This window comes from Filicampus tigris, chromosome 2 (genome assembly GCF_054856515.1).
Source record: "Filicampus tigris isolate MCC_2025a chromosome 2, RoL_Ftig_1.0, whole genome shotgun sequence".
Lineage (NCBI taxonomy): Eukaryota > Metazoa > Chordata > Actinopteri > Syngnathiformes > Syngnathidae > Filicampus > Filicampus tigris.
The window spans coordinates 347,595-409,453 of NC_141218.1; the positions used below are offsets into that span (position 1 = coordinate 347,595).

A 61,859-nucleotide genomic window follows, 5' to 3' on the forward strand; every position below is an offset into this window, starting at 1 on the left:
TTTTCAAATGCGTTTTGTCAAGTTTCCTTTCCAAAAGTGTTGCCACGCACCACTGGCAGCCGCGCTTCATTTAGACGTTGCCAAGGCGTCTGCTGAATTGAGGCCTTTGGCTGCATTTTTCCAACAGTGGCCGCGTCTCGGAGGATCTCCCGTGACTTTGCTGACATGTTTGGAACAGCGCCGTGATCCGCACGCGCTTCTTTCATTGCGCTGCAGCGGCCTCAACTCGTCTTTTTTTGGCCTCTTCACCGTGTTTTCCGTCCAGCCTGCATTCCCGTGCCCGGGTCGCAGGCTTCTTTGCTTCCATAAAAAGTCGCGTGCGGCGTGCGCGTGTGTGACGTGGCCGTGCCCTCTCCAACTTTCCATCACACGCCGATTATTATGCAATAATATCAGATATGGAGACCCCATCGAGCAAGTAAGCGCAAATTGTCATCCCGGTCTAGTGATGAATCATTTCCGCCCCTGCTGTATTGCTAATTTTTAGTACTGTGGCAACCCCAACTTACAAAGGTCTCCTTTCTTATCCTCGGACTAATTACCCAAAAAAATTACAGTTAACATAGAGTACAGTTGTGGAATACAAAGGCTTACGTTTCTCAACAAAATGATACCTTTCCATTCGGTTAGCCTCAAGTCCTACTTAAAGATGCCCATGGAAAGTTTCCAAAGTGGAGAGAGCCCCCCCCAAAAAATAAAAGAAGCAGACTGTTCGATCGTGCCACGAGGCTAACGAAATGCCTTTTACCTCGCAGGTGCACGTCGAGCCATGATCGAGGACAAGGGTCACCGCGTAACCGACTACTTTGTGGTGGCCGGCCTGACGGACAAGTCGGCGCCGCTGGAGCGCGACCTTTCCGAGGCCAAGTCGAGCGGGCCCAAAGCCCCCATCACCGACCTGGCCATCATCAACAGGTCCGCGGGGGAGGCCGTGCCCGAGGGCTTCACCTGCATCGACAGCACCCACGGCGGCCAGCCGGCCAACCTCAACCACGGCAGCCTCAAGAGCCCCGAGCTCTTCCTGTGCTACAAACGCGGTCGAGGGAAGCCGCCGCTCATCGACGTCGGGTACGCGTCGCCTTCCCGCACCCAAACTGAGCGTGAGCGGGGAGAACGTAAATACACACTTGCGTCGGAGAGCTCTTTGATTAACGTCAAAGAACCGATTCGAGTGAGTCACAATAGCTAAAAAAGTCAAATAAAATTGAGAGCGCTTTTAAAGCGGAACTCAACCCAAACATATTTTTTTCAAGAATTTGTTCTATGCCATCCCACTAGTTGAAACAAGGCAATACGATGAATATCAAACACGAGTTAAGCGGCAAAATGCAGCCGTTTCGAGCCTTCTGTGGGGCCGGCCATTTTGTCACTCGACGGCGCGACTGCTCAGGCCTCAGGCCGCAGCTGACCCGTTTTCTGAAGCCGAGCCGCGATTGGCCGTTACCCCGAGCGGTCGCGAGGTCATCTTCAGTCGACAGCAGTGGCAAAATGGCCGGCCCCGCAGGAGGCTCAAAACGGCTGCATTTTGCCGCTTAACTCATATTCCACCAACGCAATATTCATCAGAATGCCGCGTTTCAACTCGCGGTTCCCGCCGGGAACACATTCCTGGTTCCTGACTGATCCTACATTTGACATTTATAGAACTAGCTGTCGTTATGGTATAAATGTCATTTCACAGAGACGAGCTTTCGGGGGTTGATTTGAAATGTAGTATCTATTTCAGTATTGCTGTGCGTCTTTACAGAGAATGGAAAGTCAAACAGATGTGGCGGTTAGTTGTACTTTTTTGAATGTTGCCCCCGACCTGTGCTCCATACACTAAAAAAAAAACCCCAAAACCCCTCATGCTGAAACTAATCCAACTCAATGAAATGAAGCATTTTGGAGAAAACTCAGGACTAATCAAAACTGCTCCAGTCAGAAGCGAGAAGTAAGGCCATTTTGAAAGGGAAGACGCAAAGTGGAATGAAGATTGTTGGAGCGCTTCTAAGCGGGCCTTCTGCCTGTGCTCAGCGTCCTGTACGAGGGCAAGGAGCGTCTGATCCAGGGCTGCGAGGTGATCCAGGCCACGCCGTACGGCCGCTGCGCCAACGTCAACAACAGCTCGGCCGCCTCGCAGCGCATCTTCGTCACCTTCCGCCGCGCTCCGCCCGTCCGGCCGCAGAACTCGCTGGCCGTGACCGACATCTGCGTCATCGTCGGCAGCAAGGGCGAGACGCCACCGCATACCTTCTGCAAGGTGGACAAGAACCTCAACTGCGGCATGGTGGGTCACGGCTTCTCAAAAGCTCAACATTTGGGCTCATAGTCCTCATCCGCGGCGGTCGCGACCGATGAACCCATGCCCGGTTGGGCTGGCGCAAAAGTCCCACCGAAGCTTGCCTTTCCTCTTTGTCTCTCAGTGGGGCTCCAGTGTGTTTGTGTGTTACAAGAAATCAGTGTCGGCGTCCAATTCCATCACCTACAAAGCCGGTGAGTCCAGGCTACCAAGCCGTTTGGCAAACCTCGGCCGGCGTTCCTCCGCGCTCGCCGTCGTGTCGGCAATTAGCGTCGCGCTTGCCTTTTCTCTTTTCAGGTCTCCTGTTTCGCTACCCGGAGGAGGACTACGAGTCTTTCCCGCTGTCGGAGTCGGTTCCTCTCTTCTGCTTGCCCATGGGCGCCAAGATCGAATGTTGGGCGCCAAACACCCGAGACCCTCTGCCCGTCTTCTCCACCTTCGTGTTGACCATCGGCTCTGGCGAAAAGGTGAGAGGCGCCTGCGTCCCGTTTTCAGTTTGTCACAAAAGCGAGTAGGCTCCTGGCGCACGACACTTTGCTGTAGCGCAATCTGGGTTCGGACGGCGCCGAAAACCTTTTGGGGAAAAATTGCCCCTTCTTACCCAGCTGTCACCCGCATTACGCTCGCGTCAAGGTGTCAGTGCGCAGCTTGGCTACGGTGTAAATTGACCTCGGAGTAACTCGGCAAAGAAGACGCGTCAAAACGGCTGGCAACACAAGTCAGAGCACCCCTGAGTGCAATTTGTCACGTTTTTCTGAAAAGAAAAGAAAAATGGACATTTTTCAAACTGCCCAATTTTTCAAATTGCAGCGCTCAACAAATGTTTCCATTTTTAAAAAAATCAGAGATGCAAGTACACGTTTGTCGATTTTGCACTCATTTAGAATTTTTTTTCTCTAGCGCATCAGGTTTTCATAGTAGTAATAGTGATATAATAACAGTCATAGAATATGTAATTTAGTGCGACATTTAGTCGTATTTATGAATCAAGGGTTGGATTCGGCATCGTGTGGATGTAGTGCGTATTGCGCATTCTTGCATCGCTCAGTAAGTAAAAATGAAAATATCTCGACAACTTGATGTGCTCGACAAAATGTGGAGCCATTTTTGGAAACGGCATCCAAAATGCGTTTCGGGACACATAAAGCCATCTCCGATTCCAACGTTTCTTCCGGTTGTGTTTTCTTCCACCACTTCCACGAGCGCGCGTGGTTAAATGTGTGCGCGTCGCGCTCAGGTGTACGGCTCGGCCATCCAGTTCTACGAGCCGTACCCGGCCGAGCTGCTGAGCGACAAGCAGAAGATCCACCTGGGCCTGCTCACCGCCGTGGAAAAGAAGATGGTCCCCGACCGTCCCTTGAACGCCAATAAATGCATCTGCCTGCTCTCGCGATGGCCCTTCTTTGAATCCTTCCGCAAATTCCTGATGTTCCTCTACAAGCTGTCCGTCTCCGGCCCGCACCCGCTGCCCATTGAAAAGTGAAGCGTTTTCATTTCAAAAAGAAAAAAAAAATGTCAACAGACTTTCAGCCTGGATGCTGCGTGGTCACTCTCGCATGTTGCCCTTGTCCCCCCCACAGGCACATTTCACACTTCATGCACAACGTGTCCTTCCCGTCACCGCAAAGGCCCCGAATCCTGGTCCAAGTGAGCTCTTCTTTATCCTCGCGTGGAGCCACCTTTCCGAGCAGCCGGCGTACCGGCTTTTGACTCGTGGCTCTGTTTTGTCTCGAAGCTGTCGGCGCACGACACCCTGATCCTCTCGCAGCCGGTTTCTACACCTTTACCGCTCAGGTAACGCCGGAACCTCTCGAGAATTACAAAAGGAAAAAAAAAAGTGCCGTTTCCCCACAGTAAGCCCAGTAAGAGGTCGTCGTGGTTCCGGGCCACGGAGGGCGTCACGATGGCTTCTTGCTCTCCAAAGCTTGAAAAAGCACCTCAGGCCAACGGGTGCCTCGAGTGGTAGCCGGTCAGCCAGTCGTTGACGCTCGGGCCGTTGCCGGCCGCTCACCCGTGTGCTCTTCCTCCCCCACGCCACCAGCGGCGCGGACTACGGCACCCTCTTGATGAACCTGGGCTCGGAAAACTGTGCCACGCTGCTGCACTTTGTTCTGCTGGAGAGCAAGATTCTGCTGCACTCGCTCAGGCCGGCGGTGCTGACCGGAGTGGCGGAGGCGGTGGTGGCCGTGAGTAAAGTCGCATCGTCCGGCTGGGCTAAGGGGGAGCAAAGAAAGACCTTCATATTGTTTGGGGAGGGAAAAAAAAGAACTCGCTGAGAAGCGACTACGGCCGTGTCTTTTTCCCTCTACCCAGTTCAATGATCAAATCATGCGCAAAGGCAGAAACTCTGGAGGAATGGCTTCATCTCAAAATGGATACATGCGGTGGCCCTGAAGTGCAAAACAGCACAGCGAATATGAATATGTTTGCAGCAAATAGAACGCGAGACAAAGTTGAGCATCGGAAGAAGAAAAAAGCGCTCGCGTTTGATGAGTGTTTTTCCAGTTTTTGCGATGCCGCCGTTGGTGTTTTTCAATTCGGGTCCACCGTAAACATACGACTTTGTTGTCGCTCATTTTCAGTCGTGGTTTCCGCCGAGGGCCACGTCGCGTAAACGTAGAAGCGCCTCTTCTGATTCTGATTGAGCGTTTCTCCAGATGGGAAGTCATGGAAAACGGTGGCAACCAAATGCAATTTATGTGAAGAAGGCATTTAGTGAGGTGTGTGTGGGGAATGCTTCTAATGGCTGTAAGTAGTGAACAAATCCATGTCCTAAGAAACATGAAGTCGCCTCAACTTAATTTGCTTTGGTGGGCCACAGGAAAGGTATCGCGCTGTATTTGAATGTATTTTAGCGGAGGAACCGATTGACATGGGTTCGGGAGTGACTGGATCCCGTTTCTCTCCTCAGATGATCTTCCCCTTCCAGTGGCAGTGTCCCTACATCCCCCTGTGCCCGCTGTCCCTCGCCGGCGTCCTCAACGCCCCGTGCCCTTTCATCGTGGGCGTCGACTCCCGCTACTTTGACCTTTACGACCCGCCGCCAGACGTCGTCTGCGTGGACCTGGACACCAACACCATCTACTTGTACGTGGCGCCGTCTCTGGGCTCCCTCTCTCGTTCATATGTAGAGAACCTGTGGCGACTTGCAGGTCGGACGAGAAGAAGCACAACAACTGGAAGAACCTGCCGAAGAAGCCCTGCAAGAGCTTGCTCAACTGCCTGAGCAACTTGCACCGCCAACTGGCCACAGGTACAAATAGACACCACGCAAGCAAATGCGAGGCGCGACCTCTTTCCCTCTGCTGTCTCAGTTTCGGTCCGCCAAACGGCGCAGACGGACTCGGCGGTGGACATGACACCCATCGAGGCCGACTTCACTTGGCACAAGAAGAAGACGGCCCTGGAGATGGAGATCCAGGAGGCCTTCCTGCGCTTCATGGCCGCCATTCTGAAAGGCTACCGCTCCTACCTTAAGCCCATCACGCAGGCTCCGTCCGACAAGGCCACGGCCGCGGACTCCCTGTACGACCTGCAAGGTACGCCGCCGCCGCCGACCACGACGACCACGGCCACGACCACGACCGCGCGTGTCAGGGGAACCGGCCGGCGCAGCGGCTTTGCACAGAGAGAAGCAAACTTGAAAAACAAACGGTTATCAAATGTGAGCTAGGAAATGGAAGAAACTGCGTTGCGTGTGAATGCTGGAAAATGTGCAAAGCCGAGGAATGCTGTTGAAAGAGGTGCAATGATATTGGGGGAAATGTGCTCATTTTTGACATGTTGAAAATTTGAACGAGAATGATGCCACCCTTTATGCTGGATTTGGAAATGTACAAGTATTTTTGGGGTGGAATTGTGGCAAAACCTCTTTCTTTTTTTTAAGGCTAAGTAGAAGAAAATGTTCCCAGCGGGCCCACTCGTTGAAACACGGCATTCTGATGAATATTGCCTTTGTGCAATTTGAGTCGAGCAATAAAAGCCAGCCGTTTTTAGCCATCCGAGGGGGCGGCCATTTTGTCACTTCCGTGGACTGAAAATGACGTCGCAAGCGCTCAGGGCTCAGGTAAGGGCCAATCACGGCTCAGCTGCTTCATGAGACTGCGCCGGGACTCCGTGTTACCCGAGGGCAGTTGTGACGTCATTTTCGGTCGGCAGAAGTGGCAAAATGGCCGCCCCCTCGGATGGCCAAAAAGAGGTGGATGAAGGCCTGTTCCGAGGCTTGTTTGACTAGCGAAGGCACATCGAACATATTATTGTAAAGACATTTTTGGAGTTGACTTGGGATTGCTGAAAAATCAATCACATGAGTGCCTCTATTAGGAATGTTAGTCGCTGCTGTCTACTCCCACCTGCCGACGGATGTTTTGTAGTTGTCAAAGCCTTCATGGGCATATTTGGACCTTGGCAGCTGAGCACAGGTTTGGTTCCTCCGTGCAGGCTTCCTGAAAAGCAGAGACCGCGCTCACCACAAGTTCTACTCGCAGCTCACCAAGACGCAGATATTCATCCGCTTCATCGAGGAGTGCACTTTTGTCAGCGATAAAGACACCGGTTTGGCATTTTTCGACGACTGTGTTGAGAAGGTGACTGTGAGACCTCCACCCGTGTACTTGTCCCCCCCTCCCGTTTTCTCACCTGACCCTCCGCATGAAAACTTTGAACTCTGATTTTATTTTATTTTTTTCAAAATCGACATCACTGTGGTCTGCTTGGGAGTCTTGAGCAAGTTTTCTCTGATCCATTCTGTTGCCTTTACTGTCTTTCTGCCTCTTGCAGCTCTTTCCTTTGTATAAAATCAGCGACAAGGGCACTAAGGTAATTGCCTATGCTGGAATCAAATCGCTGCTTTTCACGAGTTCATAAGTCAATGAACCATTTGCGTTACTCTTCCCGCTTCTCTCGCCCTAATACCCGTCCGCGTTTTTTGTGTTCAATGTAGAGTGATATTTCCAAAAAGGTGGCAGCTTGCGTTGATGCTCTTGCTCATCAGGTGGAGGGGGAGTCGTCGGAGGACACCAGACTGTTGGAGCTGGACGAGTCGCAGAAGAGCGAGCACACCGTCTTCGTGATGCCACCCGAGCCGCCGCCGCCGGCCGCCGCCGCCGCCGCCGCCGACGACGAGGAGCCGCGCCCGAAATACACGTGAGCCAGCCATCGTCTCGAACTGCACTCGCTACGACGACGAGAAGCTCCAGTCGTGCAACAAAAAGAGCGCGGCCTCCTTCCTTCCTCTGGCTTTTGTTCATAGTCATAGCAGCAAAAACAAGTCGCACAGAGAGAGTGAGGGCAAAAGTTGACGCTCGCCCGACCGCATGGGCGCAACGCTCAGATCCTTCCGCCTTTAAGGCAACAAAGTCGCTCCGTAATCAGAAAACGTTCTCGAATGTGATGCCGCGCGCAGCTTTTACATGCGCTAAATTCACTCGCCGCCTTTTCGCTTCAACGTTTCAGTCTGTCAGTTAGAGAATGCAATTTCCTTAGAAAAGCTGAACTGGAAAGCTGGGCAATTATTTTGAATTCTCCAAGTGTACAATGAAAGTAGTTTGAAATGGCAAATGTCTTCCTTTTGCCCCAAAACATTCCGGCTATCGTTTTCTATTGTTTTAAAAATAGGCTTACTCATATGGAAATGTCAGCTGTTTTCAAAAAAACATTCAGACTTTCAAAACGATTAAATCGTTTCATATTTGGACATGCAAGGTGTGTGTCGAGGCACTTGATGTAAAAGTCTCCCTCTCATCGGAATGAATGCAAATCACCATTTAACACGAATTCCTTTAAAGTGGAAGCCAACCCAAACATATTTTTTTCAAGAATATGTTTTATGCAGGCCCACCAGTCCAAACACGGCGTTCTCTGACAAATCCAGCCGTTTTTCTGTGCCCTGTGCTCAGGGGGCGGCCATTTTGTCAATTCTGTTGACTGACGACGACGTCACAGTCGCTCAGGGCTCAGATAATGACCAATCAACCAACCAACCACAAGGCAATATGATTCATATCAAATATGAGTTTAGAGCAGCAAAATGCAGGCCTTTTTAGCCATCCGTGGGGGCGGCCATTTTGCCCCTCCTGTCGACTGGAAATGACACCACGGGCGGCGACCGATCACGGCTCGGCTTCAGAAAACGGGTCAGCCGCGATTGGTCCTTGCCAGCGGTTGTGATGTCATTTTCTGTGGGCAGAAGTGACAAAACGGAGGCGGCATAAAACGGCTGCATTTGTCCTATTCCGCAAGCGCAATATTCATCGGAATGCCGCGTTTCAACGAGCGGGCCGGCATTGAACACAAAACCTACAAATATGTCTGGGTTGACTTTTGCTCTAAATAGCCCTGCGCCATCTTTTTCTGCGTGCAGTTACAAAGGTTTCCCCCGGCTGAAGATGGAGCTCTTTGACCGTCCCAGGGAGTTGCGGCCGGCGATCAGCAGCAGAGCGGCGGGCGCCAGTCTTTCCAGTAGCCCGGCGCTGCTGGCAAAGCGCACCAAGCAGGTGGCGTCCGCGTCGCCGCTCCCGCTCCCCGTCGCCGTCGTCCCCCTCCAACTGACTAACCGTGCGCGCCCGCCGCAACCCCACCAGGAGATCAAGCTGGCGTACAAAATGGCCAAGCGCTTCTACTGCGACCCTCAGCTGTGGGCCCGCTGTCTCTTCAGCCACTGCTACAGCCTGTGGTTCATCTGCCTGCCGGCCGCCGTGCGCCTGGCCAAGTCCAAGAGCCGCGCCATGCAGCAGGCCTACGACGTCCTCTTGAAAATGAGGACCACCGAGGTGGAGGTCTTGGATGAGGTTCGCCATCTTCCAAATCCCTCGCTTCAGGCTACTATGCGGTGTCAACGTTTCCAAATGGCCTTTTGCTGTCTTCTTCTTCTCCCCCTAACCCCCCCCCCCCCCCCCCCTCCCAGGTGTGCTACCGGGTGGTTATGCAGCTCTGCGGCGTTTGGGGTCTTCCCGTGATGGCCGTGCGAGTGCTGGTTGAGATGAAGAAAGCCGGCGTTCATCCCAACGCCATCACATACGGATATTACAACAAGGTCTCGTGGGACATCTGGTGCTTGTTAAAGCCAAAGTCATCCCAAACATATTTTTTCCAGAATATGTTCCCAGCAGGCCTGCTAGTTGAAACAGCATTCTGATTAAGATTGTGTTTGTGGAATAGGAGAAGTCCAGCCGTTTTTTTTTTTTGCTATTTTGTCACTTCTGCCGACTGAAAATGACATCACAGTTGCTCAGGTAACAACCAATCACGGCTAAGCATCAGAAAACAGCTCAGCCGCCATTGGGCGTTGCGAGCAGTTGTGATGTCATTTTCCGTCGACAGAAGTGACAAAATGGCCGCCCCCGGAGGTGGCATAAAACGGCTGCATTTTTCCTATTCCACAAGCGCAATATTCATGGGAATGACTTGTTTCAACGAGTGTATAGAGCATCCATATCCGCCGGAGCCTCTCCCAGCTGTCATCGGGCAGTAGGCGGGCTACACCCTGAACCGGTTGCCGGCCGATCGCAGGGCACACGCAGACATAGCCCGGCATAGAAATTATTCTCGACAAAAATATCTTTGGGTCGACTCCCTTGTAAGCGTCACCGACACTCTGAAGCCCGAGCCTGAGCGTGCGCTCCCTGCCGCAGGCGGCCCTGGAGAGCCCGTGGCCCAGCCGCAACCGCAGCGGCCTCTTCATGTGGACCAAGCTGCGCAACGTGCTGCGCGGAGTGGCCCAGTTCAAGCATGCGCGCGACCAGTCTTCATCCAGGAAGAAAGGCGCCGCGTCGAGCACAGGTGCGTTCGGCTCCGCGCTCAAGCGCCGAATGCCGGCTTGGCCGCCGTCTCGCGCTACCGTTGTGTTTGGCACTAGGCGGCGCCTCGGCGGACCGCTTGAGTCACTGCGGCGCCGGCAGCTCGGGGGACGTCAACGTGGAGGAACACCCGCAGCGCGCGGCGGACGCCGCACACAAGCAAGGTCGCACAAGTCGAAACGCCCGTCGAGAAGCTGACCATCGCGCGCCGGAGCCGGATGCGCGTCGAGTCGGAATCCTCGGTCACAGGCGTCCGTTTGCGCCACCCGCAGGTAGCCAGTCCGATCAGGGCTACGGCTCCAAGGATGAGCTGCGTCAGGAGATTGCCCACCGCGCGCGCTCGCCGGACCTGCTGACCGATAAGAGGAGGAAAGCCAGAACGCAGCAAAACGGTATTTGGGAAAACTACGCTCTGCTCTCAGAATTATTATTATTATTATTTTTTTTTTTTTTTTAACTATTCGCAATTGGAAGATCCACTGTCTTCTTGTAAGTGTAAGTCCACTTTTCAAGCAGGGAGCGACGTGGCCGGATCAGTGGACGGCGCCCTTGCAGCGGCAGAGCCTCCCAACCCTGCCGACGCGCACGCCACCGTCGCCAGTATCGTGAAATTGCCCAGCGGGAGCTTTGACGCCGGCGGCGAATCAGGTGAGAGCCGAGACGAGGCCTTGAGCTTGCGCCAAGAGAGGCGGCTAAAGGTTCACGCCACGTCCCGCAGCCAAAGCCGAGCTGTTCCGACGGCACAGCAAGCAGGCCGACGTGTCGCTTCCCGAGGACGACGACGACGACGCCCCCGCCGCCGCCTCGGACCCGGCCGAGCCCGCGGCCCGGCGCGCGGCCGATCGGCCTCAGAAGCTGCGCAAGAAAGCCTTCGCCGAGCGCAGCAGAAGTTTCAGCGCCGAAACGCGGGCCGGGATGCTCTCGGAGAAAAGCGTGGACCACATGGCCGGCCGGCTCGGCGCCGACGCCCGCATCCTGGCCGCCGCGCTCGCCACGGGGCAGACTGCAGACGGCCCCGCCGGTGCTTCCAAAGCTCTTTTTCAAGACTTGGACGAAGAACCGGAGGACTTTCAGGCCCTGATTTTGGGGAAGCCGCCGCCGCCACCGGCGGCGGAGGAGGAGGTGAAAGACGCGGACGGGCGTGAGGGAAGGACGGAGAAGCCCGAGCGGAAACGCAGCGAAGCAAACGAGGAGGAGTCTGCGGCGCGCGCCGTCAACCTGGAGAGGGCCGATGTGGAGGTGGGCGCGGACCCTCTTTCCCTCCTGGCGTCAGAGAGCCGAGAGTCGACCTCGGTAAAGAGCCCGGAGGCCCCTCGCCCCGTGCCCCCCGTGGTGTCCCGCAACCTGGCCGAGGAAATTGAAATGTACATGAGCCTGCGAAGCCCCCTGGGCGCCAAGTCCAGCAGCATGGAGCTCAAGCAGCCGCTCGGAGACTCCGCCGACGGGCCGCCGTCCAAACAGTCCCTGGAGCGCAGGTCCAGCCTTCCCGCGCCGGCGCCGGCCTCGCCGGCCCACACGCCCAAGCGCAGCCCCGCCGCCGTCACTCGCTCCAAAACCTTTGCGGCGAAGAGCAAGCCGGCCGCGCCGGCCCCCGGCGGGAGCGGCGGGCCGGCCGCGCGCTCCTCGTCCCTGTCGCCGCTCGGCAAGTCCTCCCAGGGGGGCTCGCTGGGCTCGGTCATCAACTCCATTTCAGCCATCAAGATGGACAACTTGCTGTCGGGCCCCAAAATGGACGTGCTGAAGTCCGGCATGAAGCAGGCGGCCAACGTGGCCAGCAAAATGTGGGTGGCCGTCGCCACCGCGTACTCCTACTCGGACGATGAGGTGAGCGATGCCCGTTACTAGGAGACAAAGAGGCCCAGGACCGATATTTGGAGCCGATATTTGTTAGCGGTCAAAGGGAAAATATTGCCGTCAAAGATCCAACTCTTGACTTTAGCCAAATGTCCTTAAGAATGTTTGTTGAGCGGCGTTTCAAAAACTCGAAAAAAGATTTCAATTGATCCCTTTTCGGCCGTCAGATGCTGAAAAAAAACCCACCGCCGATATTCATTGAAATGCTGAATACCTGTGCCGATGATACCGCTCAACAAATCGAAAAGACGAAAATGAACTTTTCTAGATGATTGATTTATTTTGTGCAGATTCCAAATCAGCCCAAAAAGCTTGAAGTGCTTCAAAAACCGTACAAAAAAATGTGCCGTCTTCCAGTCTAATCGTAATCGTTCTATGGCTGAAATGCAATTTTTCTTTTGCCCTTTTCCTGCCCTTTCCAATAACATTCATTACGCGTCCACCAATGATCCTCTTGCGGCCGCTCGTCACGCTTCCTTCTTGTAATGTCGTCGTCGTCGTCGTTGTTGTTGTTGCCGCAGGAGGAGCAAGGCGGCGGCGGCGGCGGCGGGGGCGGCGGCGGCTTCCCGGCCAGCCTGGATGAACACGTGTTGAGCGGGCACGACGTGGAGGACGGCCCGGAGAGAGGCGCCGTCCCCGGTTTGGTGGCCAACGGTCTCAACCACAGCTGCACCAGCATCGGCAGCAGCAGCGGCAGCAGCGACACCGGCCGGGGGACGCAGCACTCGCGTAGGCGCCGACTCGGACACCTCACACGGGAAAAAGGCTTTTGGCCCAACTTGAGCTTTTTAAACGTTCCCAAAAGACGCCGATTAGAAATTGCCGCGCTAACGTAGCCACCGTTAGCCTGTTGAAAGCCATGGAAACGCCTTGCTTTACTTTCTTATTTACTGGATTTAACCAAACAGTTTGGGCGAAATCAATTTCATTTTACAATCATCACTTCAAATGTGTTGTTTTTTACGTTTGCGACCAGATAGCATGTCATATGAATTGGTTTCTAAAAGAGGCGTTTCGTGGCTTTTTGCATGACAGCGGGGCGAATAATTGGCGCAGTTTCGATTTTAAGAGGTGACAATACCTTCTGCTGACACTCCAGAATGACGTATTAGTTTGAAAAAACAAAAAGCGTGTGCGTGCCCTCCGCTGCCTTTAGAAAGTCTGTACTCGGCAATATGAGAAAAAAGGGTGCCACCCATAAATACAATTAAAGATTGGCAACCTGCTCATTGCGCAAACAAAATGGAATTTCCATGAAGACAAAAAAATCTTCCTAATGCTATCTCTCCAATAAAAGATCACGTTGCGTGTGCCGCTCTTTGTTTTAAGTTGCAATCCTTTCAAACCCATTTTCTGATGGCCATCAGTTTTTGTTACAGCCCTGCTAAGTACAGACCACGCGATCCCAAGGAGGCCTTGTTAGGAAGTTGTTCAAAGGTTCCTTTCTGCGCAGATGCAACGCCCGGGCGAGCGGGCCGGCCTCCCGACGGCGAGCAAGGCTCTTCGCACCACGCCTCCTCCTCCAGCATCTTCCAGAGCTACGCGCTGGAGGTCCGAAAGCGGAACGCGACCATCTCGCATCTCGCATCTCGCATCTCGCATCTCGCATCTCGCATCTCGCATCTCGCATCTCGCATCTCGCATCTCGCATCTCGCATCTCGCATCTCGCATCTCGCATCTCGCGCGCCCCTTTTCCACTTGGCCCCGTGTCCTCAACAGGTGCTGATGTCCAGCTGCTCGCAGTGTCGCTCTTGCGAAGCGCTGGTGTACGACGAAGAGATCATGGCGGGGTGGACGGCCAACGACTCCAACCTCAACAGCGATTGTCCCTTCTGCCGCGCCGCCTTCCTTCCGCTGCTGCACATCGAGTTTCACGACTTGCGCACGTCGAGCGGGTGGGAATGCGTGAGGCGCGTCCCGGACGGGAAAGCCTTTCACGCGCCGTCCTCGCCGCTCATTTTTCGCCCCCTTCAGATTCTACATGAATCCCGGTGCTTCCGGAGACAGCCTCCACAGTTCCAGCGGCGGCCAGCCAACGGCTCCGAGCGACACCAAGACACAAGAGCGCATGGCTTTCCCTCCGGAGGAACCAACGGAGACTCTCGCGCACAGTCCCGGAACACATAAAAGGTAGACGGATTTGAACCCTTTTTTTTTGGGGGGGGGGTTGTTTTTGTTTTACCCGACTAGCGTCATTCACCCAAACGTCACCTCGCTCCTGTTTGTGTTTGCAGCCCGGTTCCGGAGCCGGCGCGGTCGGACCCGCTGGGTCTGCTGGAGCACCGGGCGTCGGCCAAAAGGTGCAGCGGCACGTCGCTGACGCGCAGCAACAGCGTTGGCGGCCCGCTGCAGGGCCTGGACTCCCCCCTGCGACCCGCTCACGCCGCGTCCACCAGCAGCCTCCCCGGCAGCTTGCGCGAGGCGTCGGTCGGTACCAAAAACCGTCTCCGGAGCCTGAGCCCGGCCGGGGCCTGAGCCCGGCCGGGGCCTGAGCCCGGCCGGAGCTGTCGTAGTCGCGGCCGCTAAACTGACCCGTGACCCGCCAACAGGACGGAATGGCGAGCAGAAAGCCAAACCCCAAAGCCGTGTCCGTGCCGTACCTAAGCCCCTTGGTGCTGCGCAAGGAACTGGAGACGCTTCTGGAGAACGAGGGAGACCAGGTAAGGACCAGGCTTTTCCAGCACTCACGCTCGACTCCCATTCATTTGCTTCTCGCGCGTCCTCTTTCCCTTTGGAAAAGAACCGACATGTCGTTAGTACCTTCGACCCGAAAAAGTTGGGAAATGCGTCTTTTTTCATTCGGAAAATAGCACCCTCAGACGCCGCACTTTCTTTTTTCTCTTTCATTCGACTTGAGTGCCAGCGCATCCGAAGCTTGCGAATCGACCAAACGACGTCTCGAAAAACTCGGGGCGCCAATGGATTTTAGGCCACGTTAATCATGGGAAAAGTTCTTATCCTCATTTTTGAATGACAATTACGACGATTAAACACAATTCTGATTATTTGTGAGGATAAAGCAATTCGGATGGATGGAAGTTTGCTATATCCGAGTAAAATGACGTTGCATAATAGCAGATAATAGATCAATAAAGGGAATGTCAACATTGAATCATAAATCCAAATTCAAACCCGCTGTGCGCATCTAGGCCAATTAGGGGCAGCGCATTTGGAGATGCACTTACAAGAAGACACCAAAACGTCGAAGAATCAAGTGTCAAACTTTATTCGATACATAAGTTGTTTTTGCGCAGATTCGGAAGCAGATGTAAACCCGTGAGTCTGATTATATTTGAAGACGAGTCCCTCCAGTGATGTCCAATGCTCATTTTTGCTAGCTGGTCAATAGGGTTTTCCATTGAGCGCCAGCAATGTGCCAGCTGTCCCCACAGCCTGGCAACGTAGCTAAAATGAACAATTTCCTTTCTTTAAAGACGCAACGCGTGTAATCCTTTAGCTTGTGTGTTTGCTTTTGCATTCCGCGCCATCGGCGATGTCCGTACGCGGCTTAAAGCGCACCGAGGGACGGCAGAAGAACATGGGGAAATCAATCGCCGTGAATTTGCCAGCCCGGCCGTGTGACGTGAGCTTGCCGCTGTGCGCCAACAGGTGATTTACACGCACAAGTTCCTCAGTCAGCATCCCATCATCTTCTGGAACCTCGTGTGGTATTTCCGACGCCTGGACCTGCCCAGTCACCTACCCGGCCTCATCCTGACCTCCGAGCACTGCAACGACGGCGCGCAGGTGGGACGCCGCGTCCGTCGGCTTGCGCTTTTTGTGGTTTGCTTGCGCAAGGCCTTCAAGGTGTGTGTGTGTGTCTGCGCAGCTGCCCCTGACGTCGCTGTGCCAGGACAGCAAGCAAGTGTACATCCAGATCCTGTGGGACAACATCAACCTCCACCAAGAGGCCGGAGATCCCCTTTACCTGCTTTGGAGGACCTTATGTGGGTCAAAGTCATGAGATCGGTCGCCTATTACTTACTTGAAGCGAAAATGATCAGCCAGGAGAATGGGAAATTTTGACTGCAAATTTATTCAACACAAACAAAAACATCAATGTCTTAAAACGAATGTGTGTACTCTATATGCTATCTACACTTAAAGAGGGAAGTCCACCCAAACATCTTTTTTTTCCAGAATATCTCTGCAGCAGGCCCACTAGTTGAAAGCAGTCATTCTGATCAATATTGTCTTTGTGGAATACAAGTTAAGCAGCAAAATGCACCCACTTTTAGCCATCTCGGGGGGCGGACGTTTTGCCACTTTTGTCGACTGAAAATGACATCGCAACTGCTCAGGTAGCGACCAATCGCGGCTCAGCTTCAGAAAACAGGTCGGCCGCGATTGGTCATTTTGGGAGCCCTGAGCAACTGTGACGTCATCGTCGTCAACAGAATTGACAAAATTCTTTAGCCCCCTGAGCTAGCTAAAAACGGCTGGATTTGTCAGAGAACGCGATATTCATCACAACGCCGTGTTTAGACTGGTGGGCCTGCATAGAACATATTCTGCTAAAAAATATGTTTGGGTTGACTTTGGCTTTAGGGAATTGTGCTACCGGTATTTCTTTTTTTAAGCTAGTAAACTTACTAAGTTGCCATACCTGACGATTTTCATGAAAAATCAAAAATCCTGGCAGACAAACGAGCATATTTTGCCCGAGGTTATCGTAGCTAACAAAAAGGGATGAAATAAGTAACGCCCTCTTTCTGGAGCAACCTGCGTGCTCCTTGACGGCCACTAGCTATTATCTGATATTTTTTATTTATACAAATGATTGTATTTCTATTATCTATTAACAGTATAACTACTATTGACATCGAGTCTGTCAATTTGACGCCGACTCACAGATAAAAGCAAGTGGCTCGCAGTGTTGCGTGTGGAATTCGTCTCAACAGGAATTCGAGCCACGAGTTGGTGACTTGGCAAACAAGGGATGGAAAGCGAGAGCATCCGAGCTTGATTCACGACGTTTGAATTGTTGTGTGATGCATCCAACTTTCCAATCAGTTTTTTGCACTGCACTTCTTGTACTTCAAAGTCGGTGGACTCTTATCCAATAGCACTATTGAAATTGTGGCTGGGAGTTTTTACTGCACAATACGTGTGTTGCTTGTTACTTGTTGTAATCTTGCACACAAGAATAATCTTTTTTTTTTTTTTCATGTTTTTAAAAAGTAAAACTAATCAAAAGGAACAAACCAGCTCTGAAAATGAACTAAAACGCAAGTATCAGGCAAATTCCCCAACTTTTATAACCCTGATTTAATTGTGCTGTTTTTAGTGGAAAAGAAGGCGACATTGGCGCCGACGGATCACCAGGAGGTCCGCACGCTCCTCAACACCATCGTCCGCAACATCCAGACCAACGACGTCTACGGCCCCATCAACCTGCTGATCCGAGAGCTCAAACGCCGTCCGGACGACGTCAAGCGGCAGAGGTACCCACTCGTCCACTTTTGAGCATTCCTGTGACCTGCCGTCTCACGTCTCACGACCCTTTTCAGGAGCGTTTACAGAGAAATATTATTCCTCTCCCTTGTGGCGTTGGGACGAGAGAACATCGACGTAGGTGAGTGAATGCGGCGCGGTGCCCCTCTTTTTTACATTTTTTTTTTTTTCTTGTATCGGCATCGCGGCATCGTGGCATCGTGGCATCGTCCTCAATGGACCTTGTGCTTTCCTGTCTCCGCAGAGGCTTTTGACAGGGAGTACCATCTGGCCTATGAAGAGCTTAGCGCAGAGCAGCTCAAGTCTCTGCACCACATGGATCGGCCGCCCAGTGCCAGCGTCCAGTGCTGCCTCAAAACTTTCGGCACCCTCTTCATCTAATCGCTTCGGACAAATGGAAAGTGGTTTCGGGTATTTTTGATCTGCATCCTTCATATGCGGCTTGAGTACACCTTTGTCCTACTAGTCAGCACAAAGAGTGTATTAGTACATGGACCTTAAGATGGATCTCAAAGATGCGGAATAAATGCTCAAGCGGCTTTCCGTAGGTGACAATTAGTCAACTGGAAACGCCTTGACGGTACTTTGTGTGCTGAGGTTGCAATACCAAGCAGTGCCTGTTAGTGGCACTGTTTCTCTGCTGACAGCTTATTCACTGGGCAGAACATGGCCGATTTTGTGTGTGTGTGTGTGTGTGTGTTGGCTATCTAGAATGTTCTTAGTGCACTTTCAAAAAAAAAAGTTAATGAAATAAAAAAGCAGTAGCTTGAATTCAGACGGAGCCCCAGACATGACACGGGGGCAAAAAAATGTAATTGTGGCCACAATATACATAAAATGTGCAGACACACGTATTAGCGTATTCTTCACATGATGAAATACCAGCTGTCCAATATGGAGCCACAGGCACTTCCCGACCACTAATTAGCATTTCATGTGCACACATTAGCAATATTTGCACATGTTTTATTGATATTGTCGCCACAGATGAGCATTTTGTGCTCATGAGTTTTGCTGCCATTTTTAATCCCCATTTCACATCTGGGGGGCTCTATATATATATATATATATATATATATATATATATATATATATATATATATATATATATATATATATATATATATATATATATATATATATATATATATATATATATATATATATATATATATATATATATATATATATATATATATATATATATATATATATATATATATATATATATATATATATATATATATATATATATATATATATATATATATATATATATATATATATATATAAAAAAAAACATTTTGAAGGGGGGGCACATCTGCCTTTCCACGTCTTAATGAATTTTCAAGCCCTTCCTGGATGACAAAGTCGGGTCAACTTGGCAAAAGTGGCAGACAATCGCTAATTAAAAGTCACAAGCGTTTTCCCAGTAACACACTGAGAAATGTTTGAGCTGGACCGGAATCAATAACACCTGAGTCACACATGCTAATCGCTGTCCATATTTGACGTGCGCGGTCTTATTATTATCCTTTTTTTTTTTTTTTTTACACTTGCCACACAGGAGCTGTGTTTAGGGGCTTTTTAGTACTGCTGATTTGTGAATTTGAAAACATTCCACGGGACGTGCTGCGACAGAGAAGGAGCGCGGACATATGCGAACACATTCCATTTTCCCAGCCGATCGAGCCGGGGTGAAGATGAGATGACGTCACCTCGAGTCTTAACTCGTTTGTCCTCTGAAACAAACAAACAACAACAAAAGAGTTTCTCTATTTATTTTTGTATTATTGACATGAATTGGAGTCATTCTAGTAACTTTTTTTTAAATGACTAATAACCATTTTAATGTTGAATGAGAGATTTAAGCGTGTACTGATTTGTCAAAAGTGATCTCTCACCGTCCTGTGGTAAGGAATTGAATGTCTCCATAGAAATATGCTGCAATAAACAAGTATGTGACAGACTGAAAACAAATGTGTTTTTATTGCGCACCATGAAATTGGATTTGTTTTTCTCCAATAAATCTATGCCGATGTTAGACTTTTTTTTTAATTTATTTTTTTTTTGTCCAATCAGATTTCAGCCTTTGTGTTTCCCTCTCAGTCTAATCTGCCCAGAGAGCAATCGGACTGTTTCTTTAGCCGACTGGAGTTGATTGGTTGGTCAGAGCAAAACTTGTTACAGCCAAGTCCGACCCCGCATCACTCGGTGAGTATGATGTAGTTGGTGCACGTTTCAAAATGTTTTCATCGTTTCCACTTGTCTTGTTGTATAGTTTTGATGAGTCGTGTACCTGTGTGTATTGTGCAGGGTGGACGAAGAGCCGGATGGGACAAAAAGGCAGGTAACGAAAGTCATATCCAATGGTTTTATGCACAACATCAATGCTTAACTTATAGTCTTAACTATTTGAAGACTACAGCTGAGAGTATTAAACAGAATAAACATGTCAGTCAAGATTTTAGCATTTACACCAATACAAAATATGATGGACTACCATTGATAATAATGCAATTGTTTAAAAAAACAAAACACGATTAGTCCTCCTTGCTTACTGCTTTTAATACTGTACAGTACTTCCATTTGATGCGTGCCACACATTCGCCTTTTGGCCACTAGGCGGCGCCACACCAAATGAGTAGCGACACGCGAGTCACACAACGTGAACTATTTGACATTTTCGACCGCTTAAGCACGAACGGATGGCGTACACGAATAGAAAAAAAAAATCAAATCAGTTTGCAAGGAAGGAGGGCGGCTGCTCGGAGGAACAATGGATGCACATGCATATATTTGGCGTAATGAGGGCACCACCCTGTGTGCGTGCGCGCGCGTGCGTGCGTGCGTGCGTGCGGTCATTAAAGATGCAGTCTATGTGTGGGTGCTCATCTTTTCCTTTGCCTGTGCTTAATGACGCCGCTGCTGAGTCAGCAAGCCCGCAGAGTGAAGAGGATGAAAGTTGAAGGGTGACGGAGAGAAAGAGAGACACCGACCGACCCGGTTGCTCGAATTTTAAAAGCAGGGAGACGGCAAACAAAATCCATCAATCCAAAGTCCTCAATTAAGTCACTTTAGCTTGATGCTACCCAACAACGCATAACGCCACAGTCAGGCTAATAAATAGCGTCGGTGCCAGTGTTGTATCCCTTCAAGCTAAGCAATGAATAATAGAACACGTGTAAACAAAGCAACACACACTGGCATACGTTCTTTATCCTCTACAAAAAAAACCCTGCTAATATTACTGCAGCTTACTGAGGAGTTGTGGCCGTCCCCATCGGAGCTGAAAGACGATCACGGCATTCCCGCCGGCCACGCGGCCGGATCTGCTTGAATCGGTGGCGGTAAAACTATTCACACACAGTACTTGAGTAATAAGCGCTCGCTCCTAAACTTTGGTAGACTCCAGCTCGAGACACGAACTGTCGTTTGGCAGATTTCAAAATAAATCCATAAATAAATAAGGATTGTTCGCTTAATTGTAGCACACGATGCATAATGCCAAAGTTTAAGAACACTTTAAGGAGCGGCTATTTGAACGTAAACAACAGGTGTGTATTCTTTATCCTCTGCGAAGAAGGGCAAATATAACTGCACTTTACTGAATCGCTTAGTGGTGGAAGTCTTCTTCCTTTGCTTCTCAACAGTATGTTTGCGTTTACTGCTCGCTGGTGACCGACGTCCGCACGGCAAAAGGAGCGCAATGGAGGGCCGCAATGGAGGGCCGCGACATCGTGGTGTCGTTTCCATTCGTTTCAGGACGGAAAAATTGAAGCTCTTAAGACAGATATGTGGAAATGTCGGGAGTACGGTACAAGGAATTTGCCGTCGGCTGAAAAATACTCAAGAAAAAGCCAAAATAGCTCCAAAACAAAATTGTGCTACCCTCCACGGCAACTGGATAACATGAGTGCCGCTTACTGAGGAGTCGTGAGCATCCCCATCAGTGGCCGAAAGATGGTGCCTGGTTTTCTTGCAGTTTTTCCTGTATTGTTTCATTGCTGCATCGTGTCATCTTATTGTTTCACTCTGCAATTCCCACCACCAGTGCATCTGCACACTTGAGTGTGTTTGTGTGCGTGTGTGAGTGCGTAAACAATAGAGTTGATTAGGCCTTGCGTGGCGGTGACAGCGCTGAGCGGAGATGATTAATGATGCTCTGTTTAATGTGATTAGTGCATTAATACCTCCTGTGACGGCTGAGACTGGCTAATGCTGCGAAAGGTCAGCGCGCGCGCGCGCGCGCACGCAGTAACGAACGAACGAACGAACGAACGAACGAACGCACGCACGCACGCGCGCACGCGCGCGGCTCTGTATCGCAGCCTCCAGCAGGTCAGACGACAACGTCGGCGCGTCAGCGTCTGGCCTGCTTTCGCTTCACACGCAACGAACATACACGTGGGCTTTTTGCCACGGCGTCGCATGTACTTCACTTTTTGCTGTCTCGCTGCAATGCGGCTTTTTAAAAATTGGACATATTCCTCGTCCAACACTTTCAAAATCACAGATACTGCAGTGTAAAATGTGAGGGTGGCCACCCAAAAATAATCCCTGAACCTCACATGAATATTCTGCATTGGTATTGTGCATAAAGATTTCGAAGAGAGATGAACAATAAATGAAATATATGGTTGCTACTGTTGTATCAAAACCTCAAGAACTTGTGTCTTGGTTTTCCTGGGAGGAAAATGCTTGACAGCAAGTGAAATTGAATCTCTCCGTTGACGTTCCTTTTTGTCGTCCACTTCCTTGTATTGTCGTGTTATGCGGCCCCGTGAGTCTTTGTGTTGCTTTTTGACCCTAAAAGCAATTAAATGGTGAGAGAGTGTCATTAATATGTTGTGCTCGTACTCTATTAGTAGCTGTTGACAGCTCATGATTGATCTTCTCATCCTTTCACCCTCCAACACATCAGAGCAGGCAAAGGATGTCTTCTCGCCGGTGCCCTCTTGTGGTCCACTCTAGTACTTGTCGTGCATTTTCATGCCCAGCTTGCGTGAGCGCGGTGCCTCGTGTCCGTGATTGTGCCGGCAAAGGTGCGAGAACGACGCCCTGCCGCCCTCCCGCCCTCCTCTCCCTCCTCTCGGCCTTCCGTCGCGGTCGTTAGGACGACGGAAGCGCGGGGAGGGATGGTGGCCGATAAGACCGGCGCCAGCTTTCACCTTCCGAGTGTTTTATCGAGCTCACCTTGACGGAGGCCTCGCGGGGTCTCGGCTCGACCTCGGCGGGCCGACGAGGGCCAATAACTCACGGCGGCGCGGCAACAAGGTTCTCGGGCACGGACGCCATCATTTCCACGCTGCTCGCGAGTTGCGGGGAAAAGTTTTTCTACGGCCGTTGCCACACTATTTATTTCGCAATTAGTTATCAGTAATCAGTAAGCAACAACCGATTACGATTTTGTCCGTTTGATTAATCAGTTAAAGCAGTTGATTAATCCTTTAGCGCGACATGCTAACTATCCCAAAAATGGTAATAAGTGACAGCAAATTACGATTTTGTTTGTTTATTTAATCAGTTATAGCAGCGAACATTGGCGTTAGTGTGCCGTGCCAACGAGCCGGATAAATGAAACTAAACTTATTTTGCTGATATAGTTCGACGATTACATCAACATACGTCACAACGAGTCGCGTCACCTTTTCACATCAGTAAACGTGTGCTCCATGACGCACAAATGAGTCGGCAAATGCGACTTTAGCATGTTGGCCGTGTCCTCTCCTTTCTGTGTACTTAAACGTGGAGTTTGCCGTGTTAAAACTGGCTAGCGAGATTTTGCCAGAACGCCTGTCCGGCGTCACTAAAATAGCACCGCTAGCAATGCTAATCCTGCTCTTTAAACAAGCCGACGTTAGCCTCGACTGCTATGTCGGTAGCACGACTTTTTCACAATGGCGTGTTACCGGAACATTAAATGGCATTAGTTGGAAATGTTACGCATTTTCATAAATCCCAAAATAACTTCCCGGTGGAGCATAAATGTTGGCAATTGCGTGTCGCTTTTGAGTCCTCGGCTGGCAGACGGCCACTCGCTCTACGTCTGTTGGCCAGTCTTGCGCTGTCATTGTTGGTAAACGAGGGACGGGCATTTTATTCATTTTTTTTTTCCGAAGGTGGATATTCCCCCGTAGTTTCAGCGAATCGAGCTCACGGCTCGAACTTTCCTGCAGCGCATCCATCCGTTGGCCTTCTCAGTTTTCCTTCAACGGCATCCCTGTTCCTCCCCCCTTCCTTTCCTGGCTTATCGCAGCCGACTGGGCCCCGATGCCGCGCGCGCACACCACACACACACGCGCGCGCTCACTTAATTAATACATGGATTTAAACGGTGATGGCTGTGTGCTGAAGTGATATCCACCCTTCTAGTTGAAAGACTTTTTGAAATTTTTTTTTATTGCTTTATCAATGTTGGAAGGAATATGATTTAACTGCTCGTTACACACGCACGTCTGCTGGCTTATTAATTATAACGCTAATTAACCTAGCGCTAATCATTTGGCCTCAGAGCGTGCGTGTGTGTAAATATGTTAATTTGATTGGCAGATATGATGGATTATAGCAGCGTACGATAACGACAGTGAAACTTGTCTTCAAAGCGCCCGCTCCCACTCTGTAATTCTGTCTGGCATTCAGATCAATAAAGTTTTCCAAGTCAAATTTTCCGGCCTTCTACTTTCTGCTGCCGCATTCCGCGTCCTGTTTGAGTTTGACGGGAGTTGGCGGCCCGCCGTGTTTGTGTTTGAAGGCGCGCCGCCGCCTCGCGCTGGCTTTGGTCTTACTTTTCAAACTCTTCATACGAGCGTTCTTGCCAACCGATCAGCCAGATTCCACGTCATCAGAGGTGGCGAAAGTAATGGCACTCGGCACTCGGGTAGTAAATACTTGCTTTAAAAGAGACCGTGGGAGGACGGCAGTACCTCGACTCCGACTCGAGGTACCGGGGGGAGCGCAGCGTAGGCTTGGAACGGATGAATGGCATTTACGTGCATTCATTTCAATTTGGAAACATGATTTGAACTCTTAAACAGGAAGTCGACACAAACATATTTTTTTCAAGAACGTGTTCCATCGCAATCCCGCTAGTTGAAACAAAGCATTCTGATCAATCTCAACCGCTCAACGCTCAGGTAACGACCAATCACGTCTCAGCTTCAGAAAACAGGTGAGCTGCGATTGCAGTTGCGATGTCATTTTCAGTGGACAGAAGTGACAAAATGGCCGCCCCCACGGATGGCTCAAAACGGCCGGATTGACTCATAGTCCACCAAGGCAATATTGATCAGGATGCTTTGTTTGTTTGGCTTGTTTTCCCGCTTTGGGGCGATTTTGAGGAAGTAAGAGTTGTGAGTTGAAGAAAAGATGCATCAAAAGTTGTCTGTCAAGTGACCATAGGAGTTGCCTGCCTGCCTGCCTGCCTGCCTGCCTGCCTGCCTGCCTGCCTGCCTGCCTGCCTGCCTGCCTGCCTGCCCGCCCGCCCGCCCGCCCGCCCGCCTGCCTGACCGCCCGCTCGCCCGCCCGCCCGCCCCCAAGCAGTGGTTGGACAAGGCTCGGTGACAGGAGGCTGCCACTAGGTGGCTGTCAGAGTGATGGATGGCGCCGATTACACGTTAATCATGACATAAACACCACAGTGTATCCTCTAAAGCTCCTTAGCCGTGGCCTGCGTCGGCCTCGGAGACGCCGCGCGGCGCTTGTCCAACGCTGGAAACGCTTGGGCTAACGCTAGCTGCCCGCGTTGGCCGCTTGCGCCAATTTGGAAGTTGGTGGTGAGCGCAACTTTTGGGAGGCGCAAGTTGAGCTCATTTGAGGCCTTATTTTGTATGGACTGTGTGTGTGGGTGTGTGAAAGCGACTATAAGGTCTGACAAAGACACTAGGGCGAGTGTGTGTTTGAGAGGCTGTAAAGTGTGCGTGTGTGTCACAGCTCCAGCTGTGATGAAATGCGCTATATGAATCAAATGGTATTGTATCGTATTGTATCATCAACCAATGTAGCGACGTGGCCGCCGGCAAAGGCGACACGGACAGAAAAGGCGCCTCTTCCATTTGGGTGACCGGGAAAAAGTGGAGTTGAGTTGACGCAAAGGACACGTTCGGACAACGGCTGCCCGAAAGCTCCCCGAGTGGTCGTTAGCTTTCTCGCGTTAAGTTTCCGTTGCCGCCATCCTTGCCGTCGCCTTCCCATTCCACGGCTCCATCTTTTGCCGGTGCCACGTCGGCGTCGACGTCAGCGTCGTCTGCACTCTTCCTGCGCGCTTGCCATCAAGTCTGTTCTTTCTGGATGAGCGGCTTTTATGTGGCGTGTGATAAAGAAGGCGAGCGGGGGATGAAGGGCAGAGCGGGAAGGACAGGTGGAGGACGGACAGACGGGCGGATGGACGCAAGAAAGCACCAGGAGGGTTGTGACGACGATCAAAGTTTGCTTCGGAAAAGGTGCTGGGGGGGCGGGGGAAAAAAAGCATCTTTGTTGTAACTTATTTTAAGAACAGGATGTGAGACAATTTGGCACCGAGGTCACCTTTGGAATGCTCCTAACCACAAATGTTGCCTTCTGGTGCTTCCTGCTATGCGCAGTGATGACGGCAACGTGTTACTACAGGTACGCGTTACTCCCAAATGTAATAGTGGACCGTATAGCGGGGCGGCACGGCGGTCGACTGGTTAGCACGTCCGCCTCACAGCTCAGAGGTTGTGGGTTCGAATCCGGCCTCCCTGTGTGGAATTTGCATGTTCTCCCCGTGCCTGTGCCTGCCTGCCTGCCTGCCTGCCTGCCTGCGTGGGTTTTATTTAGGTACCTCGGTTCCCTCCCACGTACAAAAAACATGCATGGTAGGTTCATTGAACACTTTCAATTGCCCCTGGGTGCGAGTGTCTCTGTGAGCCCTGCGATCGGCTGGCAACCAATTCGGGGCGTCCCCCGCCTACTGCCCGAAGACAGCTGGGATAGGCTCCGGCACGCGCGCGACCCCTCTGAGGAGAAGCGCTTTGGATCATGGATGGATGGACTGTACAGCTCACGGAAAAAAACAACAACAACACACTAACACCCCTTACACAGTGATTCAGGCGTAGGCAATTGCTTCGGCCGTTAGCATTTAGCAGCGCTGGGCATTGGACTCAAAATTGAGCGTCCGTCCTTCGTCATCCGTCTGCAGCGTGGCTACCCTTGCGACGTCCGCCATTCGCCTTTTTTCCGGGGGGGGGGGGGGGGGAAGAAAAAAGCCTCTAACTTTAAAGTGCCGTCCGCCAGTCATTCGCCAACCGTCGGCAAAACGGGCGTCCGTCGGTGGCGGATGGACGGACCGGTCCGTCACATAGGCGGGACGCCCAGCTGTGGCATTTAGCGTTCAAGTAGCTTGGCTCTGCTTTCTCTCCACACACTCTGACTGTCATTACGGAACTCCCGTGGATCGTCACAAACTTGCTGACATGCGCACACGCTAATGAAAGCTGGAGGGTGTGCGAGTGAGAGATGGATGGTTGGACTTTAAACTCGTGTAAAAAAAAAATCCTGAAGGCCTTCTGCGTGTGTGTGTGTGTGTGTGTGTGTGTGTGTGTTGTATGCCGCACGAACCAGCATAACGTGGGCTTGAGATCCTTTCGGAGCTCGGCGCCCCCCCCGCCTGCCCCCCCGGGACTAAGAGCAATTTGGGCGACAGGTTTTCCCACTTTGCTCCTTTGGCTGCTCTTACCACCTCCGGTCGCGATGTTCGACTTTGCTCTCCATTTGGCCGCGGCGTCGCCCTCTCCCCGCTGTCCAAAGCGCTGGCGCTTGAGCTTCCGTGAGGTAACGACGCCCTCCCTTTTTTCCATTCGGTCGCAGCGTCTCGGCGTAATGGGATTACACGGGATTACAAAAAGCAGACGCTCTGTAATCCACACCACTCAATCCCATTTACGCACCAGTAATTCCTCCTCGCTGCTGCTTTTAATCTTCTTTCACTCCTCCCATCTCCTGGTGTCAATTAGTTTGCGTTCAGCCCCCGCCCCCAAACCTCCAACGTTCGGCAAGTCAAAGGTCAACGTGAGCCGCGTTGCGCACCCGCGTGCATTAGCCACGGATGTAAACGAGCCTGTTCTTCATTAACGACACATCTGAAGCATCAAATACAGCAGGACCTTGATTTACGAGTGCCTCGGTTATGTTTACTGTCAAACTAAACATAAAACAAAGAGAATTAAACCAGTATTCAAAATAACCACATAGCCTGTTCGTTTGATGCCAACACACGATGGAAAATGTTATAGACAAGAGGACTGATAGCATCTGTGTCGCGGTGTGATCATTTAAATACTCACAGGATATGTTCTCCATCTTCTGCAAAGAATGACTACTATTACTGCAGTTTTTAGTCACGTGGTTGTGAAACTCTTTGTCGTTTTTTTTTTTTTTATGAATGTCTGAATTATACTGCCCCTGGCGGCCGGGCTGCACACAGCAGGAGAACTTCAGATGTGGAAAAACAATATTGTGCATTTGACTCACTTACTTAAGAGTCGTTGTGAGACTCTTATTTGCCTGTCAGCCTGCGCGGTCACAGAATAAATTATACTTGGAAGTCAGGGTACCACTGCACAGACAATCCATATCATTGACACTCTTTGAATTGCCCCAAAGAATTCTTCACAAAACCTCCAATATGTGTTTACACGAAAACGTGGGGTCGGTTCGAAAAATAATTTTGAAAAAACTTTTTAAAAAACAAAAAAAACTGGTGAATCCGCGGGTGCCGAACCGCGAGCATGAAGTACATGAAGGGGTCAACTGTACAAACTTTCTTGTTGCTAAAAGGGGAGAGGGTTGGCCAAAGTCCAACCCCGCCCCCTCTTGACCAATCGCAGCAGCTGTCCTGCATGACGTCTTCTCTGATTGCTGTATCCGCATGTCGCTCGGCGGGAGGGGCGGGGCCAGGTCCTAGCCGGTGCGTCCGCTTGCATTTTGCAAGCAAGTGGTTTGTACTCGCAGAGCGGACGCGGAGGACGCGGAGGGCGCGAGGTGCTCCAGGTGCTCCAGGTGCTCCAGGGCCGAGAGTTCACGTGTGGAACGCCAGACCCTCGACCGCGTCAACGAGTGGACAAAACAGAACACGAGACTTTGGGAGAGTGTCCGGGCTTTCCCCCTCCCCGACTTCCGGCATGTCGCTCCCCGGCTCCCCCTCACTCCTCCCGGCGAGCGCGGGCGCGGGCGCGGGCGCGGGCGCCCCAACTCCGGCCGCGCTTTACCGGTCACCTCCGGAGACGGTCCACATTTCAGCGGCTCCCAGCGGAACGTCCAGCCCGGCGCACAGCAACTCGCACCCGCACCCGCACCCGCTGTCCCCGCGGCTCAGCGGCGGCACCGCGCTCGGTGGCTTCCTACCGGCACCGGGAGCCGCGCTGGCCGGCTTGGGCAACGGCGGCGTCGGGCCGCTGGTGTCCGGGCTCGGCGGACTCGGCTCGCTGGGGTCGCCCGCCTTGAGCTCCTCCGGGCCGGGGCCGGGGCCGGGGCCGGGGCCGGGGCCGGGGCCGGGGCCGGGGCCGTGCGGCGAGTGCAAGCTGGTGGAGGTGCACGGCGTCAAGGTGGCCAGTTTCAGCGTGCACGGCCAGGAGCTGATCTGCCTGCCGCAGGTGTTCGACCTCTTCCTGAAGCACTTGGTGGGCGGACTGCACACGGTCTACACCAAGCTCAAAAGGCTGGACATCACGCCGGTGGTGTGCACGGTGGAGCAGGTGCGCGTGCTGCGGGGGCTCGGCGCCATCCAGCCCGGGGTCAACCGATGCAAGCTCATCTCCAGGAAGGACTTCGAGATCCTGTACCAGGACTGCACCAGCGCCAGGTCAGTGCCGAGTTCACAATGTAGAATGTAAAAAAAAAACAACAATAAGAACTACTCGAAAGTGCTTCGCTAAACTTTAAGAAGTTCATTGTGTGGATTTCCTCCAACTTATGATGCAACGTTGTTGCTTCCCTTGAACCGCCGTGTTGGAAATACGTTTGAAATATTCATTTGTTCTTTGCGTTGCCATCCCGTCCGCCACAATCACAGCGGTCCATGTCAGAGGCAATAATGAATCATGCCAATGCGCATGCAACAACGCAGCTGGAGAGCCATTGTTGCTGAACGCACAGTCCCCCCCCCCACCCTTTCAAATCATATTGACATTCCTCCAGTGACCCCCCCCCCCAACCCAACCCCACCCCACCCCACCCCACCACCACCCTTCCCTCTCTTCAAATCATGTGCTGGGAAAGGGGAAAAAATTAAAAGAAAGATGAACTCCCGCTGGGCTTCATCTTCTCAGCCAGCCAGCGAGCGTGCATCTGTGCAAGACGCTCAACGCACTGCAGGTGCACCATTTCAACCAAACTTTGGTGAGGCCACAAAAAAATGCGAGTCAAAGACAATTGGATCTTATTTTGTGAACTCATTTGAAAAGGGGGGAGGAAAACGTCCTGTTTTGTCCTAACCCTGAACAAGCTTTGTGAGAGTGTGTGTGGGCGTGCGTGCGTGCGTGTGTGGGTGTGCGTGTGGGTGTGTGGGCGTGCGTGTGTGCACGTGTGAATGGATCGTGAGTGACAGGCGAGGGCTTGCTGATGTCGAAGTGTTATTCTGGGCTCTTCTTATCATGACAGGCTGTTGGAGACAACACACACGCACGCACACCCACACGCACACACACACGCACGCACGCACACCCCCGCGTACATTCAGAGGAGAGTCTTTTCGGTGTGCTGAAGCATCGCGGTCACACGCACATTTTTGGAGTCGGCTCCAATGCGATGGAAGTCGAGTTGAAGTCGATTCATTGATGACATCGTTGACAGTCATTCCGCACAATACGGTCGCCCCCATTTTGCGCCATGTGTCATTTTTCGACCGAGCGGCAAAGAAACAAATCAAAACAAATGAATCATTTGCCTCTTTGGCAAGTGACCAAGTGACTGTGCTACCAAGTCTTGCTTTTGGTTAAACACTTCTGGGCGGTTGTTGGAGGGTGTTGTTTGAAAAAGAATAAAACTCCCATTCGTGCACTGTTGTTTGCCATGAATTGTTGAACAAAACAATTTGCCGACAAAGAGGGAGGTTCACAACGCGCTGCTCGTTTCTGGCTGCCTCGGACCAGCGCCAAGCAACTATTTGTTTGAATATTTGAAGACTAGCGCCAAACCAGATAGCTAAAGCTCGCCAGGCTAACTACTCTTGTCATACACAACTATCTTATTTTCGCTCTTTCGGTCCCACACGGACGTACGAAGGAGTCGGACATGCAGTTGCAACTCCACGCGGCCTTGTGGCTAGTTGAATGTCCTCTGTAAAATGGACCATTTTAGCCAATGAGTCAACTTCACACTTGAAACATCGGTGCGTAGTAGTAAAGTGGACTCGTTTGTAGGTATGGGCTGGTTACTGGTCTCAATGTATACCGCTGTTTTAAAAAGTGAATGTTTCAAAACAGCTAACACTTTCCATCAGTGGTATGAACTGTTTTTGCAGGGTCGTGGCCAACGGTCAGTTAGCCGGATGACCTTTTTTTTGGTTTGTTTATGGGAGGTGATGCTTCCGATCCGATATCGCATTTGTGAGAGCGCTAGCCATCACGCAGACAAATTCACGCTAATGGTCATATATTACGCAATCTTAGAATGAATGTTTCTGACTAGCCATGAGAGTTAGCGTGTCTGAAAAAAATACCGTAGCCTCGCTACCAAAGCAAATAGCTAGCTAGCTTGCTAGCGAACTAACACGTTCATTTCCGCTGTAACGTTATATCACGTAGCGAAGAAAAGTGGAGCAGCTAGTCATTTTCAGGGAAACACGTCCTGTTGTACTACAGTTTGATTTTATTTACTTTGTACGTTTTATATTTATCAACGGTATGCGTTTAACGGAAACTCATTTACCCAACCATTTGAAAATAATACATTTAGCAGCTGAAATTGAATGCCGTTAAAGTGTAATGGTTTTGCTCATACTTATTATACTGTCTGAATCCGCAACTGAGGCAGTTTACTAGCTAGCTAGCTTTAAGAAGTACTTTTGCTGTCGTACTAAAACGTGTAGTTATTGCACTCACCAAATAACACATTTTAGAGCACTGATCACTGTCGATGTACGCTCACTTTGAAGCCCTTTCATGTGCTGACTGCTTTTCATACTTTTCCATGGCGTTGCTTTAATGGAGCACAATGGAGCGTAACACACACACACACACACACACACACACACACCTCAGCCACAAGGCAACGCAACTGGCCAAGCGTGCGCAAATGCGCGAGTGCGTCGAGCACAACCCGAGCTACACACTTGCATGTGTACGTTGTTGGCCAGTAGAGGCGCCCTCGTGCGGCCGCTTTGACGCGAGACCTCGAAAACGCGCTGGACTCGCGGCGAGCGACGTCTCCGACCTGACGGCCGCACTTCCTGTTTATGTCGTTTAGCGGCGATATCAGTTTCTCTCGGGGAAGTCTGGCGAGGCGGCCCGGGCGAGAGACACTGAGGCAGGCTGCGCGCTCTTTCTCTCTCTCTCTCTCTCTCTCTCTCCTTGTCTCTGTATTGTGGATGAGAGAAGAGTGAGGGATCAAACGTGGAGATCAAAGTAAGAAATCCGACCCGCTGCACCGTGGAAAACAACTGATCCACTCTTCCTGTGTGTGTGAGACTTTTTGCTAACTAAATGGTGACATGTTTAAAGTCAGGCACTTAAGTCTTGGTGTGTTTGGCACCATTTCCATGTAGTTGGAATCATTTTTGTTACTTTTGGTTAAGTATAAGAACCGCAGTCATCATATCGTCAGAATCCAGTGCCTGGGCATGACTAATGGATTTGTGCTTCATCAAACTGTAACATTCATGTAGTGTGGGTGGATTGGTCGTGCCTGGACAGCGGGGCGCGAGGATGAACTCACGGAGATTTGTCGCGCGACAAGCCACTGAAACTGCCCGAAAGAACGCGGCCTTGTTGTCGAAGAAGGTGATGCGGGCGGAGGAGCACCGGCGGCATGTTGTCGTCGCCAACAAGATTATTGGATGCCTGCGAACACGCAAACACGCACGCACGCACGCGCACGCACACTTAGGTGCACTTAGGAGATTGCTTTGGAAATGGCATCAGGGAGTGTCACAATGGCTTTTCCTCTCGCCCGCCAGGTAATCTCGCCATACACTTTCCTCCATTCCGCACGCACTTCCTGTTTGTTTCTTCCTTTCGCACACTTCCTGTTTGTCCCCCAACACTTCTTTAATTCCCTCGTTGAGCTGGCCTTTCAAAACAAACATTCACACAAGCGACAAACTGGCCGCGCGGGCGTGTCCGGAAGACAAGTCGTTATGGATGAAAACATTGAAAAGTTGTCACCCAGTTAAGACGAGCAAGCGCACGTCAGTCCAAGAGTTGCTATGGAATAATTGCAGCCAAAATCAATTAAAAATTATCGCGCGCGTATGTGTCCTCTCTTGCAGACAGCGTGTCATTAACACAAACTTTAATGAGCATGTGGACACATGACAGAGGTGTGTGTGTGTGTGCGTGTGTGTGTGGGGGGGTGTGTGTGTGTGTGTTCTGACAAACTTCATTCCTCTTTTTTTGTTTCCTGGCTTGTGTGCAGCGTGTATTTGATTATTTACCATTTGTGTGTGTGTGTGTGTGTGCGCGCCCATCAAGAATCCCCCACCAGACAGTGTGTTATTAATGAAAACGTATAATAATCCATTTAAAAACATGTCATCATGATTACAATAATAACAGTGGTTAAACTGACTGAGATGTTCACGGACGAACAAGCTCTTTTCATTCATTTGTGTGTGTGTGTGTGTGTGTGTGTGTGTGCGTGTGTGCGTGCGCACGCACGCACGCGCGTGTGTGTGTGTGTGTTAAATGTGACAGTCCGGCCTCCTTCATTTATTTCTGTAGTTTCTTTTGTTTTCCCACCAAGACGGTGGGCGACAGCATGAAGGCAAATGTGCTGTGGTGGTCTTGATGAAGACACACGTTTATTACCTGAGCGCATGTGTGTGTGTGCGTGTGTGTGGTTATGATAGCTTGTCACAGAATCATCACGCTCACTGTAATTTTCTCCTCACAGTGAACAATGTGGCTGCGTCTTTTCAGTTTTTAACTTCCTGCTTTTTTTCCTCACACACGCATGTGTGTGAGGAAAAAAAGTGTTCTCTTCCCTCCTCCATCTTGGACTTAGTGGTGTCACCCATAAATCAGCGCAACGTTGAGCAGGACGGGCAAAGATGGTTGAAAATGCCGTCAATGTCCAGACTTTTTTTTTTTTTTGCCTTTTTTTGACAGATTTCTGTTTGTGCCGTATAAAGAAACGACCCCCTCCGGCCTTTTAATGAAGCATATTTACATCCTGGTTTGAATTCATGCTTGATTTAGTGACACGCTCCTTCAGTTATTATATTTGACACCCTACAAAATGTAAAGTTATTGTCTTAAAAGTTTCATGGCTTCTTTCTATCACTACGGTCGGATTAAATGCCTGATCGGAATAGAACGGCTTCATGTGCACACCTCATTCAAAATATTCGGACCCGATCAAGGCCAAGAAGGTCAAGATTTTATTCCGAGCGCAAGAGGTAGGTTATGTCGATTGCTAATCTGATCGGCGCGCATGAAAGCGATTATTCCGACACTTCGGAACAAACCGTCTTTACCGCGCATGTCAGTGATGTCATTAGAGGTGTTTGTTTTATTCCCGGAAGCTAGTAGAGACAAGACATGGAGGGCACAAGACTGAACATTAGCAGCTCCATTAGGAAGTGAAAAGAATTTTAATCCAAACTGTGATTGGATGAAAGAAATGTTGTCCATGTAAACGTAGCCTATGAAGACGCACGCACTCTAAATCAGAGTTGATTTGATAACTGGAAATAATACAAATCCATGTCCATAAATTATCTTTGATTAGAGATCAATAGAATTGGCGCAAATTCAATTGCCCCCCCCCAAAAAAGATATTAGATGTGATTGTTCTATTAAATCTGGCATGTTGAACTCGGCCACGATCAGGCAGGAAGTTGGCGTCATTAGCGCCAGCTAATGGCATAAAAAAAACAACAACAAAAAAAACTGATTGAACTGGTTAATGCCCCGAAAAGTCTTTCCAAAAAGGCTGAACCCTAAATTAAGCTAGGCTAAATGGCCGCCTCAAAAAAGGTGAAACCCTAAATTAAGATAGGCCAAAATAACCGCCATGCTGCTAATCTGCGGCCTCATTAATCATTTATTTGCTATCTGCGTGTAACTGAAATGTAAATAGCCTGTTTAACCTCCACTTACGTGTGTGTGTGTGTGTGTGTGTGTGTGTGTGCGCGCAAGAGGCACTGTGGAGGAGTGTGAGGGGGCGGTGTTGGGGGCAGGTTGCTTTCAAGTTACAAAAGAAGTTAATTAAAAATGAAAAAGGAGAGCAGCGGGAGGAGGCAGGACGGCTGGAGTGGACGGAAGCAGCCGGAGGTGGACGGAGGCTAAAGCGCGGGCGGGAGGGGGGCGGGCGGGGAGCGTTTTTATTGAAAACGGGTGGACAAACACAGCGTAATTGGCTGGGGCCGCGGGGGCTAAAGGGGGGCTTCAAAGAGCCCAGCGCCGCGGCGAGCAAATGAAGAAAGAGTGCGAAGATGAGGCGGGAGGGCCCCAAAAAAAAATACGAAAGTGTCGACTCAGACAAAGTGGAGATCAACAGCTCAAAGAGGCCAAAGTTTGTCATAAAAAACAAAACAAAAAACTCAACTTAACTGGAACCATACAGAAACAAATTAAGCAGCGTTTGGCAATCGTCTGAATAGTCATAAAAAAAAATCAACTTGATTTGCAACCGCACAGACACAAAATGAGCTTCAGAACAGCGGCCGCACCTGAGCTTAATCGCTGTTAGCATGTAGCAAGTAGCGCGCGTGCGCTAGCAAGGTGGAGGTTTGTGCTCACTGGCTCGCTCGCTCGCTCGCCATCTGATTGAATGGAAGCCGAAAGGTTACGACCTCTTTCTAAACACTGCGCAGTTCTCAGCATTAATCAAATTACACACTTGCACACGCACACACACACACACGCGCGCACACACCAGTACTGACCTTCACACACTCGCTTCCATGCACATTGAACACGCATCTGCTTAAAAAGAGGGGGGAAGAGTGTAAGCTTACTTGTGTGCGTGCGTGTGTGTGTGTGAGACCTGCAAAAACATTAAAACACTCTGCCAGGTGAACCTATAGAGGATTTTACGCACACACACACACATAGTGTCAAATGGCTTGTGTATATTGTTTAGCATGTGTGTATGCGCGTGCGGTCGTAATAGTGACATCTGCAACGTTGGCTAAACAGCTTGCAAATATGCTGATAAAAACAATGCTGGCAGCCAAATTTACAACTCCTATAAAAGACACGCGTACAAACACACACACGCACGCACACACACACACACACACACACACGCGCGCGTGCGCACACTTGCACTCGGAGGACGTATTATTGTGAGATTTACGGTGTGTGTGTGAGTGTGTGTTTGGCTTTATTGCGGTTTGCAAGACAGCGAGAGCGTCTATGCAAGCAAGCCTGCGCGTTTGTCTTGAAAACGACACCCGCCGTGGTCAATTTCCATTTTCAAGATCAAACTTGAGCATCATCGACGCTCGCTGTAGCTATTGTCACGGCAACAATCGCCGCTGGGGCCAACGGCAAAAAGTGCCAGTAATTGCTCTTTCAATGTTTGTAATTGCTGAATTTCAAACGGAAAGTTCTTCAGCTTGGTGTCAAGGACACATCCTGGGATGAATGTGGCGTCCTTCCGCAAAAAAAGAAGCAGAAATAACTTTTGTTGACGTAGGCCATATTTGCGTCTGTGAACCTTTTTTCCAGTGCGGAGTAAATTTAGACGTAGTTTGGGACCCAGGGTCCACTCGTGTGACGTGAGTTTATGGGGCCAGTGATACCGTCTAAAAAGGACAACTTGGATTTGTGTCATGGAATCATGGAGCTAAAACACAAACACACACACACACAAGTGTCCAAACTGAAGGCAAGAATGTGAATCCGTCTCAGGTCTCATGTTGCCTCCTCCTCCCCCGTCCCGTCCCTCCACTCAGCTCCTCCACCTCCTCCCTGTGCTTGGAATTAGACAATGAAAACAATGACATTGGTGTCTGTTTCTTTCTGTTTCCCCCCCCCAAAAAAGCCTCCCCACTTGGCGGTGACCTGGTGGCGCTCTCTCTCTCTCTCTCTCTCTCTCTCTCTCTCTCTGGCTCTCTCTCTCTCTCTCTCTCTCTCTCTCTCTCTCTCTCTCTCTCTCTCTCTCTCTCTCTGTCTCTGTCTCTGTCTCTCTCTCTCTCTCTCTCACACTTTCCCCGCCGTGTCATTTTCACTCATCCATTTTTCTTCTCCCGTCTTTCTGTGTGGTTTCATGCCCCGGCGGTTCCTTTGTCCACCCAGGCAAACTTGTATTCACGTTTGTGTTTCACTGGTATCAGCCAGCTCGCTAAGTGCGTTACTTGACGACGGGGACAAAGGTAAAAAGGCCTCCGTTCAGAAGGCGACTTAAACACGAGCCCTGCGGAACGCCGATGTCAATGATCGCAGCCCAACGTGCTTTTGTTCACGTCGCCCATGTTGAAGCGATTCCAATTGCAGGCCCAAGACTCCGAAGCAGAGCGCCAACTATTTCCCGGCGCCGGATGCCGCCGCGTCGTTTTCACTCAGTCATATCTCCTTTCTGTGAATTCATGCTTCGGTGGCTCCATTGTCCACTCGGGGAAGCTCGTAGACACATCATCGCGTTCGATTTGCGCTTGTATCAACAAGCTGAGCAAGTATGTTATATCCGAATGCAGAGACCAAAGTAAAACTCCTCCGTTGGGCGGGTGACTTGAACAAGGGCCGAGCGGAACGCCGGTGTCAAATGTCACATCCGAATGTGCCGTTTTCTCACGCGTTTGGTTCGCGTCCTCCTTGTGGAAGGGATCCCGATTGCGGGCCCAAGTCTCCCAAATCCGGCGCCATCTATTTCCCGGAGTCTCCCGCGAGACGGGCCTATTTTCTTTGCTCGCAGTTGCTAAGGGCTCAAGCTAAATGCCGTCCGCTTGGCTTTGGACCCAGCAGAAGACGAGAGGGAAAGTCTCCTGCTTTTCATGTGGCTGCTCAACCTGCCTGCGACGCAAACGAACGGCGGGCAAAGTTGGGACACTGGTGGGAAAGGAGCCGGCTTTTGAATTGGAGCGTTTGTGGGGACGCAGCGGACTGAATGTCTTCCTCCTCGTGGTTGCTCATTAATCAGTCCCTCCCACCGCGTGGCTTTCTCGCCTTCACCCCGCCGCCATTCAGCTCGCCCGTCACACATCTTTGTCTTCCTCTCTTCTCCGCCACATGATTCATTCCTTCTCCGAGTGTCTTTCTTGAGCTTTCGCCTTCTCCTCTTCTCTGAGTTATCCCACTCTCTTGTTTCCTTCTCTTTGTGTGTGTGCACTGTTGTTGTTTGCATTCCTCAGGGACTGGACAAATCTCAGCCGTGTTTGTAGATATTTTTTTAACCCCCCCCCCCATCCCCCCCACCCCTCCCTTCCTTCACGCATGTAAAGGGAGATGGAATGTGTGTCCTCGCGATTATCGCCGTTTGTTTTTGCACGCTCGGACATCGCCGTGCGTGCGTGCGTGCGTGCGTGCGTGCGTGCGTTGAACATGAGAAAGTTTGAGCTGCGTTTCCTGCCGCAGACGATGGAAACGGCGATATTATATGCGCTGTGTTTGTACTTCCCATACGCTTTGTTTGGAGTGACCTACAAAACGGCTCGCCACATTCTTCTCCCTCCCGCCGCTACATGCTAAGAGCTAGGCAGCGCGCGCTACAAGCTCGCTCGTAACCTTCCCGACAGTCTGTTCGATTCATTCGGTGGCAGTTCTCTTGGCCGCGCGGCCTCCGGTCCTTGAGGATGTTTTTCTTTTTCTGTCCAATCAGATTCCAGCCTTCAAGTGGTGCAATGTCAAGCTAATCCGCCGCAGGTCTTCGGAATCAGTGGCGCTAGGCTAGCCCGTGTACCTAGCTAAGTAACTCCCCGCTGAAGGCGCGACTATCGCGTTCACGTGCTGCCACCGTTTCAAGCGAGTACGTCGGATTGTCAGTCGGCTGCTGTAATGCACCACGGGAGCGACGCCGGCTCCCTTAACGCGGGCGCCACCGGACGCCGACTCGGCACCGCGCGCGCGGCGGCCTGGCAAAAGTTGGGTGTGAGCGGCTGCGCCCGGAAAGGCCGGGACCGCGTGGGGCCACTCGGGCCACTCGGGCCACTCGGGCCACTCGGGCCACTCGGGCCACGCCCACCACTTGGAAGAGGAGCCCGGCTTTTGGTTTCGTCACGGAGGAAGCGCCAGCGCATCTTGCCGCTCGGCTTCCTGCCTTCGGAGCTCAGCGCGCGTCCTTTAATGCCGGATGACAAGTCCGGCGGTGCGCGAGCTCCTGACGGCGCGTGTCGCCGTGTCGCCTTGTCGCTTTGTCACTTTGTCTTTCGGAGCGGAAGGTTCCACTCGGCCCTTCTCCTAGCGGGAGCGTCGACCGGCCGCCTTCCGGGCGGTCGCCAGAGACGGACGGTTGCTGAGCGGCTGGTGGCCAAATTGGCAAATGGATTCCATTCTTGGATTTGTGGCATTTTGCATACGTGACACTTTTCTGTTTTTTGTCGTTTGTTTGTTGTCCGCAGCTTGAGAGCCGTCCGTATGTCCCTTCATTTGCCAGACGCTTTAGTTTAGTACTGTAAAACTGTGGCCAGCTTTATTGCTTGACTCTTTGCTATCATAATAGTCTGTGTGTGTGTCTGTCATGAGTTTGAGCTCCGTGTGTGGATCAAAAGTCTGTCCTACGTGTACACATACTGGATATCTTCATGAGGGGTGTGTGTCAGTTTAGTTTTTATCTACACCTCATAAGTCTATTGTGTGTGTTTGCGTGTATAGATATAATGTGTATGTATACATGTGTATGTATATATATATATATATATATATATGTGTGTGTGTGTGTATTTAATGAGGTGAGTATGTGTGTCATGAATTTAATGTATATGTGAGTGTGTGTTTTTATAATACTGAATTTGATGTTTGTGCGCGCTTGTGCATCGAGACTTTTATGTGTGTATAAATATGAGTTTGGTGTGTGTGCGTTAATGTGTATCATATAGGGATGTTTGATACCATTTTTTTTTCATACCGATACCAATACAAGTATATACTCTTCAGCACTCACCAATTTCGATACCGAGTACCGACACCACCGATAATTTTGACACATTAGATGAACACAACGACAGATGATTGCGAACAACAATCTGTTGTCAATTTGTTTCTGACACACATGTGCTGATTTGTCAAACCACTGCGTTATAGCGCCAACTACTGGCAAGGAAGTCTTTTTTAATGTCAGATTTTTTTTACTTTGCTGTTAAGTATTGGTGGATGGTATCAGCAGCCCCCATGAGTGCGCGATACCTTCAAATCAGGCCGCTATCTGCCTGATACCGATGCCTGGGATCAGTACTCGCCCATCCCCAGTGTCGTACTAAGTTTGGGGTGTGTGTGTGTGTGTGTGTGTGTGTGTGTGTGTGTGTGTGTGTCTCTCTCATGATGAGTTTGATGCATATGTAAACGTGTGTTCATAATGTGCGTGTGTGTACTCTACTGAATTTGATCCATGCGTGTATGTTGTTTTGATGAGCTTGTGTCTGTATCATACTAACTTTGATGTGTGGGTACGTGTGTATCATGAGTTTGAGTTGTGTGTGTTTTCATAAATGACCAGGTTATTCCCCACGCCCCGAAAATGCTTTGTGTGTAAATCAACAGTAATCATATATTCTGGGAGACGTGATGAGTGTTCATGAAAGCACAGTGAGAGAGACATCTGTGTGTGTGTGTGTGTGTGTGTGTGTGCGCGCGTGCGTGTGTGTGTGTGTGTGTCCACTGTGACCCAGTGTAAACTAATATTGATTCAGCTGTTGGTGTTATACACGAGTCATAAAACTGGACTTATTGTAGGATCCAGGCTTTACCTTCTCAGTGCGTGTGTGTGTGTGGACAGAGAGCACATGTTAAAAGACACACACGCACACACCCACGCGCACACGCACTAATCTGGCTCGCCGTCCTGAAGTTGACGACACAATAATTCGACTTTTCATCTGTGTCGCCGCGCCACCCTCTGATTCTTCTCGTCCTTTGTTCCCTCCTTTCTCCCTGGTTCCCTTCTCCTTATCCAAATAGAGGACACAGACAATCCAATAAAGCCCCCCCGCCCCCCCACTTGTCTCTCAACAGCTGTGGTGTGTGCGCGCGCACCCACGTGCATGTGCGTGAAGCACCGACTCAGCAGAACAGGAGGATGACACCGTCTGAGTCGGACAGGAATGTCATAGAGGGGGGAAAATGGGATGGAGGCATAAAGGAAAACTCTTGGAATGACATGGGAAGCCCAAATACTTAGTGACTAAACTTAAGTCGATTTTTTTTTTGAGGGGGGGGGGGGGGGGGGGGGGCGGTGGTCTCTCCAATTACGATTGCTATTTCTCGCTCTACTTCAGAACGGGCTGGCTACTCTTTTTTTTCCAACTCGATGCTGCCACCATGTTGGCGTCCGATTTTAACGCGTTGCCGGACGTGAAGTTTAGCTTTGATTCAAAGCCGCTAGCGCGGCTCGGCTGACGAGCCGACTGAGAGATAAAAGATGGCGGCACCCACCAGTGAACGAGGACTTAAGTGATGGCAAGAGGAAGAACACGGAGGGATGAAAGATGACAGGCGGGCGGGCGGGAGAGCGAGCGGGGCATCGACTTATGGGAGGCAGGATGGAGAGAGAGAGGGATGACAGATGTGAGCTGCGGGGGGGGGCTCGGGGAAGAGATGACAGGGCGATGAGGAAGAAGAAGAGGAGGAAGAGGAGAGAGGTGAGCGTCCTTGCACTGTCAGGGGCGATCGATGGCGCATCATTTACATTACACTGACTTAACGGCCAGGGGAGGAGGGGGGAGGACAGGTGGGGGGGGCTCGAAATTAACTACAGAGAACCCCCCGTTTATCGCGCGCGTTATGTTCCAGAGCCGCCCCGCTATAGCTGAAAATATGACATGTAGAGAAAGCCTAAAATACATATACAATATATTTTTGTGCATTTGTTTCCCCAATGATGCCAACGTTAGCGTTAAGCTAGCAGGCTAGAAATGAAATGAAATGTGGCTCATCGCTTACACCCGAAGTCAAGTCAAACATTTTCTTGAAAACGTTCCGTGCGCCCCCGCGACTCGAAATACGGCATTCTGATTAATATTATGATAGCTGAGCATCAAATAAGATGTTATCCATCGCGGCAGGCGGCCATTTTGCCTTGCCGACTGAAGATGAATGAGCAATCGTAGTGCAAGAAAATAAACAACCCTATATGAAATTGGAATATTTGGGGGGGTTGGGTTAATGTAGTCCTGTTTTTAAAGCCGTTGCTTTGGTTCGCTATCTTGTATTGTTGTTGTTTTGAATGAAAATGATGCAAATGAACGTATTAGCGCATGTGACCTCCCGCCGCCTTCCCGACGTGAAAACTTCCTGTTTTGGGGAACTTCAAAAGAGGGGTGCCCGAGGGGGCTTCTTAAATGCTAACATGTTTGCCAACATGCCGAGGAAGTAAGGTAATGACGCTTGAAGCCTTCACGCACGCACGCACGCACGCACGCACATTTGTACAGACATGCAGACACACGTTAGCCCATCGACCTGTATAACTTGTCTCGTCAGCAATCGTGTGCGCGCGCGCGCTTGTGTGTGTGTGTGTGTGTGAGCTGTTGCATATTTAATGGCTGCCGGTTAAATATGCAAGAGTGTTTTTGCCTCCCGTCCCGAAGCCCACCTGTTCCTCCATAAGAAAGGCGAGCTCGATGGCAGGAAGTGAGGCGTGTCATCAGTCAATTCCACTTCCTGTTTTGTCGTCTTTCTTTGAAGGCGCAATTTTTCTTCCACCTCTCCTCCTCAAATTATTTTCGCTCTACTTCTCTTATGGATCAATATTTGTTATCGGCTACCTCGGCCGCCTCTCTTCTTTTCACACTTGCTCGCGCCCGCGCACGTCCGCGGACGATGAAGTCATTCGTCTGCCCAGTCAAAGAGGCGCAAGCATGCGGGAACGTAGACATCCATCTCTCTTTGTGTGTGAGGCGCCATGATTATGATGTGTGCGCGCGGATGAACGGCTCGAGATTTTTTTTGTAGTCGACTATAATGCGGTGAAGTCCGGTCCAAGTCAACCGATCGGATACAAATCGATTTTGCTTTCCTTACCGTTCATTAAACAGCAAGTGAGGATGGCCGTCCTCACGTTTGTTCGCCGTCCGTGTGACTTTGAATGCGTGCGGCTTGAAAAGGTGGGGATGAGGCCTAGCCCGGTGAGTGACGTGGGCGTCGGCGAACGAGCGCGCCGATTTGGCCGTCGTGCGCTCAGGTTAGCGGCTTGCTGTTAACCGGCTAACCCTTAGCCACTAGCCGAGCTCAAGCTTTAAATGCGGACTAGTCGATTCATCGACCAGTTGACTAATCGGGTCAGTGGACAGACATTCATCTATTTTCATGGTGTCTCATCAAAAACAATCGATTGTCCGCAAAATAAGTCCATAGTCCAAGTCAAAGATGTGAATAGCAGCCGTCCCGGTGTACCAAAACGCCACTTATCGACTCTTGAATTGAGGAGGAGGAGGAGGAGGAGGAATGAGGAAGAGTCCCTGACAGGAAATGGACGGATGAGCTGGACAAATGGATGGAGCGAGGCGAGCAAGATGAAAGACGCTCGCTAAAGAGGGGCGACCTCTCACTCGGCCCAACGTATTGACCGTTACCCGCCTTTGATAAAGTGCGCTGGCGTCTGCGCGCGCGCGCACGTGCGTGCGACCTCTGCTCGTCTTGCGCTAAATCAATCTGTCAAACGGCTTCGCCAATCCGTGCTTATTCACCGCCATGCCCGTCCGTCCGTCCGTGTGTGTGTGTGTGTTTGTTTGTGTGTGTGTGTGTGTGGGTGCGTGCGCGTGCGAGCGAGCGTACGAGCGTGCGAGACACCGACCCTGACCAGCCATCACAGCCCATGACCAAGTATTGATCAAGGCTCCGTCACCATGGAAACGGCCATTTGGGAGGACAGGAGATGGTGCGCGTGTCCGAATGGGAAGACTTACTTCAAGGTGGCTCGTCAGATGGTTGCGGGGGGTGCGCACGAGACAATAAAGCAGCACCGCGCGACTGTTTGGCGACTGCGGTCAGTTTGCCGGCCCCCGTGGCAAGGAGGACAAATCTAGTCTATTTAAGGCTTTCGCTACACTCAAGGTTAACAAATGAATTTAGGTCAGTGCATGTGCGTGCGTATGTGTGTGACCCGCTCCTTGTGCGGAAGAGCGAGCGGACCATTGACGAGGATTAATACCCGACATATGGCAACCCGACGGGACACACACACACACACACACACGCACACAGAACAAAGAAGAAGTAATGAGAAGGCCATATCATGTGTCTTTTGTACGCACTCACTCACTCACTCGCACGCACGCACGCACGCACGCGGCCATGGAGTAGTGAGTAGTGTGACGTCGAGAGGTGAATCGGAGTTCAGATGAAAAGTGAAGCGCCGTCTTGTCCTGTCCTTCATGCTGCTTTGCTCCACATTCACCGCGCGCGCGTGCACGCGTGCATTTGCGCTGTCGCCCCGAAACGCTGCTTTTCCCGCCGCATCTTTTCACACCCTCCTCGGCGCTCCTCCCAGCGGGGCCAGCCTCAAAAGTCCCGGCGAGCGTCGTCGTGTCCGTCGTGCGAGGAGTCGCGTGACGACAGAGATCTTTTGCAGAGATGCTTTTTTTCCCCTTTTGGGGCGGTTCTTTTTTTCCCCTCGCCAGGTGTAAATGACTTTGCGAGGCCATCTGTTCGAGCTGGCCGCCCCGCCGCGAGCTGGCCTGCTTGGCTTTTCTGTTTGGTTGTCAGCTGAGCGCGTCGTGGCCGTGTTTGAGCGCGTGTCGCCGCTTTCCCTTCACAATCAAGTGCTGCCAAGGTCAGGAGGGGACAAGTTGAGTGGTGCTGCAAATGAATGCAAATGTTATTAATGCGCTCCTGCAAGCCCAAACCGCCCCGCCGCCTTCGGAAAAACATGTTTGGATTGTTATTTTTTGATCATAAAAAGCAAAAGCACCCAACGATATTGTAATTGAGAAAAACTCGGCCCCAACCGATATGGATTGTTTTTTATTTGGGGGGGGGGGGTCGGGCGAGGTGTTAGAATGTCATTTTCTTGAAAAAAATGAGCCAATTGGTGCAGATTGTAAAGTCGCTAATATTGTCCAATTAATCAGTCAAGCCCTACCTACACGATACTTTGAGGCCGATGCCGATTCCGATATTTGGCAGGATCCAATTCCGATAACCGATTAACCGGCCAATGAATCCGCCCCAAAAAGAAGAAAATAACTCCTTTTTTGGGTTCTTCAACAACAAGGCCTGAATTACAGGCACTGAAATTGGCAGACATTGAATGATTTTTTTTTTTCTTTTGTGGGGGGTGCTGGAATGTTTGAACGTCATCATCTTGGTTTTCTGATATCATGTGTGTGATAAAAAAAAAATGGCTGTCGTTGGCCGATTAATCGGATGGCCGAATAATCAGTCAGGCCCTACTGATCCAGATTCCTTGACGCGGATGAAGATTCCGCTATTTGGCCAACTAAAATTCCAATCGACGATGAAATCGGCCGATTGATTCCAAAAAACATACATCAAGAAGAAAATACAAGTCATTTATTTTTGGGGTGTTTAATGGGGAATCCCAATGGTCTTGTTTTTCAAACCGGTTCATCCCCGGTGGTGAGTGCAATTTCCAAATGGTGCTGATACCGTTTGACGCGATGGGCTTTCTGATTGCTCCTCCCTGTGTCTCTCTCTGGCCCGCAGCTCTCGTCCGGGTCGTCCCCCCAAGCGCTGTTCTTCCGGCGCCGGCGCCCAGGACAGCCCGAGGCTTCTTCACCCGGCGGGCCTGCTGTCCCCCAACCTGCTGTCTCACACCGGTCAGAGTCGCCCGCCTCCGTTCCGCCTTTTCTCGCCTCCCTTTATAGCGCCGAGGGGGAGGACGACGACATGGCTTTTTGGGTTGAACAAATGAGACCAGATGTGGGGAGGAACAAGCAAGTGGCTGGAGGGATGGAGGGATGAAAGAGGAGTCGGAAGAAGGGAAGACAGGAGGTGAACGAGTGCAGGCGGCATGCTGCTGTGATGAATGACTCGTCTCCTGGGTCCCACTCCTCCATCTGTCCACCCGCTCCGCCTCCCCCCTTGCCTCCCTCCTGCTTTTCCTCGGCCTCTCCTGCATCCTCGCCTCTTCCCCCCCTCCTCCTCCAGCCGGCCTCCTTTCGCCTCCTCTCTCCTTTCTCCTTCCGACTTCCACTCAAGTTCTCCCTCCTCTTCCTCGTTCCCGTCATCATCACCCCCCCCCCCTCCCCCACTGCAGGATTAATAAAACATGCTTGTGTTTAGTGACATATGGACACGGCTCACTGTGGCATACTAATGACGCTCGCGAGCACACACACACGCACACGCACACACACCCACACACACACACGCACACCCACCAGGTATGTGTGTGCGCAGAAGTGAGAGTGTTTGGTGAACATTAGTGGATCCCAGAGAAAACATTTGCTCACTTATGATCGCTCATTAGTACACGCGCACAGTTGGCAGTCGTGGCGGTCGGCGTCAACCTCGCGCGCATCGCCGAGGCGGCCCTCGCGTCCATGGAGACGGTTGCCGGGGGAGAGAGACGAGCTGTTGTTTACGACCTCGCGGGCTCGACGGGGGCGGCGAGGGGATCGCGGGAGGCGTCGGCCAACCGCAGATGGACATTTATCACGCGGCCGGAGAGGGGCGAGCGCAAAGAGGCGCTTTGGGGCGGCAGGGCGAAGCGCGGTCCGACTCCAGCGGACGAAGGCCGGCCACGTTTTGAATTTGGTTTTAGGATGAATTTGCCCGGCGACCATTTTCTTTGTGTCAGGTTTGGGAATAAACGGCTACCCTTCGCCAGGTAGCCCGCGAGAACCGCGTGGGGAGCCCGTAGGCTTCTTCTCAAAATAGCGGACAGTGTTGGGCCATTTCTTTGGAACGGGACTGTTTAAAAATGGCGCCACTGTATCGAAATGGGACTGCTGTTGTTGTGCCCGTTGTTCTCTTCGTGGCCAAGCTTGTCTCTGAATTTCAGCTTTGTAATCTACCGCAACGACTAACAGACCCCTGTAGATGGCGGCGGTGCCTCACTTTGGATTTGAGATCGGCGCATCCTCTGAGCGGACGATAAAGATTAGGCGCTGAATTTCGGCTCGTCATGCCGGCACATCGGACGTTTAGGCACCTCCCTCTTATCATCCATTTTCTAGAGCTTAACCTCGGTCCGCTCGCGGCTGACGTGGAGCCTATCCCGGCAGACTTTAGGCGAGAGCCGAGCCATACCTAGGACCGGTCGCCGGCCCATCGCAGGGCACATATAGACTAGTCTTGACGCATTCGGGACTTTTGGGAACAATGGGCGGTTTAAAAAAATAAATAAATAAATAAAAGATCACCCATCCGATCACGAGATGGAGCAATACGGCTATGTAAATAACTTGCCGATCAGATCATTGTAAATATGGTCAGGGGACCATTTGGGGTAAGCGTCGTCGCTTGGATTGCCCGCGTGATCGCCAACACTGCCGCGGGGATGGGCAGGTTAAGCGTGTGTGCGCCCGCGCGCGCGCGCGCGCACGCTAACCTTTCAGCGTGCTCTTTGTGCCACTCGTTTGACTTGTTAATTCACACGCACACTCAACAGCTCAATGCTCGGCCTTGTCTCTAAACCTCTAGCGCGCGCATCACTTCCTAGAATGCAGAAAGCCACCCTGCTTGCTCGTAACAACTTATTGCACTGATAAACACGCACGCACGCACGCACGCACACACACACGCACACACACACATTCGAGAGTGTTGTGTTGATTACAGATGAAGTGGCTTCAATCTTCTTGTGAAAAGAATCAGCACTCATCTGAAGACCCTCATGTGCACCTGCAGAGAGTCAGGATGGGCGATCAGGAAGGAGAGAGGGAGGGTTGTGTGTGTGTGTGTGTGTGTGTGTGTAACAAAAGCTAAAGTGGTTCAAAGGCTTTTTGATGTCTGCTCATCCTTTGTTTTCACACATGAAATCAATTTTCCCCATTCAAATGAATTGAATTGCTATTATTCTGTAGAAGTCACCAAAAAGAAAACACCGCACACACACTGGCCCTACTGTAGTATTCGCGTGAGCGGCGTGTGGCTTTCCTTGTCCACATGCGTTCGCTGAAAGTTTCAGTCATTTGGTGACGCACAAAAAGAGCAACGGCGACCATAACAAAATGGCGTCTCGGACCTTGCGGAGAAAGTTGAAGATGGTTGACTTAAGTGCTGGGGCCCCGCCATTAAATCTGTCGGACTCGGCGCTCACGGGAGCATAAAAGAAAGAAAGAAAGAAAGAAAGAAAGAAAGAATAGTGCCTTTCTAAATCCAGAACACAAAGAGCAATTCCTCTCTTTTGCTGTTTGTTTTATTCAAAGTGTCACTCCGTCTCTGAGTGCACTCGCTGGCTCAATCGGAGGCGGCGCGCACCATCAAATATTGAGGAGCTAAATGGGCCGGGTTTCACGCTAGCGGGGTCTTGCAGGGGGGAGCGGCTCCACAATGCGGTAACGACCCCCCGCCCCCAAACTTCCCTTTCAATGTCTCCAATTCTGTCCCGATGCTAGAAAGTTGCCTCGTAGTTGCGTCGCTGTGCTCGCTAGCCGCAGTCGGAATGCTAGGCGCGAAGCTAACGTTCTACGAGCCGCGGCTAGCCCGCTGGCGCGGCCGAACGCTATTCTTCCGCGGTGCAGGTTTGCGCCTCTAAATCGCTAATCCTTCCCTCAATGGCGGCAAATGAGCTACACTTCCAATGAGTCTCATTCTTACCAAAGGCGGACGAGAAGAAGCCATGCTAACGGCTGCGCTAATCTGAGATGTAGACGCCGTAGCTGTGAAAGACACAGGTGCAAATCCTGGCAATGAATCGGTATGTTGATACTTGGACTGCGTCAGGCAGAACAAGTGGCCACTAAAGCCAAATGGAATGTAGATGAGCATTTTTTAGAGCCAGCGTTTTTGTTCGATTTTTTTGGAATGAATGTAGCTGTGCTAATTAGCAAACTGCCGTTACATTTTGCGGATATATTTTCATACATTCCACGAAGGGTTTCAATGTGTATTTCTCACGGTGTATCAAGAAGGGTCCTGAGAACTGCCCATGTTTCCGCCGCATTAACGTTTGGCTCAAAATAGTGAGAGGGAATACGTACATAAAACGACAGATTTTGAATCCCAAAAGCGTCCGCGTCACGACAGAAAAGACACGATCCTCTGGATTAACAATGAATCATGTGGGACTCGCTATGAATACATTTAGAAAAGATGTGGGCTTGAGAATGATTATTATGAGGCGGCGCTTGACTTGGGTCAAGATCGACCTGGTCCGAGGACACGAAAAACAAACGGCAAGGATGAAGAAAGACAAACGCAAGCGTATCGTGAGCGCGCGCGATGATGCAAGTGTCTTTGAGGCAGTCTGTCAATCAATCACGCGCTAATTCCCAAGGTCACTCGGTCGCCATTAGCGACGGGGGTCGATGCTCGGTAACCGCGGACGCGGCGGAAAGCCATCGATCTCGGCGTGCGCGCCCGCGTTTGGTAGCGGTGATGGAGAAGAGTATGGCGGCTCTCCCTCGCTATCGATCGTCTTCCGCTTGCATCCAAGTGGAGCGGCCGAGCGGCGCGCTGTTTGCCAGCGCAACTTTTGAAGTAGGGCCGCCGACGCGGCTGCCGGTCCCCGCCGTGTGTTCTTTATAGCCTGCGGACAACTGTCCCGTGTTGTCGAGTGTGTGTGTGTGTAATGAGCATTCCTCCGAGGCCCTCAACCGTGGCCGGGACAAAATCAACGCGCACGCACGCACACACACACACACACGCCAACACGCATGCATTCCTTCAGACACACACGGACGGACGGACGGGGTCATCTCTCTCACTCTGTTGGTTGTTGTGTATAGAAGTCAGTTCCAGGTCAGCGCACTGAGCCGCAGATCTTAGTCCGGACAAAAGAGTGTGCGCGCGTGCATGTGCGCGTGTGCATGCATGCGTGTGCGCTTTGTCTTTATCGGCGGACGTGCCCTCGGGGCGTCTGAAACACTCAACAAAACCACTTCAAGGCAACGTGCGCACCATTGGCAGCCGGCACCCCGGTGACGCCACCTGGAGGCGGCAGGAGGACGCGCATATTAACCGGTTGCGTGTGTGTGTGTGTGTGTGCGTGTGCGCGCGCGCGCGCCCGGCAGGCCTGACAGCCGCCGCCATGGCCGAGCTCCAGAAGCTGCACAAGATGAAGATGATGATGAGTCTGCAGAACGGAAACGAGTCGGACAACGACGACCTGCACTCCAATGCGGGTAACACACGTCTCTCTCTCTCTCACACACACACACACACACACACACACACACACACACACCGTTGGACTTAAATAATGCAAAAGGCCATAGGGCTAACGAATAGTTTGGATGTGCCTGTGTTTGAATCCCCCGGCTACACTTGTAGACAGAGCCTATACACAATACTCACAGGGAGTATATATTCTTTATCCTCTGCGAAGAACGACTTCCTGCAGCTTGACCGTCTCCATGCACTAGAAATATTCAAGTTTGTATTATTGCCATTATTCATTAGCAAATGCTACTATTATAGAGTGTTTTTTGTTTTTTTCAAGGTACCTTAATGTGTTGAATTGAAAGGAAACAGACAACATGTCGTGCGTGCGTGCGTGCGAACGAGCGAGCGAGCGTTTACGCTTGACGTGCGTTCGACAAAGAGTCCATTATATCTCGGTGTGAATTATTGAAAGAACGCAAAACAAGAAGCAGGAAGGCAAAAGAAAGGCCAGCCATTTTCTTCGCTGACCTGCCAAACGGCCGGCTGGACCATTTTGTACTCTTGTTTTTTTTTTTTTTTTTTCATTGTAAATGTACAAATCCTGCTTGGAGTGGCGCTTTTTTTTTTTTTTCGCAGGAAAATAATCCATTTGCATGTAGCCGCCACCACAAGGTGTACATATCGAGAGAGAGAAGGAGAGGGAACATCTGCCCATCTGTTTATGCTTCTTGTCTTCCTGGTGTAAGCGCAGAGGGGATGAGGCCCAGCTGTCTCACACACACGCACGCACGCACATCAGTGGACGTGCACGGCGCGGGGAATTCAGCGGGCAATAATAGAGAGAGACGGCTGCTAATTCAAACTAATGGAGGGAGATGAAGATGGATGAGGGAGGGAAGAAGAGGCAAGCGGAGGGAGTGAGGTGGCGGGCGAGCGAGGCATCATTGCACAGAGAGAGAGAGAGAGAGCGAGCGAATTGGCGACAGCAAGTTTTTGCAGCAAGTTGTTGTCTTTGATGCCGTCTTGATTTGTGCCCAGGAGGAAGCGAATGCTCCTGGGACAAGGAGCGACTGAGCAGCCCCCCGGCCGGAGCCCAAAGCGGCGGAGCCGGAGGAGGAGGAGGCGGGGCCATCCCGGCGGGAGGAGGAGGAGGAGGAGGAGGAGGAGGAGGGGGAGGGGCAGGGCGGGGCCCGTCTTTGGGAGCTGTCAATCAACAGCAACTGCAACAACAGCAGCAGCAGCTGCTCGCCAACAGTGAGCCAGCGCAGCGCCGTCTTCAGGGTGCGTGCGGGGTTACCTTTGCCACGCACGCACGCACGCACGCACGCACACACAAGTAGGCTGCCTGTCACATGCGCTGACCATTCATGAAAGTGTTCACGCTGACAAAGCTCCCCCAGTGCGCGTGCGTTGGTCCGGCTCTACCAAAATGATTGAGATGCGTACGTGTGCGTATCATGATGAGTGTTACTTGAGTGTGTGTGCACGTGTATCATGATTGATGTCAATTGTGTGTGTGTGAATTAAGAAGTTTGTTTTGTTTCTTCGTGATTGTTGCGTGTGTGCGTGTGTATCAGAAGTTTGATTGTGTGTCATGAGTTTGATGTGTGTGCGTGTGTTTCTCATGACGAGTTTGTGTGTTTCTGTCATGTGTTTGTTGTTGGTGTGTGTGTGTGTGTGTGTGTGTGTTTTCGGGCTGCTCAATTATGGAAAAAAAAAAAATTCAGCGCGATTATTTTGGTAATAATTGAAATTGCAATTATTCAAACAATCACTTTTGGTACAAAACAAGAAAATGCTTCAACGTAAAAAATGGAAGGACAAATGAAATTCTTTGAAACACTTTGTAAGTTCCTTTTGGACCAAAAAAAATGGTTCAAATCAGTTGACATGAAAAAAAAATGTATGATTGATTGATGATAGAAATGCATATTATGCCAATTTTGGAATCATGGAGTGTCATAATTGTCATTGAATTTCAATTAATTGCACAGCCCGAGTGTGTTTGTGTGTTCTCATTTTGATGTTTTTTGTGTGTGTGTGCATGAATTATGAAGGGTTTGATGAGTGTGTGTATCATGATGAGCTTGATGCGTGTATATTTTGAGTGTGTGTGTGTGTGTCACAATGAGGATGGTGTGTTTGTATATCATAACTCCGATGCACGTGTGTGTGTATTATGATGAATTTTGCATGTGTGTGTGTGTGGTCTTCAGTTTGTCCACGTGTGTTTGTCGTGTAGTGAATGCGTGTGTGCGCACGTGTATCCTGAGTGTGTGTTGTGAAAAGATTAGTGTGCGTGCATGAGAGAGTGCGCGTGTGTGGCAATATTAGTGAATGTACGCCATTTAATCTGTCGCCATCTCCTGTATTAACACTCTGCCTGGATTAATCAGCAGACACTCAACTAAATGACTCAATTCATCAACATCTCACACACAGGCGCACGCGCACACACACAGGCGGCCATGGCTTCTTATTGCCAGTCATGTGTTTGCCACGCACGTGCGCGCGCGCGCGGCGGGAGGTGACAAACACTCACATTGATTATTGTATCTGTCGAGTCGTCGGGACAACAGCAATCAGAGTTATTGTTTCACGTTGACCACGCGCGTCTTCGCGCACACGCCAGAGGGCGGGCGGGCGGGCGGGCGGGCGGTCAGGGGCGACATGGGGTCAGACGTTTTGGGGGGCTTGAAACCAAACATCTCACCTCGGTGCCCCCTTTCACCTTGAACCTTTTTCAAGTTCCCCGGCGGGTCAGCGTCCCCATCGCGCGCAAAGACATTTTCAAAGAGGAAGGAAATTGTCCGGGCTAGCCGTTAGCTTCTGGGACTTTGTTGTGTTGTTTTTGTTCCAGGACTGGAGCTGCCCTTCATGATGATGCCCCACCCGTTGCTGCCCATGGGCTTGCCGCCGGCCTCCGTCGCCATGGCGATGTCGCAGATGAACCACCTCAGCACCATCGCCAACATGGCCGCCGCCGCTCAGCACATACACGTGCACCGGGCGCCCGTCATCAAGGTGCCAGCCGCCTGCTGCCGCCTGCTGCCGCCTGCTGCCGCTTGCTGCCGCCTGCTGCCGCTTGCTGCCACTTGCTGCTTCCTCTCTCATACTTTGCCCCTCGTCATAGTTTGTTTGCATTTTGGTTGACTTGAGCTTTTTCTGAAATTCACTTTGTCTCAAGTACATTGCAGAGCATGGTTTTTAGTTTGGATTCGTTTTTTGGAGGGGGGGGGGGGGGATACTTGTTTCTGTTTCAGTTTAGTTTTTTCCATATGCCGAACTTTCGTCAAAAGCAAAATGAAAAAAAATGTCACGTATTATTGGAACTGCAACCCAACAACCGCTTGACCTGCTTCGCGGTTGCGAGGTGATTCCATTTCGAATCAACCCCGAAAGCTCCTGCACCAAATGAATTGACAAAGAGCGAAACAGATATTTTAGTTTTGTCAACACAAGAGTTTTTTTTTTTTTTCAAAGCGCGAAAATGCCTTTCCAATGTTAGTTTGAGTTATTTTTGCGAAGCGCGATAACCTTGGTGCGTTTGTGTGCGGTCGTCGATGGGCGTGTGCGTCTTTGGTAGGAGCGGGTGTGCGACAGTCCCTCCCTGTCGCCCTCTGTGGATGAGACCAACACCCCTCTGCAGTCGCAGCCCAGCAGCTCCGCCTCCAGCTCGCCCGAAAGACTCGGTATGTCGTATCTCTTGAATTTTTGAACAGCTTCCCAACAGAAGTCTCTTGAACGGATGCGCAAAAGAGAGGCGCGGCGCGCTTGCTGCAGATTGCCACTCCGGGTTGAAGCGGACACGTGACACCGAAGACGATGTGGCTTATGTTTAAAAAACAAAACGTTCCAGCGCAGCATTGCATTCCATCCAAAGGAAGTCCGCTAGCTTAATGCTAGCAGACAATGCGAAATGCAATCAAGCGGCCAACTGAAATGAGCAAAGATGCTCCAGTGATTGGGAGCCATCAAAACTTGGAGATGTCGCCAAGGAAGTACGTTGCATGTTGGCCAAGAAGGGGGAGGAGCCACCTTGGGCCCGGGTTGTGTCGGAGAGTTCTTTTTACTCTCGTTCATTTTCAAGGAAAATGTATGATGAATTCTATTGAAGCCTCACAGTTTGATCAATTGCAATTCATGGCCGAGTTCGAATGTCCGCTGATAGTGTAGTGGTACACACGCCTGAGTTGTTTGCGGGCAGCGTGGGATCGATTCCCGCTCAGTGACAGTGTCTATGTGTGCCCTGCGACTGGCTGGCGACCAGTTCGGGGTGTAGTCTGCCTTCGCCCATTGACGGCTGGGATAGGCTCCAGCAACTCCCCGCGACCCTATATAGGATAAGCGCTTTGGAAGATGACATGACATGACATGGCCGAGTTCGATCCCTGTCCCCCGTAAGTAACGATTTCCTTACTCTGGTTGTCCTTCTTCAGGCCTGCTGTCGGCCGATGCAGATGTTGCATTGGCCAACGTTGCAACACCCATCAAGAAAATCACAAAGGACAAAGGTCAGAGCGCCCGCGCACACGCACGCGCACAGTCGCGTCGCGCGCGCAGCGCGCGCGCGCACACGCACGCAAACACGCACACTGGTACACTAACACACGCTCGATCACGCTGACTCACAAACGTAGCGACACGCACGCGCACACTTTGACTTGCATGTCAAGATATTCTGCATATTATGCACCTTGATCCAAACTCTCAAGCGTTTCCTTTTGACAACTGACAAATCATCCCCACTTTCTTCATCTCCTGTTTTTACGCACACACATGCTCACAAACTGAAGTGTCAGGATGTTCCGCCGCTCCTATTGATCACCTGTCTCGGAGCCATCAATCAGACCGATGAGGATGGTTGTGCGCGCGTGTTTGAGCCAGCGAGCGGGAGGGAGGGGGGCGGATTGGGGGGGGGGGGGGCAAGTGATTGGGGCAGGGCTAAAAGGGGTCAAGAGGTGTCCCACTAAAAGCATGCCCGTTATTTTCCATCCTTGGAAAGGCGCCTGATTCCCGCCTCTTCCAAACAACACATGTGGCGCAGGAGGAAAAGTGCGGATGAAGTGGCGGATAGGAGATTAACACACACGCGGGCGCAAATGTGTGTGCGTAAGTGCGAGCGCTGTAGAGTGCATCTTCATCAGCGTTAATTTCACAGCAGAGTTAACTCACTTGTCAGTGTGTTAGGCATTAAGGGCTGAGCAGACACTGTGACGCACTCGCAATGAGCGCGCGCACGCACGCACGCACGCACACACGCGCACCTAAATCAAGGGTGTCTTTAATCCCTGCCAATTAGCACCCCACGTGATTGTCGGAATACTAATGACGCGCACGCGGCAAGTGTAATTGATCCGTGATGCCGCATCGTTGACTTTTACACTTTAGTAAACAAGGCGTCTTCAACTTCTTTGTGTGTGTGTGTGTGTGTGTGTGTGTGTGGAGGGGGAAAAAGGGAACTGTCGTGCCTTGACATACGACTTTGATTTTTTTTTTTTTAACAACCGAATAGCGCCCCCCCCACCTGTGTAAAAAAAAAAAAAAAAAAGCCCAAAATAAACACATCTACACCAAACCGCGGAAGTGCGTTTTCAAACGCATTTATAAGCATGCCAAGCCTCTAGGTGGCAGCAGTACAGCCAAATTTTGTCCATTCAAAAGAACTTCCGCGCGGGCAACATACTGTCCCCGGGACGTCCCAGAGATATCCGGCGGTCAAGAGCCCACCTTGTCGTCATGCATCTTCGCCTTTACTCTTGACCGAGAAGTTGTAGTTGGTCGCCAACAAATAAAGGGGGGGGAAAAAAAAGCGGCTGGAGCTCGGCGGCCATGCACGCTGTCGCTCTTCAAAGCCGGCGAAGTGACGTCGGAGCATTTTTGTCGCGTCGTGACCACGTAAGTCTGCGTTTGCGGACGTTTCCGGAGGTCTCCGCCAAACCTCCGCCGTGGCCGCGGTTTGGGCTTTTCAATGAAAAAAAACCTCCGGGGACGCGCGGATGCCCGGCGGGCAAAGCGCAGGCGCGTGGCCGCCCTTTACGAAAGCCCGACTGCGTGTAGGCAAGGCCCGAGAAAAAGGCTTCGAGCGGTTTGTTGCTCCTAAACTCAGCTCAAAAGAAAGAGAATGACGGCCGGCGTATTTCAAAGGGCCACACCGGCTTAGCCTTTCGGTCGGCTAGCTCAATGCTAACGCATTGCATCCGTGTTGTGGCGCTTTAATCTTTTGAGCCATGTTGACAGACTATAGGACAGCGACAACAATGTATTCTGTATCCTCCGTGTCGCACGACTCACGCCGACGATTCGCTGCTCTTGGTTTCATCGAGTCGGGCGCCGCGCATTCGGCCGGTCTTTGGTAGTTTGCTGAAGTCGGTCGGTCGTCGGAAAGGCGGGCGGGAGCCCCTTTGCGATCATAAGCCTACGGGCAATTACGATTCTTTCTGGCCAGGCAAAAAGGGGACGGCGGAAGCGCGCGCCGCCCGTCGGCGCTAGATGACAAACGGCCGGTGAAATGCGGGTAAGATGCCCAGCTCTGTCAAGCACAAGCTCAAGGCGCCGCTGCACACTAAATCCCTGTAGTCTTTTCTACACGTTGTACTTTGTGCATTTTTTGCCGTTTCAAAATGTGCCCGCAGTGTTGGAAAGGTGCCTTTTCCTCAGCGCAAATGTGTCCAAGGAGTCAAACAAATGCAACAACCGTCTCCCGCCTTTGTTTTGTCGGTAAAAGACGAGGCGTCGCGAGGACAAGGCCTGCCCGCCGGCTTCCCCGCCCCCTTCCTGTTCGCCGACAGCCTGTCGTCGGTGGAGACGCTCCTCACCAACATCCAGGTGCCGAACCCGCCGCACCTTGGCCGCTTCTTCCGCGCGCGCCCTTGAACGAGGCGTGCCTGCCTGCCTGCGTTTTTCAGGGTCTCCTGAAGGTGGCGGTGGAGAACGCCCGCGTGCAGGACAAGCAGATCCAGGCGGAGAAGCGCGAGCTGAAGATGGAGCTGTACCGCGAGCGAGAGATGAGAGAGAGCCTGGAGCGCCAGCTGACCTCGGAACTGCAGAGCAGAGGTCTCGCTTCGGTTTGAAGCTCTGAGTCGTCCGCAATGCATTATTCTGGGAGGCCGCCCCGAGGCCCGCTGGGAAATGTAGTCGATGGCAAACGGTCCGCCCCTCTGCCCGCAGCGTCCATCCAGAAACGTCTGAAGAAGGAGAAGAAGGCCAAGAGGAAGCTGCAGGAGGCGCTGGAGTTCCAGTCCAAGCGGAGGGAGCAGCGGGGGGAGGACGCCCTGAAACGCTCGTCCTCGTCCTCGCCCGAGCCCGAGCCGCTGCACGCCGACGACGACGACGCCGCCGCCGCCGACGACGACGACGCCGCCGGTACTTTGCGACTCGTCCGGTTACCGCCGCCGACCGGGATGACATTTTGGCCTCGCGTGACAACCGATTGATGACGTTTTGGGACATTATCTAAAGGGGAAGTCAACCCAAACATTTGACAACGTTACGATAGCATGTTCTATGCGGGCCCTGCTCGTCTAAACGTGACATTGGGATTTATTATTCCATTTGTGAAATATCAGTTAAGCGCTAAAATGCTGCCGTTTTTAGCCATCTGTGGGGGCGGACATTTTCTCTCTTCTCCTAACTGAAAATGACATCGCAGCTGCTCAGGAAACGACCGATCACGGCTCACCTGTTTTCCGAAGCTGAGCCGTGATTGGCCGGTATCGGCGATGTCATTTTCAGTGGACAGAAGTAACAAGGTGGCTGAAAAACGCATGCATTTCACATGCATTTAACGCAAATTCCACAAACACAAAATTCATCACAGTGCTGTGTTTTGACTCACGGGCCTGCCGGGAACATCTTGCAAAGCAAATGTTGGGGTTGACTTCCTCTTGAAAAATACATCAAAATTACACTCGTCAACCCCCCAAAATGCTTCGATTACACTCGTCAACCCCCCCCCCCCAATGCAATAGTCCATCATAAAGGAAGACATTTTTGCCATTTTTCTGTCTCGCGCAGACGCTGCGTCTGACCAGCAGGAAGAACTGAACGGGAACCAGGAAGACAACGGCGCTGTGCAAGGTAAACACACACACAAAATGTGTGTGCGCATTCAGTAAGTTGGAAAGTGTTGACAGGAAATAGATTTTGGTATGCTGTTGGTGATTTGATATCATAACAGGATTAAGCCATTTAGCTGCGTGTGTGTGTGTGCGTGCGTGCGTGCGTGTGTTGTCCTTCTCCCACCAGCTGTGCTCAGTCCTGCCTGACATTGAGAAGCTTCGTTTTGAAACGCTGCATGTGTACGAAATCGCTGCGTTCCCTGTTACACGCGCGCGCGCGCGCGCGCGAGGGTTTGATCCACGCTTGGGTGAGACGGAAGTCTAATTAGCTCTGGCTCCTCTTTAGGCCGTTTTAGATCCGCACTCTTCTGCTAGCGCACGCACGCACACACTTGCAGACCCACCTGATTTCATTAATGTTGATTGGCCCGGTAGGGCCCGTTTGTTGCTGCACACGCACGCGCGTTCGTGCCTACCGCCATAAAAGCATTTTGCACCTACAGTGATTTGAATGCGCGCACACTCGCACGCGCACACAAAGCTCCCTCGCCTCTCACCTTCCACACTCTTAATTAACGAGTGGAGAGAAAAGTGCTGAATACAAAGAAAGATGTGGCATTAGAATCGGAAGAGATGCGGGGAGGAAGAGGCGCTTTTATGGCAAAGGTTGCGACTAAAAATGCACTGATGAAGAGCAGAGCGGAGGAAGACGAGGCAAAGGAGGGCGGGGGGGGCTGCCTGGGAAAAAAAAATGAAAAATGTGACCTTGTTGCCAGACCCGCTGACATTTACGGCAACCCGCCGATAGACTTTAACTAGGCGGGTCGGTGCCATTTTTCACTCGGGTTTGCCTCCTGATGACGATGACGAGACCGTGGCAACGACGTGGCGCTTGTGACTTGATGCCAATTGGCGAGAATATCGTACTTGCGAAAAGCAGAGCAATGACGTCATTAAGCGGAATGACATGTCTTTCTGCAGTATCTTTTGGTGTACCCGCCTTGACCACCGGGGGGCGGAAGAGTAGACTTGTACTACTAGTAGTTTTTGTGACTCACCAAGATGCTGTAATATTAGTCATTTTGTGGGGAGGATCAAGAATATATGCATGTGGGTATCCTTTGCTTTTTCCCACGTTTGTTCGTCCACCGTTCACTTCTTGGAGAGGCAGGCGGGACGGAATTTGTCACGTCCACACACCCTTACACCGGGCAGAAGACGTCGGGAGAACGGGTCAGGATAAAAATAACCTGAGCGTAACAGATAGAGGACGGGAGGTGAGCAATGGGAGGGGTGCTGCATGGCAAAAAGAGTCTACGGCTGTGGGGGGGGGGGGGGGTGGCGCTGGGTAGTGCCTGTTAAAAATAGCAAAGGGCAGCAGATGAGAGGGACGGAGACGAGTCGGAAACCCGAGAACATTGTCGCAAAAAAAGTTCTTTTCCGAACGGATGTCCTGTCAGATGGAGGAAGCGGGGAGAGCGGGACGGCATTATGGCCGCCGTTACCCAGAAAATGTAAACAGTTTGCAACGTTGGCAGAAAACAATGACACCGCGGGGGAAAGGAAGGCGTGCGTGCGTGCGTGCGTGCGTGCGAGCGAGAGTGTGAGTGAGACTGCAAAGAGGAGATCTGAAATCGCAGCCATAAAGGGAGAGAAGGTGGCAACAACATACAGTTAACCCCGGTTTTATATTTTGTGGTGTGTGTGTGTAATATGTATATATGCATACATACATATATATATATATATATATATATATATATATATATATCCTGTACACTGTGTATATGTATGTGCTAAATAATGTTGAGCATGATGACATATACTGTAGATTTACTGATTGTTTTGTTTTGCCTTCAAATCAGACTCTCGGGCTTTTCTGAAGACCACCATCATGTTCTAGAGTGGTGGAAGCCACCGCCGCCGCCACGTCCTCCCGAGGCGGGATGCAGTGCCGCGCGCCACTTCAGCCCCACCATCGCATCGTCATCATCATCGTCGTCATTATCATCTTCCCCCCAAAAAAGCATTCCACTTTGTGTAATGGGACGGACGGACGGACGGACGGACGGACGGACGTGAAGGCTGAGCGGACCAGAACGTGACCTGGCTAACGTGCCGGATTTGGCAACAACCTGAGTCCACCTCATTGGCTGGCCCACTCGGATTGGACGGGAATCAGCTCCTCGGCGCTGGAAGGAGACTGTTCGGAAAAAGAGCTGTCTCATTTCATCTTTTTTTTTTTTTCTTTTTCTTCCCCAAACAGAAAGTGTTGGAAAACGGTTTTGGCTTAAGCGCAGCTACTCCTCCACGTTCTTGTCTTGGACTCAATGAAGTGTTTTCTATCACCTTGAAGGACATGTTGACAAAACCTACCCAACCTTTTTTTAATACAATGAAGTGATTTTTAGAATGTGATATCCTCAACCTGAGCAGAAAGTAGTCATTTGCCGCGTGAGTTGAGTAGCACTTTTCCTTTTCTTCCTTTTTGCCCGGCAGGTGAGCAACTCAATTGCTCCCCGGCTCCACTTTGTAACTTTGCCACCTGCACTTTTTGCCAGTGCGAACTCTTGTTTGTTCTTTGTGAATTGGGAATGTCCAGGAATGGTTCATGTGTGTAGATAGAAGTGACACTCGCTTGTTTTTCCCTTTGGCTTTCCTGTTTGTGAGCGCAAATATACACGATTACCACCACGGGCTGACGCGCACGCGCCGCTCTTTTCTTGTCGCACTCGCCGAGGACCGCGCGGCCTTTTCTCGGCCGCCGCTGGCTCCTCCTTCCTCGGGCTCTCCGTCTCCATCCCTTTTACCAAATAGCTGATGTCACTTTTTCCATTTCCCCCTAATGGAAGCCCCGAGAGCTGAGCGATGGACGGCGGAGGACGAGCAGCGCCGCGATGAGGAGAGATGGACGAGAGATGACGGAGGCAATGAGGAGGGATGAAGAGGTGACGGCGTGAAGGATGCGAGGAACCACGCGGGAGAAAAAAAGAGGGGGGGGACAACAAACAAATGCTTAAAGGTGTCACGGTAACCATGGTAACTGTATAGAGCGAGAGAGAGAGATCCAGTATTAGGTCTGTCAAAGTTAAAGCATTCATTATGGAGATTTACATTTTATAACGCACTAAAAAACATTGACTAAGTTAACTCCGTTTTATTGACTTCCTGTGGCAGCTTCCCTCTGCTCACGGCGCAGACAAACTTGGAGGAGAAAGACGGACTTTTACGTAGTTTTACTTTAAAAAGTTGCTCAGCGGCTCATTGGAGAAATCCCAAATAATTTGCACATTTTGCAAAGCCAAATCCATATACCATATTAGTTGGACCTTATTGGTGTATCTTTCAACTGTCTTATTTTACAGGAAAAGAATCGTATTCAAGGATCAAAGACAGTCTTTGAATCGAAATATACTTTTCTTTTTTTTCCCCCACATTAATTCCAAGATTTTACTCAAGTAAATATCAGTTCCAAGCTTTGTGAAAAATAGTAGTTGAAAAATACAATTAAGCGCAATCAATTGTGGAAGATTTTGCGATTCATTTGTTAAAACATAATCGCAGACAGCACTAATTAACAGCACTAATATGTGTATGTATATATGTATGTATATATGTATGTGTATATATATATATATGTATATATATGTATATGTATATATATGTATATATATATATATACATATATATATATACATATATATATATATATATATATATATATATATATACATATACATATACATATACATTGTGAGGGGGGTTGGAAACAATTAATTGTTCAGCCGAAGAACTGCCCCAGCAACACAAACCTATGTTTATAAAAAAAAATTGGGGGTGGGGGGGGATTTTTTCTTTTTTTCCCTTTTGGAAAATAGAGACCCTTGAAAGTTATATTAAAAAAAA

The 61,859-nt window shown here is 50.9% G+C and overlaps 2 protein-coding genes and 1 long non-coding RNA gene across 9 annotated transcripts in view; all 3 read left to right on the forward strand.

The window, feature by feature from the left end:
* Positions 1-18,454, forward strand: part of dennd4c (DENN/MADD domain containing 4C) — a 25,588-nt gene extending 7,134 nt beyond the window's left edge. Inside the window, exons 2-34 of one of the 7 annotated variants that reach the window (XM_086054598.1) lie at positions 756-1,068; positions 2,017-2,269; positions 2,406-2,475; positions 2,579-2,748; positions 3,519-3,760; positions 3,862-3,928; positions 4,017-4,075; positions 4,323-4,467; positions 5,193-5,368; positions 5,434-5,534; positions 5,596-5,820; positions 6,722-6,867; positions 7,061-7,099; positions 7,224-7,426; positions 8,643-8,775; positions 8,863-9,069; positions 9,186-9,314; positions 9,913-10,060; positions 10,137-10,241; positions 10,350-10,469; positions 10,591-10,725; positions 10,796-11,901; positions 12,453-12,660; positions 13,385-13,482; positions 13,652-13,827; positions 13,907-14,062; positions 14,167-14,359; positions 14,482-14,592; positions 15,542-15,679; positions 15,762-15,879; positions 17,220-17,376; positions 17,443-17,507; positions 17,631-18,454. In XM_086054598.1, the coding sequence (XP_085910724.1) occupies positions 770-1,068; positions 2,017-2,269; positions 2,406-2,475; positions 2,579-2,748; positions 3,519-3,760; positions 3,862-3,928; positions 4,017-4,075; positions 4,323-4,467; positions 5,193-5,368; positions 5,434-5,534; positions 5,596-5,820; positions 6,722-6,867; positions 7,061-7,099; positions 7,224-7,426; positions 8,643-8,775; positions 8,863-9,069; positions 9,186-9,314; positions 9,913-10,060; positions 10,137-10,241; positions 10,350-10,469; positions 10,591-10,725; positions 10,796-11,901; positions 12,453-12,660; positions 13,385-13,482; positions 13,652-13,827; positions 13,907-14,062; positions 14,167-14,359; positions 14,482-14,592; positions 15,542-15,679; positions 15,762-15,879; positions 17,220-17,376; positions 17,443-17,507; positions 17,631-17,767 (5,835 nt within the window). In that variant the 5' untranslated portion in view covers positions 756-769 and the 3' untranslated portion in view covers positions 17,768-18,454. Of the gene's footprint in view, positions 1-755; positions 1,069-2,016; positions 2,270-2,405; positions 2,476-2,578; positions 2,749-3,518; positions 3,761-3,861; positions 3,929-4,016; positions 4,076-4,322; positions 4,468-5,192; positions 5,369-5,433; positions 5,535-5,595; positions 5,821-6,721; positions 6,868-7,060; positions 7,100-7,223; positions 7,427-8,642; positions 8,776-8,862; positions 9,070-9,185; positions 9,315-9,912; positions 10,061-10,136; positions 10,470-10,590; positions 10,726-10,795; positions 11,902-12,452; positions 12,661-13,384; positions 13,483-13,651; positions 13,828-13,906; positions 14,063-14,166; positions 14,360-14,481; positions 14,593-15,541; positions 15,680-15,761; positions 15,880-17,219; positions 17,377-17,442; positions 17,508-17,630 lie in introns of all 7 variants that reach the window. The other 6 variants (XM_086054608.1, XM_086054580.1, XM_086054581.1 and 3 more) reach the window with 6 other exon arrangements.
* Positions 18,455-18,670: 216 nt separating this feature from the next.
* On the forward strand, positions 18,671-19,924 carry LOC147150682 (uncharacterized). Its single transcript, XR_015085864.1, has 2 exons — positions 18,671-19,600; positions 19,703-19,924. It is a non-coding gene; the product is annotated as an uncharacterized LOC147150682 (long non-coding RNA).
* An 8,417-nt stretch (positions 19,925-28,341) lies between these two features.
* LOC147150683 (dachshund homolog 2-like) lies at positions 28,342-60,649 on the forward strand. The gene is made up of 12 exons (XM_086018570.1): positions 28,342-29,210; positions 45,328-45,440; positions 49,803-49,913; positions 50,932-51,147; positions 52,754-52,917; positions 53,480-53,585; positions 54,333-54,407; positions 56,621-56,721; positions 56,802-56,949; positions 57,064-57,258; positions 57,910-57,972; positions 59,819-60,649. Exons 1-12 carry the CDS (start codon positions 28,531-28,533, stop codon positions 59,854-59,856), a joined length of 2,010 nt encoding a protein of 669 aa, XP_085874696.1. The 5' UTR covers positions 28,342-28,530; the 3' UTR covers positions 59,857-60,649.
* The last annotated feature ends 1,210 nt before the right edge of the window (positions 60,650-61,859 follow it).

What these genes read in the sequence shown, in the direction of transcription:
- LOC147150683 (XM_086018570.1), top strand. Translation starts at nt 28,531, where the DNA reads ATGTCGCTCCCCGGCTCCCCCTCACTCCTCCCGGCGAGCGCGGGCGCG. An exon ending in CAGGACTGCACCAGCGCCAG is followed by an intron (nt 29,211 to 45,327) that starts GTCAGTGCCGAG and finishes TCTGGCCCGCAG; the next exon opens with CTCTCGTCCGGGTCGTCCCC. An exon ending in CAGCTCGCCCGAAAGACTCG is followed by an intron (nt 53,586 to 54,332) that starts GTATGTCGTATC and finishes GTCCTTCTTCAG; the next exon opens with GCCTGCTGTCGGCCGATGCA.